The sequence below is a fragment of the Lactuca saligna genome, chromosome 3 (genome assembly GCF_052625555.1).
Source record: "Lactuca saligna cultivar CGN05327 chromosome 3, ASM5262555v1, whole genome shotgun sequence".
Classification (NCBI taxonomy): Eukaryota; Viridiplantae; Streptophyta; class Magnoliopsida; order Asterales; family Asteraceae; genus Lactuca; species Lactuca saligna.
In genome coordinates this window covers 174,519,553-174,591,641 of record NC_136419.1, presented here as the reverse complement: position 1 = coordinate 174,591,641, position 72,089 = coordinate 174,519,553, and the positions used below count along the sequence as shown (strand labels likewise).

The 72,089-nt window shown below is 37.2% G+C and overlaps 4 protein-coding genes and 2 pseudogenes across 8 annotated transcripts; 3 read left to right on the top strand and 3 right to left on the bottom strand.

The window, feature by feature from the left end:
• The first annotated feature begins 29,154 nt into the window (after window positions 1–29,154).
• LOC145036180 (uncharacterized) lies at window positions 29,155–30,091 on the top strand. The gene is made up of 2 exons (XM_078984643.1): window positions 29,155–29,546; window positions 29,767–30,091. The coding sequence occupies exons 1-2, from the start codon at window positions 29,155–29,157 to the stop codon at window positions 30,089–30,091; spliced, it is 717 nt and encodes a 238-aa protein (XP_078840769.1).
• Window positions 30,092–33,671: 3,580 nt separating this feature from the next.
• LOC145037501 (protein NLP9-like) lies at window positions 33,672–38,264 on the top strand. 5 transcript variants are annotated; one of them, XM_078986183.1, is made up of 7 exons: window positions 33,672–33,879; window positions 34,047–34,149; window positions 34,240–35,287; window positions 35,505–35,549; window positions 36,036–36,803; window positions 36,897–37,020; window positions 37,120–38,264. In XM_078986183.1, exons 3-7 carry the CDS (start codon window positions 34,385–34,387, stop codon window positions 37,953–37,955), a joined length of 2,676 nt encoding a protein of 891 aa, XP_078842309.1. In that variant the 5' UTR covers window positions 33,672–33,879; window positions 34,047–34,149; window positions 34,240–34,384; the 3' UTR covers window positions 37,956–38,264. The 5 variants fall into 5 exon arrangements, with proteins under 5 accessions (XP_078842309.1, XP_078842306.1, XP_078842308.1 ...); XM_078986180.1 differs by having other exon boundaries at window positions 33,672–33,945; XM_078986182.1 differs by having other exon boundaries at window positions 34,047–35,287.
• A 1,348-nt stretch (window positions 38,265–39,612) lies between these two features.
• Window positions 39,613–42,207, top strand: LOC145037500 (pentatricopeptide (PPR) repeat protein). The gene is made up of 3 exons (XM_078986178.1): window positions 39,613–39,751; window positions 39,819–40,437; window positions 40,524–42,207. Exons 2-3 carry the CDS (start codon window positions 39,836–39,838, stop codon window positions 41,929–41,931), a joined length of 2,010 nt encoding a protein of 669 aa, XP_078842304.1. The 5' UTR covers window positions 39,613–39,751; window positions 39,819–39,835; the 3' UTR covers window positions 41,932–42,207.
• Window positions 42,208–45,999: 3,792 nt separating this feature from the next.
• On the bottom strand, window positions 46,000–48,167 carry LOC145037499 (uncharacterized). The gene has a single exon (XM_078986177.1). It carries the CDS (start codon window positions 48,065–48,067, stop codon window positions 46,175–46,177), a length of 1,893 nt encoding a protein of 630 aa, XP_078842303.1. The 5' UTR covers window positions 48,068–48,167; the 3' UTR covers window positions 46,000–46,174.
• Window positions 48,168–49,697: 1,530 nt separating this feature from the next.
• On the bottom strand, window positions 49,698–51,953 carry LOC145037497 (uncharacterized; annotated as a pseudogene).
• A 3,069-nt stretch (window positions 51,954–55,022) lies between these two features.
• Window positions 55,023–56,914, bottom strand: LOC145036179 (uncharacterized; annotated as a pseudogene).
• Between the last annotated feature and the right edge of the window lie 15,175 nt (window positions 56,915–72,089).

Below are 72,089 nucleotides of genomic sequence, written 5' to 3'. Positions count from 1 at the left end.
AGATACATAAGTTGTATTCTGGAAGTCGATTGCACATTGACAATATCTAAACGCCCCAGTAACTTGGTGTTATAAAACATATTGTTGTGTGTGATTTGATGAATAGGTACAAGCAAGCATTCAAGTCGAAGTTTATCTGTTCCTTTTACCCAAAGTGGGATAAAAGCGATATTTATGGGCCACTCGATGATTTAGTGATGACACCCTAAGCGCTTGGCCAAGCCGGGACTAAGTTGATGTGTTCAATTTTAGTCTGTTGTCAGTCGTCATAAATCAGAAATCGGGAAACAACACATAGACTGAGAGAATGATTATAATCCATGTCTCATGTCTATACAATCTCTAGAATGGAGGAATATATGATCCCTTATCTAAAGAGCAGGTTACTGATAAGATCAGAGTTCGACAGCGCCTTTGAGAGCTACGATTGCTAATCGGATAATACTTGCATTTATAGTTACTAGACTTATTTAAGTGGAAGACTGTTGGATTAGTGTCTAAGCCCATAACTATATTTGGTAAGTATTTGATCCGGTTGTGCATGGTCCTTTTGGGTTGCCTTCACCAAAGCAACTAGATAAGATGATTTATGAAGAAAGAGGTTAGTTATGGTTTATTAATATATTATAAGAATAATATATTAAAAGAGAAATCATATGGTTTAATTAATATTGGATAAGAATTAATTAAGAAATTAATTATGCGGCTAAAAGATATTAATTAAACTTTGGGGACTACTATTGTAATTATAAGATAAATGCATTGTGGGCTATGGATTCCTAAAGGGAAGGGGAGTGGACAAAATCTATGGGAAGCCCATATGATTTTCATCCAAAGTCCTTCTAGAAAGGTTCCATGGGTTGCTTAAGGCCTAAGCAGAGAATTAGGGTTTCTCCTGAAACCTAGCAGCCCACACAAGTATAAATAGACCCCTAGGGCTCCTAAAAACGTGGCTAAGCATTCCCTAGAAGATCTTAGATGTTTTTGGTGCACCTCCCCTCTTTCCAACATCATCCTCTTGCTTATTGTGTTTGTAAATCATTAGAGGAGTGACATTTGTGACTCTAAGCTCCAAGGAAAGAAGATTGATGAGTGTCACACCCCCAAACCAGACGGCAAAAACGTTCGAGGGCTCGTGTGACTTAAATTGAAATATCGTCACAATGAATATACATGAAACATAACATAAACATCACCATGCATTAATACATTACAACTAACCTTGTTCACATCAAGTATATTGTCTAAATATTACATATCCATAGCATAAATTGTTTGAGAGTCAGAAAACATAACATACTAACATACTTGGTAATTTTCTTCAGCTTATCAATTACCCGAGAATACAAGTTATTTTTAAAACGGTCAATATATATAATGTTTGTGAGTTCATAAGAAAGTTTGATATGAAAATGTTTTGTATAGTTTGTAAAACCTAGAAAATCCGATATTTTCTGAAACAACAATTGTTCACGAAATAGGTGTGATGATCCATAAGTATATGCGTGAATGATTTCAAAACGTGTAAAAGATATGTTTCTCATAATAAATTCTTGTATTATAGTTATTGAAAGTAAAAGTGAATAATGTTGTTCCCCCGAAAAACCCGATGTTTTCCGATATGAATAGTATGATTTTTTTGTATTATTGTATCGTCACAATCGAATGAATATGATTCCCCATGATTACTTAGATGGTATTGGATCTCTATGCGAGTCGTTATAACCATGCATAATAATGACTAATTTGTCTGTCTTGGCATTCTTCCGAATGCTGGTATTGAATTAAGATTTTGTCACCCTAGAATGGCCGAGTCTAACTGTAGCGAACATCTTAGGTGTGGGGGAGTCACCCCCCGTATAGATCTATACACAAACTTTGGCTCTCCCTCCAGGAGACTTTGATTATAACTACAGACTACGACCGACACTTATTGGTGTCGCCCGTTATTACTCACTAAATGAATCCAAATGAAATTGAATAACCTTGTTTAACAACCTGATTTATGTTTACTTGAAGGAAAGGTAAGCCTAACAGACGAAGAGAAGAGGACAACGGGGGCCCACTAATCACGTATGTTATTATAGGTTGTCGAGAATGCGACGGACACGTTAGCCCATCACGCATATGATTGATTTGGACCTTATTAGCAATGCAAATGGGCCACTACGGCCCACTAGCATGTAAAAGCCATTGAGGGTCCATTAGGCATCTAATTGGGTCATCTGAGGCCCAATAAACATGTGCAATTATATCGGGCCAAAAAATCATGATATTGGGCCACAAAGGCCCAATAGCACGAATAGAGGGTATTTAAGCCCAACCATTGAATTGCTTATGTTTTATCGAGTTTAAGTTCGTATTTTTGGTATTTGTTGTATGCTAAATGTTTATTCATAATGTTTAAAAACAATATCTTAACGTTTGAATTATAACGAAGCTATATATATATATATATATATATATATATATATATATATATATATATATATATATATATATATATATATATATATATATATATATATATATATATATATATATATTTAAAATCATGTGTTATAAGCTTGATATTTTTAACCCAAATATTCATAATTGTTTATTTGGCCCAAAAACATTTAGATTGACCATTTTGGCCCCTTTTTCTTTAAAAATGGCACTTTTAGTCCCTTTTTATGAAAATTGACATTTTTGGTCCTTAAACCATTTTTTTGACATTTTCCACCCAAACTTTATTTAAATAGTAATTTCAGTCCAAAACTATTGCCTTTGTCATTTCCAGCCTTCATTTGTAAAAATTTTACATTTTTGGCCCAATTTCCATAAGTTTTACAATTTTGACCCCAAAATCAAAAACTTTGCATTTTTAGTCCAATTTGGTAATAAAATCATTTTCAACCCCTGAAATAGTTTATTTATGTTTTAGACTCATGGTTTGTTAAGTTTTAAATTTCAGCCCCTCAAAACTTCATTTTTTCGCAACCTTGGGCCCAAAAACTCGTGAGGCCCAATTTAAAGCCTAATAAGCTAAAATTTATGTTTTGATCCTCTGAAAGTATTATTTTCATAAAAATCAACTTTTGTACAAATAAACACCTTATAACCCCCATAAAACTGATAATTTACAATTTACACCCAATCTTTGTTATTTTTGCAAAAATGACACTTGTAAGGTTCTTTGGCTTTGTTTTCACTTTTTAAACTTAAGGACCCTTAGATCTATGATGTATGTTGTTTATTATGTTTTTGTTTATGGTTCGTTCACCCTTTTTGCTATAGATCTCGAAATATCTCAAATATTTCATATTATCACAACCAAAAACTGAAGAAATCACACATAACATGCAAACAGACATAGATCATCACATAATACTTGTATTCTCCCCCAAAAACAAGTAAAAACTGAAAACAAGGGGGTATGAACTCACCTTGCTTAGTTGTTTCGGTTTTGAAGAAGATGTGAAGAAGATTTTTGGTCCTAGCAACACCTTGTTTTGGATCTCGAGCTTTTGGAGCTTCTAAGGTGTGATCATGGATTAAAACTATGTAAGGAGGAGTTCTCGATGTTAAAATGAAAGAAGGTGTTGTTTTTGATAATAACTTACCAATAATACTCATTGTGGTGAAAAATACCCTTGGAAACACTCTAAATCTCGAAATTATGAGGAAATGAAAAAGTAGTTGCTCTTGAAAACTTGAGAGAGTTTTGGAGGAAGTTTGAAGGTGTGGTGTGTGTGTGTGTGTGTGTGTTTTCCTCTTACTCTCTGCCGAAGAAGAAAAAGAGAGAGCGGGGGGGGGGGGGGGAGAGTTGAAGTGATGGGTGTATGGATGCATGAGAAATGCATGGTTATTTGTTCTGTAATAAAGAGCTGGTAACATAAGTCAACTCTCTTAATCTCTTATATATATATATATATATATATATATATATATATATATATATATATATATAGTTGGGCCGAGAGGGAGAAAGGAAAGAAGTGGTTTGGGCCTTTAGTGCTTGAGTCCGATAATATGAAGCCCAATTTGATGGTTTTCGGCCCATTGGGCCCTTAGGTGGGTTTACAGCCCAATCTTGCATAAAAGAATGGATTTGTGTGTAACGCCCGTAGATCCGGCTAGTCAATTTAAAGGTAATAGGGGTCAAAAAACAAATTTTCGACAAAAGATTATTTAGAATAAATAACCTTAACCAAGTTGTAGAATATGTTACAAGGTTTCCGTACATATAAAGAACGCCGAAATCCGAGTTATAACGAAGAAGTTATGATCCGTTGAAGTTTCGCGACGGAACCGGTACGATACCGCGAAGCGTAAATAGTGAATTTACGATAGAGCAAGATTTAGCCTTAGCGATCTAAACGAAAGTCAGAACATTGATAAAAAGAACGCCCAAATCTGACTTCGTATGAAGAAGTTATGATTTTTCGAAGTTTCGGATTAGTAGTGTACAACCTGAAATTCGAATATTAGATCGAGTGATTTTTAGCCGACACGACCTAAACGAGAATCGAAGATCTCGTTAAGAGTAGCGTAATGAGAAAAAGACGGGTGAAAAAGGATGTCGGATGAAGAAGATACGAGGATTTAACGGACCAATCCTGTCCCGGCCCGTTAATAATATAAAATTTAAAATCGAGTCAAAATCAGCTGATGGAGTCTAAACGAAAGTTGTAGAGTACATTCCCACCTTCGCGTGGATATAAAGAACGTCGAAAATGGAGCTTGTATGCGAAAGTTACGAAATTTTAAAGTTGAAGCATGAAATTACAAAGTCTGTTGCAAATCCGATGACGTGGCTTAATCCTGGTCGTTGATTGCTGAACACGGAGTCGCCACGGATGATGACACGTCGCCCTCGCTTACACCCCGCATTCAGAGTCAGTACGCCGCACGTACCCTCGCCTTACCTCTTCCGATGTTGCAAGCCAGCTGGTGCGAAGCTGGCACCCTTATCCGAACTTACGCCCAACGTAAGGCTTCGGTACGCCCAGCGTAAGTCCTAAGCCTGGGCTATAAATAGAAGCCCGAGGATTCCATTCTTCTTCACTCCAGAACCTCTTCTTTCTCTCACTAATTTCTCTCTCTACAACCCCAAACCCCCCTAAACCCTACGAAAACCCCTTAGCTCCCGAGGGAAGCACCGAGGCTCCCGGAGTCCCGAGAAAAAGAGCCTTTCGGTTTCGAAACGCTGCTCCAATTAAGTTCCGATTTTCGATAAAATTCGCTGTAAGTGTGCTACGCTTACGCAATTTTTAATATAGCTTTCAAATAATTATAGGAATGTTATTAGGTCCTTAAAATAATTATTTGGACTATTATTATGAGTTATATTTAGTGTTATTAACGCTTATATAATAATAATAATAATAATAATAATAGTCAGACTAATTAAATTGTCGCGGTTATCGTTAGACTAAACCCTAGTGGTATTGGTACTAGGTTTTATCGAAGGAATATCATTTTGAGAGTATTGAAGCATTGTCTGAGTGCTAGTCGCCACCTAATCAAGTGAGTGAATAGTCCCTTTCATCTTACACATAGATATGAAGTATTTTAATATAAATTATGTGCTGTGTGTGCATATTATCTGAATACTTGCTGTCTATGCTGGGTGAAAGATTTTTATACATGTTTTAAATGATTTAAACTGTATATGTATTTTATATCTACAAAATGTGTTGGGTAAAACATGGGTAGATGAAATAGTTGTTTTGTGATAACACGATGGGAGACATCAATGTTGTCAGTGATCCAGTCATCTAGTGGAGTATAGATGATGACAATGGGCGATACTAGACGTTCCGGTGGAACAATAGTAAGCTCGTAACCTGTAGGTGTTTTTGAACTAGGTGCTCATCAGGTATTTTGAACTAAGTGTGTTCACTACGTATCTTTGAACTGAGTGTGTTCACTAGGTATTTTGAACTAAGTGTGTTCACTAGTTACTTTTGAACTAAGTGTTTACCAGATGTTTCGGACTACGTGTTCACCATATATATTCTATAAGCCTTGGTAATGATGGACTTCGTGTCGATTCCTTAGGATGATCCTTAGGAATAAATAAATGAGGACTAGCTGATTCTTAGGGTAGATCCTTAAGACTAAAGAAGATAATGGGGATGGGTAATTGGGTTGATTGTTTGATTGTTTAAACATAATAATTATATTATTGTGGGTTGAAAACCCCATGTACTTACCAGGTTTCCCAACCTGACCCACTCAGTTTATTTACATCACAGGTGTTGATATGAAGTCACATTACACTGAGAGATTAAAGAGATGTATATCACTAGTGTAAATAAATGTAAGTTCCGTTTATGCTTATGTTTCTGTATTGACGATGACATTCCAAACGTTTTAACATAAATAAAATACGTTTCTTCGAAAATGTTTTAATAACGTATTTATCGTGTTTTTCTGGGAACAAATTCCGCAACATTTTTATGAAAAGAAGTACTCTGATTTTTATAAAGCATAAACAAAATCGGTCTTTTCTGGCCATGATTTTGGGGATGTCACATTGTGGCCCATTAAGGTAAACAAATTCATTTGGGGTCCATTATGGTCCAAAATGTTAAGTTTCATAAAAGTGGGTCAAATTAGGGTCCATTTAAGGATCCTAAGCCCAAAATAGTCAGATTGGAGGCTTATTGGTCCATTAGGCCCAATAAGGAAATCCTAGCCCATAATGGATATAAACTGGGATTTTTAGGGTTTCCAATATTTTGTTGGCCATTTGAAGTGTTTGATGGAATTTTGTTGTCACTGAATAAACATCATGCATGCTTTCAAGTTTTAGCCACAAATGTTACTCTTGTTAATGTTTACAAAAACCTTAGAATTCCTAGTTGTGACAATGAGATTCAAGCCATTATTGAAGAGGTAATCATCTAGATCGGTTCTTATATGTTAATCTCGAAATATGTTTGCTAGATATAGGGTTCTTAAGTCTTGGATAAATTGCATGTACAATAGAGAAACCTAGATCCAAGCTTTAGGGTTTGTATGAGCACAAAGGATGTTCTTTTGTATAAAACCCATCAGTTCATTGGATACATGGTGACTAAAATAGGAATAGAAGCAAGTACAGAGCAAATAAAAGCCATCATCGATTTAAGATCCCTAACCTCAATGAAGGATATTTAGAGACTAATAGGAAGAGCATCAACACTTAACAGGTTCATCTTAAGATCCTTATAAAGGTGCAATCCTTTCTATGATATCTTGAAGAAGAGCAAAAGATTTGAGTGGACTAAAGAGCACAAAGATGCTTTTCAGGAACTCAAAATATTATCTAAGCTCTACACCCTTGCTAGTGAAACCACTAGATGGGGAATTGCTCCTCGTACACGTTTCAGTATCCTCTAATGTTGTAGGTGCAATTTTAACCAAGGATCTCAATGGAGATCAACATCCCATATAGTACATAAGTAAAAGTCTCATGGATCCTGAGACCAGGTATTCCCATCTTGAAGAACTAATACTTTCATTAGTAACTGGTTCCACAAAATTAAGACACAATTTTGAAACACACACTATACATGTGAGAACTAATTACCCCTTCAAGAATGTTATGAGAAAACCATAGATGCCAGGTAGGATGGAAAAGTGGTCTATGAAGCTAAGAATGTATGACATAAAGTATGAACCAAGATCAACGATAAACTCACAAGCACTAGCAGACTTTGTGGTTGATTTTAGTGATCGTCCACAACCTGAAACAGACTTAGAAAGAAAGGAGATCTAGAAAGAAGAAAACATGGGAAGATGCACACTTTTCACTAACGGATCCTCAAACTTTAGAGGAACAGGCCTAGGGATCATACTAAAATCGCCACAGTGGGACATCATACCCCAGGTAGTTAGCTGTGAATTCGATAAGACCAATAACAAAGCTGAATATGAAGAATTGATCATAGGATTACAACTAGATAAGGATCTTCAAATCAAGGATATTCAGGTATTCGTTGACTCTTTATTATTAACTAATCATTTCAATGGATCCTATGTAGTAAAAGGAAAAAGATTTGCACTATACCTCCAAATCCTCAAAAAGTTGGCCTCTGAATTTGAAGCTTTCAGCCTAAGCCAAGTCCTTAGAGAAGAAAATGTTGAGGCCAACACGCTAGCCAACCTAGGATCTTCCTTTAGGATCTCATTAGAAATCAGGATCCTTATAACCTATATACTAATCCCAGCAACATAAGATCCCTCCAATAAACCAGATGATCCCAATCACCATGACCAAACAACTAATATGGAAAGAATCGAGGATCCTGGCCCTCAACCACTTCATCAGGATCCTAACTACCAGGATCCTCCACAACAATCCAAATCTTGGATCCAACCCATTGTGGAATATCTCCAAAATGGCACGATCCCAAGAGAAGAAAAAGTGAGAAAGCATTCAAGATAAGGGTCTCACGATTTGTTATGATCCAAGGAAAACTCTACAAGAAATCCATGGCAAGTCCATACCTTAGATGCTCAGAAGATCACAAAGCTACAAAATTCCTACAAGATATACACGAAGGAGATTACAACAACCACACTGGTGGCATATCCTTATGCTCCAAGTATTAAGGATCGGATACTACTAGCCAACAATGAAAATGGATGCTTTCTTGCATGCCTAAAAATGTGATGTTTGCCAAAGACATAACAACATCCTACATCAACTAGCAGAATCGTTGTATCCCATCATTTCCCCTTAGCCATTCATGAAATGGGGAATGGATATAGTTGGCAAGCTACCAAAAGCTCTTGGTTGAAAGGTTTTCATGATAGTGATGAGAGGCTACTTCTCGAAATGGATAGAGGTTGAATTCTTTGTTCAAGTATGAGACAAGGAAGTTGTCTTGTTTATCAAATGTAATATCCTGACCAAGTTTAGGATCCATGATGAGATCATATGCGATAATGGATCCTAATTCATAGTCAAAAGGACTAGAGACTTTTGCATAAATTGAGGGATTAAAATGATAATGTCCACTTCTATCCACCCTCAAGATAACGGTCAATCTGAATCCAACAATAAGATCATAGTCAATAATCTAAAGAAGTGGTTAGGGTAAAAGAAAGGTAAATGGGCAGAAGAACTTCCTCTCGTCTTATGGGTAGATAGGACCACTTCAAAGGAAGCCACTTGCCAAAATCCATACTCCTTGGTGTTTGGAATAGAATTCGTGATCCCTACTGAAGTAGTAATCCCAGCAACAAGATAACAATTGCAAGATTAGGAGAACAATGATAGCATCCTAGCCTAGGATCTTGACACTATTTATGAATTCAGGGATCTTGCCAGGAACCGCATTGTTGCTCATCAAGAAAGGATTACTAAAGCATTTAACAAGAACATTAGATTCAGGAGGTTTTAGTTAGGTAACTTGGTACTTAGGAAATGTTGTATTAGATGTCTAAGCCCAAATTATTATTGGTATGTATTCGCCCCGACTTGGCATGGTCCATTTGGGTTGCATTGCATTGGAACAATTGGATAGACAAAATGAGAAAAATGATGTATATTAATATATTATAAGTTCTAATATATTAATATGAAATCATATTATTTAATTAGTATCGATCAAGAATTAATTTAGTGATCAAAAGGAACTAATTAAATATGGACTCTTATATATAGTTGGTGGGCCAAGTTCATTTAGGTTGGGCTAAGCTTTCATGGATAGTCCATGGAGTGTTTAACCCATGGATACTATGGAAATGAAAGGTCATGGGTATTAGGGTTTACATGAATGTAACCCTAATCCTCCACACCATATAAAGAGGTCTATGGTTCATGAAATGACACTAGTGGAACTAGTGTGACTAGTGTGTGTACACAAGAGGGCAAAACCTAATTTTGTACAAATATCCTTATTTTCATGTTATTCCAAGTGTTCTTGATGTTGTGTGAATCATTTGAGGTGTCACACTTGCGGCACATTACCCTAAGCTGTTTTTGAACTTATAAACCTATTTTTGATGTGGTAATGTTGATGCTAATCCATTTTCAAAGATAAATGTTAATAGATTCATGTTTTGTATTAGTTTAAGGATTAGGCTAATTACATGAAAATGTTTGATTTAAATTATCTTTTTCTTATGAGTTATCTAAGATTAAAAGAAAAGTTATGTGATAATGTGTTTTCAATCCAAATTAATCTAAGAGTTGTTCATAAAATGTGTTTTTTGGAACTTGTCCTCAAGATATATGAAAAGTCACATTTATGATTTTTAAAACTCATAAGATTTCCATAAGTTATGAAAATAAAGAGTCTTATTTTCTTAAATGATTTTAAAGTATTCCATAACTTGTCCTTAAGTTATGGAACTTGAAGAGTTTTTCATTAAACTACTTTAAACTCATAGGTTATGAAAATGAAGAGTCTTATTTTCTTAAATGGTTTTAAAGTCTTCCATAACTTGTCCTCAGGTTATGGAACTTGAAGAGTTTTTCCATTAAACTACTTTAAACTCATAAGTTATGGAATTGAAAAGTTTTTGAATAGTTCAAAACTTGCCATCAAGTTTTGGAATTTGTAAGTTTCCTTCATGAATACTTTAATTCCAAGTTAAGCTCTTAGAATTTTATAAGTTAAAATTCAAACCTTATACTATTGTAATATTAATAGTTAAAAGTTGTATATATGTATAAGAACAAAATCAGTCTTACCGTTAGTAGACCTCATTTACGAAGTCAGTTTATAAGGGGGTATAAGGTTACTGCCTATAAAATGGCAGTTTAATGGGTGTCCACTCTCACCCACCGCTTCCTTGACTGGTGGAGGGTCGTTAACCAAATGGGTTTAACAAGACTATAATTCTCCCTTAATTAAAAGAATTAATGATAAATACTAAGTAACTAAACACTTATGAATTCCCAATCTTAGTTTCTTAGGAAAATATGAATCTGATGCTAACCCATGAAATTACACTTTGCACTTTGCTTAAGCAGCTCACCTTTTCCTATCAATGTACCTTTCATTGATTAAGGTGCCTTGCCTTTTATGCGTTCAAAATGAGAACTCATAGGACTCACATACATAATTAACTCAATTGGAACAGCACAAAATCAAAATATTGTCAACACGATAGGTTGTAAACCTCAACTCGTGTTCTAGTGATGATTGATAAGGTTTATTTGATTTGTTCTTGAAACCTTTCAAGACCATTAAGACTCCCACTAACTCCTTGACATATAAGATTCTCTTGTCAATAAACATTTGTTGACAACCAAATATTCAAGAGTTAGTGTAGCTTTTATCAAAACACTTCATAAATTGGTCCTAGTTGGCCTTTGTCTTATCCAAGACATCACAACTTTCCACATTTGATGAATGTTATAAACCTTTAATACTTTTCACTCATTGTCACAATCTTAACTTTAAGACTTGTTATTGGAACGAAGTATGATAGAATTCTTGATTTAACCATTTCTTCAATCCTTGATTCCTCTTCTTAAACATACAATTGTACTAAGACTCACTTAGAGGATCAATTGAGATATGGTTCTTAATCATTAAGACCCATTATAAAGCATAAAAGCTACTCTCCCTTCTTCTTAGAATGGAGAAACTTTTATTTTTCCGCCTACTTGATTCTTCTTATTCATTCTATTATTGATCTAAACCCTTTAATCAATTGAGAATTACACTTAATCGTGTATGTATAATCATATTTACTAAACCTTTAGTAAATCATGACGAATATCTTTGTTACTCTTATGGTGAACTTGATCAACACACAACTTTGTGTACTCGATCTCCTAGTCCTTCACTTAACACTTTGTCAACGAATTAGTCTAATTATCAAATATGAAATTTCTCATTCATCATGCAACCAAGTTGCGTGATTCCAAATTTTTGTCCAATTGAAACTTTGGGCGATGAGAAACCCTCCCTATTTGGTAAATTCTCGACATTTTCATAAATAACATAACTAAGAATCATATCCATTCGTTGTAGAACTATGCAAACATTAATTTTCATAACGATTTCATTGCAAGGAAGTAAACAAATAAATAAATAAGTCAAAATTTTATTTATAAAAGCAGCGGAAAAACATTGGTCCTTACAATGCAAAATCTATTGAAAACTATGTAAAAGGAAAATTTCTAACAACTCTATCATAACTATCTAAGCTCAAAATCCAATCTTCAAGTCCATGCGATCGAGATCCATCTCTTGTGATTAGATTCATCATGCTCTCTTATCAAGCTTCCTTTCTTTTCACCGATCCTGCAAAACATTCAAATGCAATCTTATCACATCATGTATTAAGAATCAATGAATAGGAACTTAGCGGATTTAGATAGTGGATTTTACCTAAAGCGTAGTCATACTTTTGACTCTCCCATCTCTTAGATCTCTTAGGTAAATAGGGCAACTTCGTCTCCAATGCCCCTTCTCTTGGCAATAAAAGCAAATTGACTCTTTTGGAACAACACATGGAACTACTTCACACATTGCCTTTCTCTTATGATCAAACTTTTCGATCATTTCATGTCTTTCATTGCCATTGTCTATATCCATAGAGGTCTTGAAGGCAGATTCGCCAATCAACTTTGCTTTTCTATTGCGCCAAACCATTGCTGATTCAGCAACAATAAGCATATAGGTGAGATCAATAAGGGTCACGTCGTGATTCATCATATAGTACTATCTTACGAACTCACTATACGAGTTAGGAAGTGACTGAAGAACCCAATCAACGGCCACTCTTCACCGACAATGGATCCCATCATTCTTAACCTATGAATGTGTGACTTCATCCCTAAGACGTGTGCACACACCGACTTTCCTTCTTTATGTTTACTTGCCAAAAGGGCTTGAGTGATATTGAACCTTTCAATTTTACAATCTTGTGGGTTAGGGAGAATAATTGGAGGAGGAGGAGGAAGTGAAGCATGATTTCTTGTTCCTCGATCGAATCGTGGAATATCATCTTCATGTGGAATGCTTGTTCCACGGGATTTGGGAAGACCATAGTTGTCGAACTTTGACATCTACAAAACGGGAGAAACAAATTCAAGTTAGTTGATTGATTGATTGAGTCCTTAGTAAATCACCCAAATGAGATACTAAGGCTAGGACCCAACACAATACGCTACAACCTAGAAAAAGGATGTCGTAATCTAGTTGCAGAATATTTGAAGGTAAATGAATGACGATTCACTAATTTCCACCATGAAAACGGAAAAATAAATTTAAGTTTTAAATCTACGAAAACTCCTAGATCCTTTGAGATTCATTGACCATTTCAATGGCATGTTTAAATCTCGATATACCCCTCTCGTTTGTGACTGGGATGCCGAGGATCACAAAGCGGGTGTGAATAACCATGCAAAGTTACATGGTGCCCTCACATGTTACATTCACCTATTCGATGTGCCGGTAAACCACACACGCTCCACCGAACTATGACAAACATTGAGTCACCCTTTGCAACCTTTGCTTAGAACCATTTAGTGTGCCGGTAAACCACACACGCTCCACTAACATCTTCGCAAGGGCACAAAGTGCAATTTCATGGAATTGCATCAATTCACTTTTGCCTAAGTAACTAAGATTGGGAATTTGAAAACCATTTAGTTACTTTGTATTTCATTATACTTATAATGGAAGGTTTCATCCTATCCTACCCGTTCGGCTAACGACCCTCCACTAGTCAAGAGTGCGGTGGGTAAGAGTGGATACCCATTCAATCGCTATTTTATAGGCAATTTCCTTAAACACCCCTTATAGACCAGCTTCGTGAATGAGGCCTGCTAACGGTAAGACTGACTTTTACTCATACATATATATAATGTTAGACTTTTAATGTTATACATAGTATAGGGTGCATTTTACACTTTTAAAATATTAGGTGATCAAATTTAACAATTATACTTTTAATTAAATTGTAAACCTAAACTTTTATGGATTTATTAAATCTCTTTTAATTATACTCCTGAATTAATTAATAAAACCATAAGGGTGTATTTGAACTTTTCAAAACATTACTAGGGTTTTAGAATTTAACATTCCTAATTAACTTTTAATCAACTTTTAAATTCCAAAACTTGAGGGTAAGTTTTGAAACATTTCAAAAACATTAGGGTTTCAATTATTTAAATTTCAAAACAACAAAACCTTTGGGTTCAAATTTAAACTATAAAACCTAAAGGGTAAAGTATGAACCTTTTCATAACAACAAGGATCAAATAACAAATAATCTAAACTAACATTTAATTACATAATTATCCATATTTGATTTGTTTAATGATTTCTTGCAAAACAATTTATCAATTTACTCAAAATAATTAATCAATTATCTTATAAGGAAACAATTACCTTATTAATTGATAAATATCTTCAATTAGATCAAAAATACAGTCAAATATATCATATAATCGGATTAATATTGATCTAACATGATAAGGTAACTATCCATATGTAAAAACAGCAAGAAATCCCGAGATAACCACTATCTGACGAGTTGACTCGTCGAGTCAAGCCTGGACTCGTCGAGTCACCCTGGACTCGGCGAGTCCAGCCTCTAGAACACCAAAAAAACGAATTTTTTTAGATATACAATGCATCAATACAATTGAAACCATCCTAGGCTCTGATACCACTGATGGGTTTTGGTTATAAGACATCCTATGTGCTCATACAAACCCTAATGCTTGGATCTAGGTTTCTCTATTGTACATGCTTTGAATCCAAGACTATAAACCCTAATACTAGCATATAAGTAATCATATTAACATAAGAATAGGTTTATAATATTACCTTGATTGTTATGTAGCAATAACAATCCCAAATCTCCTTGTATTGACTTTGGAAGGCTTAGAGTCACAAGTGTCACTCCTCTAATGGCTTACAAACACCAAGAGCAAATGGAGAAGGTATAAAGAGAGAGGAGAGAGGTAGGAATTCGTCCTTAGGACTTCTTGGGAAGTCTTGGATGAATTCATGAGCCTTAGGGGGTTTATATAGGTGTAAAGATTAGGGTTTTAGTCCTTATCCTTATCTAGTTGCTTGCCCACCAAGTAACCATAAGATAAGTCTTAGAAACCCTTATCCTAGTCGAATTCTAAGGCCTTATCACCTTAGATTCGTCCAACCCATTAATAAGATAATCCTTACCTTATTTTGTAACTATCACATAATTACAATTCAGCCCCTCTAGTTTAATTAATTACACTTGATCACAAAATTAATTCTTAATTAATTATTGACCAATATTAATTAAACAAATATGATTTCTCCTTTAATATATTATTCTTATAACATACTAATAAATCATAATAACCTCTCTCTTTTTATTTATTTCTCCAATCAAGTTGCTTTGGTGAAGGCAACCCAAAAAGACCATGCACCATCGGGTCAAGTACATACCAAAATAGTTATAGACTTAGACACTAATCCAACAATTAAATGGTCGTAATTTGACTTGGTTGAAACTAAAATTTTTCAAGGGAATACTGAGGGTGTTTCTAATTTGTTCTAACCCTTACGAAGTCATAATAAAAGTTCGAATTTAATTAACCTATTCCAAAAAGTTAACGGACAACTTAATAAAGCGAGGCTTATTAACGGAAGAAGAGGTTAAAATGACGGGATAAATTTCGGGTTGTCACATTCAAGTACCTCCGATGATCGCGGGAAGGCACCGACGTGATTGTACACACCTGTTCGAGATTATGTTGAGGATTCTGGGATTTGACTTTTCTGTGGATTAATGTTGACATTGAGAAACTTATGATTTTTATGAAATATAATATATGAGTTTTATGTGTTTAAAAAAAATGAAAATTTTGGTTTGAAAACTTACATCGTTACATTGTACTAAGTTTTTGAGTTCTTAGCGATGAAGTGTTTCTCATACAGAATATCCTTAAATTGTTAAGTCTAGGATTTTTTTCGTCGTTCGTATTCTGAGCCTTAACAATGTTTGCATTTCTTTGTTGTCACTTTCAGATATATAGTTGTACATACACTATTATACATATACTTTTAAGATTACATAAATTCGTATGTATATATCATTGAAGACATAAAAATATTACTTCAATTCTTTGTTTTCTTGAAGCGTTAATAGCCTTTCCATAAGTTTTATATAAAATATCTTATTTTATATAAACAATCATATTCTATAAACTCCATTTTTATATAAAATATCATTTTTATATAAAAATTATCATATTTTATAAAACTACTTATTCTTATAATATGTTACAAATCCTTTTATAAACTTTATTTTTATATAAAATATCAAATTTATATAAAAATAATCACATTTTATAAAAACTACTTACTTTATAAATTGTAACAAGATCTTTTTATAAACTCCATGTTTATATAAAATAACAATTTTATATAAAAATAATCATATTTCATAAAAACTACTTATTTTTATAAAATGTTACAATATCCTTTTTATAAACTCAACTTGTAGCACCTGGTTTCCGGTATGTGAATTTTATTTGGGCATTTCTCTAATTTAGCCTTGGACTCGGCGAGTCATAGGGTCCGACTCGCCGAGTAGGGACGAGACTCAGGACACGTTTTAAGTAGGCGACTCGACGAGTCCACATCCTGGACTCGGCGAGTCACCGCTGCGGGATGAAACCCTAAGTTTCAAGGGTTTGCACCCTATTTAAACTCTCATTCCGCCCCAACTCGTCCCCATTCACCCCCAGAACTCCCCCTACATCGTTTTCCCTTGTTTCCTTGAGAGTTTGAGGTGTTCTTGGTGTGTTCTTGAAGGTTTTGAGGAGTAAGAGGAGTAGATCAAGAAGAGGAGAAGGAGATCAGCCATCTTTGTGTCATTTCAACATTTCCTTTGAGGTATAACCCGTTTTCCCCTTGATTCTATGCTTAAAACTCCATTTGGGTCCTTCTTGGTCAATTCCCCAAGTTGGTATGTGCATTATATGTTGTAATAAGGCGTTTGGCCTTTGGATCTATGCAAGATTGAGCTCCAGGAGCTCAGATCTGTTAGCTTTTTGGCCCCATGAGGATTGTTAGCCCTATATCTACCCCTTTTGAGACATTTTGAGCCTTATAATCCATTTTGTTGAATATCCACACGTAAAGTTGGAAACTTTACGTGTGATTCGTGCCCTAGAAGTCCAGATCTACGAATGGCATGGACTGGAATCGAGCAAATCGGTATATTTAAGGAGTGCATGGCGACGACTCGGCGAGTCGCATAGGTGACTCGGCGAGTCTGGTCGCGAGTCGCCGATTTGGTCCCTTCTTCATGTGTCGAGTTGAGCCTTGAGTCACAGGGGGTGACTCGGTGAGTTGGGAGCTGAACTCACCCATGTTAGGACTCGGCGAGTCAATGCCCTGACTCGGCGAGTCCAAGGCAATCTTCATAGCTCAAGAACAGACTCGGCGAGTTGTTCATACAACTCGGCGAGTCTTAGCATAAAGTGTTCATCAGATGAAGATGAACTCGACGAGTTGTTCATACAACTCGGCGAGTAGAATGAAGGTGTTGAATGACCGTTAGAAGGTGAACTCGTCGAGTCATAGCCCGACTCGACGAGTAGAACCAGGGGCCCAGGACATTGGTTGCTAGGGACTCGGCGAGTGGTGATCCACTCGGCGAGTCGGGTCAACTGAAAGTTGACCCTAGCATTGGCTTAGAGCTAAACCAGGGGTAAAATGGTCATTTTACCTAAAGGACGGTTAGCAGTGTTTGATTGAGTATGTTGTGGGAATTGCAGCCGGAGGACTCCCGGAGCAGCAGCAGTCAGTTAGTTCCCGATCAATTCAGCAGCTACTTTGAGGTGAGTTACCTTCCAGTAGCGGTGGGTCTAAGGCCACAATGCCGACCCACCAGTAGGAGATGTATGATAGATGATTGTCTTTGTGATATCATCTAAGTTTGCTATTACCTGACATGTTATATGCTAGCATGATATGTTGTATGTGATAGTAGTAGAGTTTGGTTGTTAGGGCCGAAGGGTAGTCAGACACCTCAGATACGTCTGACAGTATGTGATGATATGTATGCATGCTGGCTTGTTATGTTATATATGATCGTAGTAGTAGGGGGTGAAATAGTCCCCGAGGATCGGTTGTTAGGACCGATGGGTAGTCAGCACCCCAGAATGGCTTGACATGGGTAGTCAGCACCCCAGAATGGCTTGACACGGGTCAGACGGCACCCCAGAATGGCCGTATGGGTAGGTCGGCACCCCAGAATGGCTGTACCGGGTAGTCAGGCACCCCAGAATAGCCTGGCAGTGCGTATGTTATGTGTTGTATGGTATGTGGTACGTTGGGGGAACTCACTAAGCTTTGTGCTTACGTTTACAGTTTTGTTTTCAGGTACCTCTGCATCGAAGGGGAAGGAGCCGGCGCGGTAGCGGCACGTCATACACACACTCTTCGGTTTCCGCATTTATGAGATTACTGGGACTGTACTCTGATTTTTTGATGGGATGTATGGTGTGGCTTTTTAGAACATGGTTGCAATGTGTTATGGTGTGAACAAACAATGTTTTTATTTATTAATGTTTTCTAAAGTAATATTTTAAAAATGAAATTTTCGGACATAAAAATTGGGTCGTTACAAGTTGGTATCAGAGCCCTGGTTTGAGGGATTCGGACACGCCTTCGGGAGTGTTTGGACTCAAATCGAGGGATTAAAAGATTTTTCCAAAAGAAATTGTTCTTTAAAACCCGGAAGAGAGTCACAAGAAAGAGTAAAGTGTGTGACGTGCGCGACCGGCCGAGCTCAAGTAAGTATTCCCCATAGTACCCCTACAAGTTTATGTTATGTTTATCAGCTTATTGAATATTGCATGCTAGAATAGGCTAAGGATCTAGGAGTGATGCCTTATGTGCCTGTTTATTTGCTACAGCTTATTGAATATTGCATGCTAGAATAGGCTAAGGATCTAGGAGTGATGCCTTATGTGCCTGTTTATTTGCTACAGTTTATTGAACATTGCATGCTAGAATCGAGTAGATAGCAGTAGGATAGCCTGTTTAGGTTATGCCTGATAGTATGAGCTTAGCATCCTATGTTAAGTGTCGTTTCTTGTTCTAAGAACAGTTTTGGCTTGAGTCTGTTTTTCCTTATCCGAATGCTGCTTGCTTCGTGCTTGGTGGGATTCTGAGTAATGGGAGTGAGCCACTAGGTAAACACGTCACACCACATGTAATCAGGGTTGAATAATCCCAAAGTGTTGGAACTGGCCCTATTGCGCAGCTCTTGTTTGAGTCCAACCGTTGTAGGGACGGATCTTTTACTTGAAGGATTATCTAATCCTCATTACATGTGATGGTGTTTAGGTGGTGGCTAACTGGCATTATGAGGAGACCTACAGCAGCTGAGGACCGGTTGTGTTGAACTTGGGATTCCCCTAGGGCAAGCCCAGGATGAGAATAGCAGAGAGTAGCAGTAGTAAAGGGGAGCTGGTGGAGTCGAGGAATTCCTCGGAGACGGTACGGATAGATGTGGAAGGTAGTATGGGCCCGTACTACTGAAAGCAGAGGATCCGTACCCGAGCCGAGGAAGGCCAAGACGAGACCAAGGAACCTGTAAGTGGTTGAGATCCCTCAGAAAGTAGCAGTACCACTAATGATTATATTGATGTTTTGCAGAATGGTGGTACTTCGACCGAGACCGACAGAGGGCGGGTCAGGAGAGGGGTCAGGTTCGGGATCTGGCACCGAGCCGATTGAGGAGAGGCTACGTGAGTTCATCACGTCGGAGATCACTAGGGGCATCCTTGAGTCGACCCCCATCATCTTTGGGTCGATCAAGGAAGGGATCGTGGAGTTGATGGAGGATCGCCTACGGGAATTCAGGAGCGACTTGGCCTCCAGCCAGTCAGGATCTCGCACACTGTCCTTCAAGGACTTCAGGGGCAGTGGTGCGCCGGATTTCCATGGGGTGAAGGACCCCATTGTCGCCAGGCGGTGGATTGCGGATATCGAGTCCGCCCAGTTGATCAGCTTCTGCCCCGAGGGGTCAAAGGTGAGGTACGCAGCAGGGTGTTTACGGGACCGGGCCCGAGATTGGTGGGAGTCAGTGGGTGACTCGTTGGGAGCCTCGGCTATCGAGGCAATGACCTGGTCAGACTTTGTGGCTAGGTTCAGGGCAGAGTTTGCGCCAGAGGTCGAGCTTCAGCAGCTGGCCAGGGAGTTCTTAGACATGAGGCAGACGACAGAGACCGTGGCGGAGATCACCGCCAAGTTTCGAGAGAGGGCTTTGTTGGTGCCCCAGTACGCAGGTGACGAGGATATGAGGAGGACTCGTTACCATGATATGCTACGAGCCGACATTCGGGAGCACGTTAGCTTTTCGGCTTACCCTACCCTGGACTCCATGATTGCCAGGGCTAGAGAGAGAGAGATAGATTTGGAGCACATCCGGAAACGGAAACTTGAGGATGGTCAGGCATCAGGTGCTTCGGGGAAGAAGCCCAAGGGAGCAGATGGGAGGCCGAAAGGCCAGTCGGGACCGAGCCGCTGCAGGAGGTGCGGCAGGCCGCACGAGGGGGCGTGCAGGATGGGATCGTCAGGCTGCTACAAGTGCGGCAAGTTTGGGCATATCAGCAGGGATTGCACTGCTCCTGCGACCGCTATTCAGACGTCGGAGTTGCTGTGTTTCCACTGCAACCAGAGGGGCCACAAGAAGGCCAATTGCCCCATGTTGACAGCTTCAGCGCCAGTAAAGGCGCCAGCTCCAGCGACCCTGCGGATCACGGATGGCCGTCAGGGCAAGGCAGAGGCTCCAGTGGTGAGGAGTCGGGCATTTCAGTTGACTGCCGAGGAGGCGCGCGCCGCACCCGATGTGGTGACGGGTATGATTCCTTCCTTCTATCTTTTATTTTTCGTTGTTATGATATTGATATGTGCTCCGTGTGTATACATGTGTATTAGGATCGTTCCATGTGAACGGCATCCCGGTTCAGGTATTGTTCGACTCGGGTGCATCCCGATCATTCGTTTCTCTTGCTCTTAGCAAGAGATTTCATGAGACTTCAGGCGAGTTAGATTGCCCGTTAGAGGTAGAGATTGCTGACGATCGATCGGTGCGAGCATCGATGGTGTTTCGAGATTGTGTTCTGCGACTGTTTGAGGAGTGTTACCTGGTAGACTTGGTTCCCATTCCTTTGCGTGGGAACAAGGTGATTATTGGTATGGATTGGTTGAGCCCTAATGGGGCAGTGATAGATTGCGCACAGCAGCTAGTGCGAGTCAGGACCCCAAGCGGGGGAGAGTTAGTGATTCATGGAGAGCGGCCGCAGTGTGGACCCACTGTATGTTCAGCAGCGAGGGCTAGGCGCTACCTTCAGCAGGGATGCGCGGGTTATGTCGCGTACGTGATGGACACCCGGGAGGCGGGTAAGGCGACCGTGAGCGAGGTCCCGGTAGTTCGAGATTTTGCTGATGTTTTCCCGGAGGAACTACCTGGGATACCTCCGGAGCGACAGGTGGAGTTCAGGATTGACCTCATTCCCGGTGCGGCTCCTATAGCCAAAGCACCGTATCGGTTGGCTCCTCCCGAGATGCAGGAGTTGTCTACGCAGCTGCAGGAGCTGCTAGACAAGGGATTTATTCGGCCGAGCAGTTCGCCCTGGGGAGCCCCGATTCTGTTTGTGAAGAAGAAGGATGGGTCGCATCGGATGTGTATAGATTATCGGGAGCTGAACAAGGTAACGGTGAAGAACCGTTACCCGCTTCCGAGGATTGATGATCTCTTTGACCAGCTTCAGGGCGCATCTTGGTTCTCCAAGATTGATTTGCGTTCGGGTTACCATCAGATGAGGGTCAGGGAGGAGGATATGCAGAAGACCGCGTTTCGGACGCGCTATGGCCATTACGAGTTCGTGGTGATGCCGTTTGGGCTCACCAATGCTCCTGCCGCGTTCATGGACCTCATGAACCGTGTATGCAGACCGATGCTGGACCGGTCTGTGATAGTCTTTATCGATGATATCTTGGTTTATTCCAAGACCCGGAAGGAACATGAGGAGCATTTGAGAGAGGTGTTAGAGACCCTGAGGAGGGAGAGCTTGTATGCCAAGTTCTCCAAGTGTGAGTTTTGGTTGCGCGAGGTGCAATTTCTGGGGCACCTCGTCAACCAGAACGGGATTCTGGTCGATCCGGCCAAGGTCGAGGCCGTGATGAGATGGGAGGTTCCGAAGTCCCCATCTGAGATTCGGAGCTTCCTGGGATTGGCAGGCTACTATCGGAGATTTATCCAGGATTTCTCCAAGATAGCCGTGCCCCTGACACGGCTGACGAAGAAAGCCGTGGTCTTTCGGTGGGGACCCGAGCAGCAGGCTGCATTTGAGATGCTGAGACAGAGATTGTGTGAGGCGCCGATCTTAGCCCTGCCAGAGGGCGTAGAGGATTTCGTGGTTTATTGTGATGCGTCCATTTCTGGGTTGGGCGCGGTGCTGATGCAAAGGGGGCATGTCATTGCTTACGCTTCGAGGCAGCTCAAGCCTCACGAGGCGAACTACCCGACGCACGATTTGGAGTTGGGGGCGGTGGTATTTGCCCTCAAGATTTGGCGACATTACCTCTATGGGGTTCGGTGTACCATCTACACGGACCATAAGAGCTTGAGGTACCTCATGGATCAGCCGAATCTGAACATGAGGCAGCGTCGGTGGTTGGATGTGGTGAAGGATTATGATTGCGAGATCCTTTACCACCCGGGAAAGGCCAATGTGGTGGCCGATGCGCTTAGCCGTAAGACGGCGCCAATCAGGGACGCCTGTTTGAGGATGACTGTGGTGACTCCCCTGTTGGAGCAGATTCGGGAAGCTCAACAGGAGGCTATCAAGGAAGAGCATCGGAAGAGCGAGCGTGTAGTAGGTCAGGTTTCCTCCTTCGATTACGATAGCCGAGGGTTATTGACACTACACCATAGGGTGTGGGTGCCGTATCACGGGGGCGTGCGCCAGATTTTGATGGAGGAGGCGCACAAGTCCCGATTCTCTATTCATCCCGGGGCGACGAAGATGTATAGGGACCTTCGTCTAGACTATTGGTGGCCCTGCATGAAGCGGGATGTGGCATGGTATGTCGAGCGATGTTTGACCTGCAGGAAGGTCAAGGCCGAACATCAGAGACCGCATGGTAAGATGCAGCCGCTGGATATTCCACTGTGGAAATGGGAAGATATCACGATGGATTTTATCACGAAGCTTCCCAGGACCGCGCGTGGAGTGGATTCGATTTGGGTCATCGTGGATAGATTGACCAAGAGCGCTCACTTTATTCCGATTCAAGAGAGCATATCGGCCGAGAAATTGGCCGACATCTATATCAGGGAGATTGTGGCACGGCATGGGGTGCCGGTATCGGTGATCTCGGACAGGGATGTGCGTTTTACTTCCAGGTTTTGGAAGAGATTCCATGACGAGTTGGGCACTCATCTGTATTTCAGCACCGCCTTTCACCCGCAGACTGATGGACAGAGTGAGCGGACCATCCAGACCTTGGAGGACATGTTGCGGGCGTGTGTTCTGGATTTCGGTGGTAGCTGGGATACCTATCTTCCTTTGGCTGAGTTCTCCTACAACAACAGCTATCACGCGAGTATCGACCACCCTCCCTTCGAGATGTTGTACGGACGGAGGTGTAGGACCCCGATATGCTGGGGTGAGGTTGGCCAGAGAGTTATGGGGAGCACCGAAGTGGTGCTCAAGACGACTGAGAGGATCCAGCAGGTCCGGAGCAGGCTTCAGACTGCTCAGAGTCGGCAGAAAAGTTATGCCGACAAGCGTCGATCCGATTTAGAGTTCCAGGTCGGGGATATGGTCCTCCTGAAGGTGTCGCCGTGGAAAGGCGTCATCCGATTCAGGAAGCGGGGCAAGTTAGGCCCGCGATTCATCGGACCGTTCAGGGTCTTAGCCCGGGTGGGCAAGGTGGCATATAGGCTGGATTTGCCAGCCGAGCTTAGCCAGATCCACAACACTTTCCATGTTTCGCAGTTGCGGAAGTGCCTAGTGGACGATTCTGCAGTAGTACCTTTGGAGGATATTCAGGTTGATGACAGCCTGAACTACATTGAGCGCCCAGTCGCAATCCTCGACAGGAAGTCAAAGGATTTAAGGAACAAGAGGGTGGAGCTAGTGAAGGTGCAATGGCAGCACCGCAAGGGTTCAGAGTGGACTTGGGAGCCGGTAGACGAGATGATGGAGCACTACCCCGAGCTGTTTCAGGACCAGGCAGCAGACTTCGAGGACGAAGTCTAAAATAAGTGGGGGAGATTTGTAGCACCTGGTTTCCGGTATGTGAATTTTATTTGGGCATTTCTCTAATTTAGCCTTGGACTCGGCGAGTCATAGGGTCCGACTCGCCGAGTAGGGACGAGACTCAGGACACGTTTTAAGTAGGCGACTCGACGAGTCCACATCCTGGACTCGGCGAGTCACCGCTGCGGGATGAAACCCTAAGTTTCAAGGGTTTGCACCCTATTTAAACTCTCATTCCGCCCCAACTCGTCCCCATTCACCCCCAGAACTCCCCCTACATCGTTTTCCCTTGTTTCCTTGAGAGTTTGAGGTGTTCTTGGTGTGTTCTTGAAGGTTTTGAGGAGTAAGAGGAGTAGATCAAGAAGAGGAGAAGGAGATCAGCCATCTTTGTGTCATTTCAACATTTCCTTTGAGGTATAACCCGTTTTCCCCTTGATTCTATGCTTAAAACTCCATTTGGGTCCTTCTTGGTCAATTCCCCAAGTTGGTATGTGCATTATATGTTGTAATAAGGCGTTTGGCCTTTGGATCTATGCAAGATTGAGCTCCAGGAGCTCAGATCTGTTAGCTTTTTGGCCCCATGAGGATTGTTAGCCCTAGATCTACCCCTTTTGAGACATTTTGAGCCTTATAATCCATTTTGTTGAATATCCACACGTAAAGTTGGAAACTTTACGTGTGATTCGTGCCCTAGAAGTCCAGATCTACGAATGGCATGGACTGGAATCGAGCAAATCGGTATATTTAAGGAGTGCATGGCGACGACTCGGCGAGTCGCATAGGTGACTCGGCGAGTCTGGTCGCGAGTCGCCGATTTGGTCCCTTCTTCATGTGTCGAGTTGAGCCTTGAGTCACAGGGGGTGACTCGGTGAGTTGGGAGCTGAACTCACCCATGTTAGGACTCGGCGAGTCAATGCCCTGACTCGGCGAGTCCAAGGCAATCTTCATAGCTCAAGAACAGACTCGGCGAGTTGTTCATACAACTCGGCGAGTCTTAGCATAAAGTGTTCATCGGATGAAGATGAACTCGACGAGTTGTTCATACAACTCGGCGAGTAGAATGAAGGTGTTGAATGACCGTTAGAAGGTGAACTCGTCGAGTCATAGCCCGACTCGACGAGTAGAACCAGGGGCCCAGGACATTGGTTGCTAGGGACTCGGCGAGTGGTGATCCACTCGGCGAGTCGGGTCAACTGAAAGTTGACCCTAGCATTGGCTTAGAGCTAAACCAGGGGTAAAATGGTCATTTTACCTAAAGGACGGTTAGCAGTGTTTGATTGAGTATGTTGTGGGAATTGCAGCCGGAGGACTCCCGGAGCAGCAGCAGTCAGTTAGTTCCCGATCAATTCAGCAGCTACTTTGAGGTGAGTTACCTTCCAGTAGCGGTGGGTCTAAGGCCACAATGCCGACCCACCAGTAGGAGATGTATGATAGATGATTGTCTTTGTGATATCATCTAAGTTTGCTATTACCTGACATGTTATATGCTAGCATGATATGTTGTATGTGATAGTAGTAGAGTTTGGTTGTTAGGGCCGAAGGGTAGTCAGACACCTCAGATACGTCTGACAGTATGTGATGATATGTATGCATGCTGGCTTGTTATGTTATATATGATCGTAGTAGTAGGGGGTGAAATAGTCCCCGAGGATCGGTTGTTAGGACCGATGGGTAGTCAGCACCCCAGAATGGCTTGACATGGGTAGTCAGCACCCCAGAATGGCTTGACACGGGTCAGACGGCACCCCAGAATGGCCGTATGGGTAGGTCGGCACCCCAGAATGGCTGTACCGGGTAGTCAGGCACCCCAGAATAGCCTGGCAGTGCGTATGTTATGTGTTGTATGGTATGTGGTACGTTGGGGGAACTCACTAAGCTTTGTGCTTACGTTTACAGTTTTGTTTTCAGGTACCTCTGCATCGAAGGGGAAGGAGCCGGCGCGGTAGCGGCACGTCATACACACACTCTTCGGTTTCCGCATTTATGAGATTACTGGGACTGTACTCTGATTTTTTGATGGGATGTATGGTGTGGCTTTTTAGAACACGGTTGCAATGTGTTATGGTGTGAACAAACAATGTTTTTATTTATTAATGTTTTCTAAAGTAATATTTTAAAAATGAAATTTTCGGACATAAAAATTGGGTCGTTACACAACTTTTATATAAAATATCAATTTCATATAAAATAATCATATTTTATAGAAACTACATAGTTTATAACATGTTTCAAGATCCTTTTATAAACTCTATCAATTTTATATAAAAATAATCATATTTTATAAAAACTACATAGTTTATAAAATGTTTCAAGATCCTTTTATAAACTCTATTTTTTATATAAAATATCAATTTTATATAAAAATAATCATGTTTTATAAAAACTACTTATTTTATAAAATATTACAAGGTCTTTTTATAAACTTCATTTTTGTATAAAATAACACTTTTATATAAAAATAATCATGTTTTATAACATAAATCCAATGGAAAACTTATGTATCTATAAGTCTAGTTATCTCATATTATATTTACACTTTAGACCTTGCTTGTAAATAAATTAACAAAGTAGGTACTAAGTCTATAATTTTATTGATTTGTTTTATTAATGACCATTCTAACACTAATGGTTAGTTTTGATTATCAACCAAAAATACTTGCATGGACTTATGTCACAAAGATAATACCAATACATATATTTATATTGGCATCTAATATTTCATATAATTGTTTTAACGCTAAATGAGAAACAAAGGAGGCTAGTTTATCATGCATGAAATATTTTTGTATACTTGTTGCATGTTTGTTTTGATATAAATAAGATGTTGGGTGATAACATGTTACAGAGAATGTTGAGAGTATATGACATATTATACTATTATACTTTCTTATCTAGCATGCAACGTGTGTATGTATCTCCCCCCAAAATTTGTAAAAATAAACGAAAAGGGGTCATAAAGACTCACCTTTGTTGCGTGATCTAAACCCGAGACTTGTTCGTTTTTAGGAAGGCTTCTTGTGTCACCTTTAAAACCGATACTAAGGAAGAGTTCGGGTTGTTTTGGGCTATCAACAAACGGGTGTATGGTCTCCAACTTCCAGCTCAAAATCAACAAAGAAAAGTAGAAGAGGGGATTGTTTACGTGAGTTTTTGGGGTATCTCATGGGAAGAATATATATATATATATATATATATATATATATATATATATATATATATATATATATATATATATATATATATATATATATATATATATATATATATATATATATATATATATATATATATATATATATATATATATATATATATATATATATATATATATGGTTGTAAATTTGTAAGGTGGGTCTCATGTGATGTGGGCAATAGTTTATGTTGTACAAGTTGCATGCAAAAGTTCTTTTCAATTGTAATCTTGGAAAAGAAACGTGGGTTTTAGCTAATTGAAGTTATGCCCATTTGTTCTTATATAATGATGATACTCATTAAACTAGTTGTGAAAATTGAGAGATGCTCCATGTAGAGCAATAGGCATTAACGTACAACCACTATTTTTCATCATGAATCCTTGTATTGTATGATATTATTGCTTTCTATTTTATGTAATCGAGATATGGGGTTTTCTAGGTGGTGTACGCAAGTATAACTATTAATATATGTATGGTTTTATGTTGGTTAAGTAAAACTTTGTCGTTTCAACTAATGGAGGTAATTTAATTAAACAAGTGGTTAGTAGTGTCACATATGTATCTTTTTAAAATATACGCATGTTGGATTCGGGTCAATCCTTTTAGTAAAAGATTGGGCCAAGTTTAATGGAAATGCAATTAAGAGAACGAAAGTTATTGATACAAAGTATCCATTGCCTGAAACTCAAATTTAATCTACTTCACAAGCATCAACTACACAAGCATCAACTAGTTCGGGACTCCATTTGGTTGTTACATCATGACCCGTTTGACTTTATTAAGGAGCTCCACTACCTCTAGTGCGAGCAACCAAAGGTATCAAATGCGAAATGTATAAAGACATGTTGATTTTTAATGCATGCATTCTTGTGTTTTGTCACTTTTCACGCGACGACTTCAAAAACAGTATGTCCCGTTGTGAAACCCCCACTCCTCAAACCCATGAGAGGGGAGACCCCAGTGAGATCCACAAACTTGTCGGTATTTGAAGTCTGAAAACTCTGTATAATGATCCATATGTATCCAAACATGCTTTACGGCAAGTTGGACATATCCGTTGATGTGGGAATTGTTGGAATCCTAAGTCACGTAGGACCTTGGAGACCAAGCAACAATAATATGGCAAGTTGGTCATGTTTCCTAATTCCAATCTAATAGCAAGTCGGTTATTAGATCTTATATAAACACTGTCATAGTCATGTTAGGGTATAAGATAGCAATTGTAAACAATTGAGTTTTGAGCAAGTTTCTCATTAATCAAAGAGCTATTTTGATTAAAACTGTTTTTGCAATTCACTTTCTTTTCTTTAATTGGTATCAAAGCCTTAGAAACAAGAAGCTGTGAGATCAATTCTTACCTGTTGATAAGTAGGTCAACATGTCAGGGGGGATGGAGAGGCTTCGGTGAGGGTGAAAGAAATTGGATCAACCTCTGTTCAGTGTCCTATGCTCACGTCAACAAACTACACGGTGTGGTCAATGAAAATGAAGGTAGTATTAAAGATTCACAAAGCTTGGGAGATAATTGAACCTGGAACTACAAAAAATCAAGACAAATATGATTTAGCAATAGGTTTAATTTATCAATCGATACCTGAAGAACTCATAATCCAAATCGGTGAACAAGAATCTTCCAATGGACTTTGGGAAGCAATCAAATCAAGGCACATGGGGGCTGACCGCGTGAAGGAGGCACGATTACAGTCCTTAATGTCTGATTTCGATTGATTGAAGATGACTAAGTCGGAGTCGATCGACTCTTTCACGGGAAAGCTGTCTGGAATTGCATCCAAGGCAGCCGCACTAGGTGAATCGATCGATGAACAAAGAACGGTGAAGAAATTCTTGAAATCACTACCAAGGGCAAAATTCATCCACATCGTCGCATCATTAGAGCAGGTACTGGACTTGAAAACCGTTGGCTTTGAAGATGTAGTAGGGCAGCTAAAGGCGTATGAAGAAAGGATTAGGGAGGAGGAGGACGATGGAGATGGTCAGGTGAAAGCGCTGTTAACGAAGGCATCAAGTGGTGGTGGTTCGAGCAATCGCAGATCGCAAAGAAAAGGAACGAGGGGATTTGATGGGGTAGGAGAGTCAAATGGATCATATGGATCAAGTGGGTCCAAGTATGTCAATCGGGCCTCGCAAGGTGGCAAGCCCAATCACGGAAAAAAGTCCAATTTTGATCAACCCAATTCCAAGAATAACCCAAATAAAACAAAAAAAGATCGATCAAAAATTATTTGTTATAGGTGCGATAAACCGGGCCACTTCGCGTCTCAATGTCTAGATCGAATCCAAAAATTACAAGAAAATAATTTTACCAAGTTGACGATACTGATGTAGCCGTATTTTTTTACACGAAACCGTGTTTTTTAACGAAGAAAAGGTGATACCATTTCGATACGACTTACAAGATAACGATGTGTGGTATTTGGATAACGGGGCGAGCAATCACATAACAGGAAACCGGTCATTTTTCTCCGAGCTTGACAAAGGCATAACCGGGAGGGTCAAATTTGGAGATAATTCGTGTGTAAAAATCAAGGGAAAAGGTGCCATACTTTTCCAAGGCAAGAAAGGTCAACAAAGGTCAACAAAGGCTGATGACGGAGATTTACTACATACCGGATCTCAAGAACAACATTATAAGTCTCGGACAAGCAACTGAAGCCGGGTGTGATATTCGAATGAAAGACAACTATTTAACCATGCACGATGTCGATAATTGTTTATTAATGAAAGTACAGAGATCACCAAACCGCCTTTATAAAATAAAATTACAAATTGGAGTCCCTATTTTCCTTCATTCGAGACTAAGTGAAGATGCGTGGCGATGACATGCAAGACTTGGGCATATTAATTTCGAGTCGATGAAAAAGTTGTCCAAGAAGGGTTTAGTCAAAGGGTTACTGCATTAGATCATGAGAATCAATTATGTGAATTGTGCTTAGTCGGCAAGCAAACAAGAAAGTCCTTCCCAACCATGACTACATACAAAGCGAAACAACCATTTGGAGCTTGTTCACGGTGATTTATGCGGTCTGATCACGCCGGCAACCAAGAGTCAAAATAGATATATTTTTACACTAATTGATGATTTTTCACGATTTATGTGGATTTATCTCATAAAAGAAAAGAGTGAGGCGTTTACACACTTCAAAAAATTCAAAGCTTTGGTGGAAAATGAAATTGGAAAGCCTTTGAAAGTGTTTAGAAGTGATCGAGGAGGTGAGTTTACCTCTCTTGAGTTTAATTCTTTTTGTGAGCAAAACGGAGTCAAACGCCATCTCACCGCCCCATACTCTCCACAACAAAACGGAATTGTGGAACGAAGAAACCGAACTCTTATGGACATGAAGCGAAATATAATGAAGGCAATGCATGTTCCAAACTACTTATGGGGAGAAGCAGTAAATCACTCAACAAATCTAATCAATCGAGTTTATACAAGAGTCCTTGATGATACAACTCCATACGAAAAGTTGTATAAAAGAAAACCGAATTTAGAAAATGTTTGTATATTTGGGTGTCTAGCACATGCAAAAGTTGAACCGGTTAATCTAAAGAAGTTGGATGCAAGATCAAGACCACTAGTACATGTTGGTTCCGAACCGGGTACGAAAGTTTACCGGTTATTTAACCCGGTAACACAAAAAATAATCGTGAGTCGAGATGTTATTTTTGATGAAACCAAAGGGTGGAATTGGATTAAAGAAGCAGGAACCAGCAATGAAGAACCGGGCTCATTCGTAATACCATGGGACTATCCAAGAGATGATGTGAACAGCAACCAAGGAAACGATGTAAATAATGATCCAATTGAATCGGGTCATGAGATTGGAGACGGAGTGGAAGTACAAGATAATGAACAACTAAGTCCGGTAAATAACAATGTTCAACAAGGAGATGCAAACCAAAGACCTTCGAGAGCAAGAGTACCTCCAAGACGATTTCAAGATTATGAGCTTGATCTTGACAATCTCGAAGAACTCCTTCCAACAACCAATGACAAGCCGGTATCGGTTGAAGAAGCGAAGAAAGAACCAGAACGGGTCAAGGCCATGGATGCGGAAATCAAGTCGATAAACAAAAATAATACTTGGACTCTTGTGAACAAGCCTATCGGGGTGAAGCTAATTGGACTCAAGTGAGTGTTCAAATTGAAGAAAAATGCAGATGGCACCATTAATAAATACAAGGCAAGGTTGGTTGCTAAAGGTTACGTGCAACAACCCGGTATTGATTTTCAAGAAGTATTTGCCCCAGTAGCTCGAATTGAAACCATTCGGTTCCTTATAGCCTTAGCAGCTACTCATGGATGGGAGCTTCACCACTTGGATGTTAAAACGGCGTTCTTACATGGAGAATTAAAAAGAAACTGTTTACGTGTCACAACCGGAAGGGTATATAAAGAAAGGCAACGAGCATAAAGTATATAGCCTTACAAAAGCACTATATGGTCTAAGACAAGCACCTCGAGCATGGAATACGAAGCTTGATGGGATTTTGAAGAATATGAAATTTCAAAAGTGCATCAAAAAACCAGCGGTGTACCGAAAAAGTGAAGGATCTAACTTGCTAATTTTAGCAATTTATGTTGATGATTTATTTGTCACAGGTACAAATTTGAGCATGATCAAGAGGTTCAAATTAGAGATGTCAAAGAACTTTGAGATGTCAGATCTTGGAAGATTGACTTACTACCTTGGCATTGAAGTTAAGCAAGAACAATCGGGGATTACTATAAACCAAGAAGCATATGCTCAATGCATTTTAAAAGAAGTCGGTTTACATGATTGTAATCCGACCCACATACCAATGGAACCAGGAAATAAATTATCAAAGGCCGAAGATGAACCCAAAATCGACCCGACACAATATCGAAAGGTGGTAGGATGTCTTAGATATCTCTTGCAAACAAGACCAGATATGGCATATGTGGTTGGAGTTGTTAGCTGATACATGCAAAGTCCAAGAGAGTCACATGGTGGTGCAATCAAACACATTCTAAGGTACTTACGAGGAACATCGTGATACGAAATTAAGTACGAGAGGATGGGACAAAAGCGGCTTATTGGTTATAGTGATAGTAGTCACAATGTTGACCCGGATGACGGAAGAAGCACAACCGATCACATTTTCTACTATGAGTCATCACCAATTACATGGTGTTCACAAAAGCAAGATACTGTTGCTTTATCATCTTGCGAGGCGGAGTTCATGGCAGCCACAACGAGTGCATGTCAAGCAATATGGCTTCAAGATTTGCTTGGAGAAATCATGAACAAAACACAAGAGAAAGTGATTCTTAGAGTTGATAACAAGTCGGCTATCGAACTAACGAAGAATCCCGTTTTTCATGGAAGGAGTAAACACATTCACACGAGGTTTCACTTCATTCGTAATTGTGTTGAAAAGGAACAAGTGGAGGTGGAATACATTCCCTGTGAATAACAAAGGGCAGAGATTCTTACGAAACCATTAGCTCGAACCAAGTTCAAGGAGATGCGGAGCTTGATCGGGGTTGAAGAATTCTCTAGAAAGACTTAGAGATTCGGGGGTGATTGTTGGAATCCTAAGTCACGTAGGACCTTGGAGACCAAACAATCAATAATATGGCAAGTTGGCCATGTTTCCTAATTCTAATCTAATAGCAAGTCGGTTATTAGATCTTATATAAACACTGTCATAGCCGTGTTAGGGCATAAGATAGCAATTGTAAACAATTGAGTTTTGAGCAAGTTTCTCATTAATCAAAGAGCTATTTTGATTAAAACTGTTTTTGCAATTCACTTTCTTTTCTTTAGGAATAAGGAATCACAAGGCAGTATCGAAAGATAGTACGGTATTTCACAAGAAACATATATTGGCTGTCATTAGCATGAGATCGAACACACTCAACATCTGTTTTCTATCTAACAGATATGTTCAACTTGACTTCCATATCCTTGATGATTTTTGCTAAAAAGAGCACAACCCAATGTTTTTTAAGATTTACGAAGATATCATTATTAGTGAAACCACTATCTCCGTTAATGAGTTACCATCCTGAGTTTAGCATAAAGACAGGATGCCTAGCTTTTGTCGATTCAATATCGAACCCACTCGCCCATGCCTAATAGTTCCAAGTTTCAACTTTCTATGCTTGCTCGATAATAATCAGATTTTGAACTTTTAGTTTTTCCCAAAAATAAAACCAATGATTACAACCGTTTGTGTTTGTGGTGTAAATTGTAAAAGGGCAACACAACAAAGCCTGCTTCCTTTTATAGGCGGTAGTAAAATAGTTTTCTGTTGTTCTGACGTGCACATTCTATTTTTGGAATGAGTCCACCTCATTTCTCAATTCCCGTAGCCATTTCAGAGCAATCCTCTTTCTCTCGGAGTCTGGGGTTCGCATAGTTTCGAGGTTTTCAACTCGCTTCTTTGTCAACTTCCTTTGGTCGGTAATGGTCGGTAATTTTGCAAGCTATAAGCACCAGATATCGATTCAATTTTACAGTTTAGGGTTCCTTAGTTTTGGTATTTTTTTGCTTGCCAACTATTAAAATTCAATTTCCTTAATAGTTAAACTACTATTTCATTGATTGGTTGTATGTTTGGTCATTTCTTGGATTCTTCAGCCAGTAAAAGTCATGAATCTGAGATTGGATTTGTGTTATTGATATGAACATCTGTGGCTTTCCGCAATTCGCAGCTGGAAGAGGCCAATTTGTTCCATCCCAGGTTTGTTTTGTACTTATTCCCCTTTAAATATCTTCAGAAATCACTTGGCTTCTGCACCGATTAGTATTTGATTTTCGTCTGCCGTGTTAGCTTCGTTGAATTTGAGTCTCCGACACATATTACGACTTGGTGACATCGAGATAAAAAAAACTCTGGGATCGTATTATCGTTGAGTCTTGCAAGACTGAAACTAGCAGATGTAGGAATTCTAGTTTCGCTGTGAAAAATTTTCAAAATGGAATTCCCTTCCCCACCAAAAGATAAGCCGATGGGTTTCTGGGCTTCTCCGAGACCTCAGATGGAGAATCCTGCGTCTATGGATGGTTTCACAAGGCCAGACGACCCATTCAACAGCTTCTCTGAGCTCATGAACTTTGATACTTACGCTGGGTGGTGTACAAGTCCTTCAGCAGCTGATCAGATGTTAGCATCTTTTGCCCTATCAGCCGGCTATGCACCCTATGATTACACAAACTTCACAGAACAAGTCAAATCCGGTTTTCTCCCAACTGATGGAGAAATTAATGGTGGAGAAAGAGTATCCTTTCCTACCCCAGACACCCAGTTCACCATACCTGTGAATTCATCTGATGAAAATGGAAATGGAAGTTCTTGTCAACAGAAAAACATTCAAGCAAATGGAAATGGTATCATCCATAGGTCACCAGGTGGTCGACCCCTTGCTGAAAAGATGCTGAAAGCATTGTCTTTGTTCAAAGATTCATCTGGAGCAGGGATCTTGGCTCAAGTTTGGGTTCCAATTATGGAAGGTGATAAGTATATATTAAGCACTTGTGAACAGCCTTATTTGCTTGATCAGATGCTGGCTGGATATCGAGAAGTTTCCAGAGGCTTCACGTTTTCAGCTGAAGTGAAACCTGGTGGCTTTTTAGGGCTTCCAGGTAGGGTTTTCAGCTCAAAAGTTCCTGAGTGGACTTCAAATGTTTCTCACTATAATAAAGGTGAATACTTGCGAAAAGATCATGCACTTAGTCATGAAGTCCGAGGATCTATTGCTCTACCTATTTTTGAAGATGACTCCTATGATACATCTTGTTGTGCTGTTCTTGAACTTGTTACAATGAAAGAGAAGGCTGATTTCAGTGTAGAGATGGATCATGTTTCACGTGCTCTTGAGGTAAACTTTTTGTTACTCATAGAAAGAATATGTTTGCAGTTACTATTTCTTTTGTTTCTTTAGTGCAGTTACTCTAATCCTTTGGTAAACCAACTGTGTTATTAATCTTTTCTTGTAAAAGATCATGCACGTAGTCTTGATTTCTTGTTTTCTGCAGAGTTTGTGAATCTATACTGTTGTAAAATTATAACCTCTGTTTTTTTTTAAATCTTTGCAGAGTGTGAACCTGAAAAGTGTTGCACCTCCTCGACTATATAAGCAGGTATTTGATGAATAGGCTGGATTTTATATTCTGGATAGATTTTATTACAAGGTTAAATAGATTTCCTTTGTATATATAATGTCAAATTGTTTAAATTATCCCAATGTAGTATTTCTTACGAAACCCAACTAAACCCTTCTTGAGCACAATTCAAATCTGGATAATTTTCTATGAAATGTTTTCTTTCTTTCTTGAGATAATTAATGAACTCGAATCCATGTTTTTATATTATTTTTCCCTGATATCAGATCCGGGAAAGCCAGAAAACTTTCTTTCTTAAACAGTCAAAAAAGTATAAATGACCATTTTACCCTTGTGTTTCTTTTGCATGTAGTCCACTATGCTGCTTAGTTCCATATACTATGTTGCATTATAGGATCAAGTTGAATGTGAAATGTTGATAAACTCACATAGTTCCATAGGAGCAAATGACCAATTTACCCTTATGTTAAGTCTTGATTTTTTCTTGGATCATCATTTTTGCAGTGCCTCTCAAAAAACCAAATGGCTGCACTATCCGAAATAACCGATGTTCTTCGAGCAGTATGCCATGCACACAGACTACCCGTTGCTCTAACATGGATCCCATGTAGCTACAACGAAAAACTCCATGACGAAACCATAAAAGTACGTGTCGGAGGGCGAAAACGTAATTTCAATTCATCAGAAAAACCAATCCTCTGCATCCAAACCGACGCCTGTTACGTCAACGAACGAGAAATGCAAGGCTTCATTCAAGCATGCAGTGAACATCACCTTGAAGAAGGACAAGGAATTGCCGGAAAAGCCCTTCAATCAAATCACCCTTTTTTCTACCCTGATGTGAAAGACTACGATATTCGCCAATACCCACTTGTCCAACATGCAAGAAAATTTGGCCTAAATGCTGCTGTTGCAATTAGACTCAGGAGTACTTACACTGGTGATGATGATTATATCTTGGAGTTTTTTCTTCCTGTTAACATGAAAGGCTCAACAGAACAACAACTTTTGTTGAATAATTTATCCGGGACTATGCAGAGGATTTGTAGGAGTTTGAGGACAGTTTCGGAAAATGAATTGTCAGGGGTAGGTGGGGGTGGGGTAGATGCTGGGTTTCAGATGGGGGTAGATGAAAGCTCATTGCCACTTGAGGTATCAAGAAGCTCTTCTGAGAAGAAATATGTTGAGGGGAGTTTGATTCCTGCTGATCAAGTTTCTGTTAATGCCACTGAATCTGTTGATGTTAGGATTGGACCTCGTCCACCCGATCAGGTAATATTACTTTTTTAATTATATATATATATATATATATATATATATATATATATATATATATGTTGACTTAAATGTTGTGTTGACTTGTAGATGGTTGGTGGATCAAGGAGACAATCAGAGAAAAAGCGAAGTACAGCAGAGAAGAATGTTAGTTTAAGTGTTCTACAACAATACTTTTCTGGGAGCCTTAAGGATGCTGCTAAAGCAATTGGAGGTAATAATAATAATAATAATAATAATAATAATAATAATAATAATAATAATAATAATAATAATATTTAAACAACAATGAAAATCGGTTTTTGTTTTGTAGTTTGTCCTACTACACTGAAAAGGATATGCAGACAACACGGGATTTCCCGATGGCCATCGCGAAAAATAAATAAAGTAAACCGTTCGTTAAAAAAAATACAAACGGTTCTCGACTCAGTACAAGGAGTGGAAGGCGGGTTAAAATTCGACCCAACAACCGGTGGACTCGTACCCGCAAACCCGGTCAACCCGGTCAACCAAGACACGCAAAAATCAGTCAAAGTTGAAGATGAATCATACACGATAGTCAACAAGTCAACTTCCATCCCGATCGTGACAAACTCTATAAACAGTTTGAAAACTCCATGGACGTTTTCGAAACCGGATCAAAGCTCGGGGTGTGATGACATGGACACGTGTGATGACATGGAAAAATCCAACCAATCAACTTCTTCCAGCATGACGGATTCGTCAAATGGGTCGATGATGAATGGAAGTTCATCGAGTTCTCCGATTTTTAAATCACCGAAAAACGAAATGTTGTTTGGAGATGAAGGGAATAATAATAATAATAGTAATAATAATAATAAGATGATAACTGTAAAGGCTACATATAAAGAAGATACAGTTAGGTTTAAGTATGATCCTTTGTCTGGATGGTTTCAGCTGTATGAAGAAGTTGGGAAAAGGTTTAAGATAGAAAGAGGGACTTTTCAGCTTAAGTATAAAGATGATGAAGAGGAATGGGTTTTGTTGGTTTGTGAATCGGATTGGATCGAGTGTTTGGAGATTTTGGAGTTTCTTGGGACTCGAAATGTTAAGTTTCTTGTGAGAGATGCTACTTTTGGGATGGGCAGTTCGGGCGGGAGTAACTGTTTCTTGATGGGCAGTTGTTGAGATCCGGGCAGTTTATGGTGTTTCTTTTTTTTTTTTTTTAATTAAAAAATAAAATGGTTATTCTCATGGTTTTTCATTGCTTCCTGTTTGAAGGGCCAAATGGACTTTGGGTTTTTTGGTGTTGAGAAGTCGGGAAGCTTAAGGTTTTTAGTTAAATTTGAATAATCATGTGTAATTGTAATTTGTAATGGTGTTGTTGTAACATGTTACATGTATAGGTATGGAGAAGGTGATAGGAGTAGTTGGGAGTTTTTTTTTGCTTTATGTTGAATAGTTTTATATAAGCAATAGTTAAACCATACTTTTTAAGTGAAACTTCTTTTATTCTGGATTATAAGCACTTATGGCTGAACCATTGTGGGCTTTTATTTCTTATGTCAGCTTATACTGTTATTTATGGAAAGTCTCTTTATCATTAGGTGGATGGTGGATATACAACTTCCTATATCTGTTTAATATGATTCATACATGATTTGAGCATTGTTGTTCATACCTCACTGACAATCTCTCATATATATACTTAGATGAAAGATAAACGAAGCAATAAATATGAATTTTCATATTGAAAACCATAAATCCTTTATTTATATTAGATCAAACTTCTTCATGTAGATGAATGCAATATGAACTTCAAATTTTGGTCAAAGAGTTTATTCTTGAATCTCTTTGGCAAAACCACACATAGCCGAAAGCTGGAAGTTAGAAGCCATAACTCTTAAGTGCTGTTTGTTTTTTCGAAGTGAAAATTCATGAAGTCTGCAGACCACCTCTGCAATCCTCTGTAGCAGAAGAGGTGGAACAAACGACTGCAGCCTATAATAAGAAGCATATTTGTTTTTTAACATCTGCAGACTGCTGCAGTAAACTAAAATTTAAATAAACTGAACATAGTTCTCAACACTGAAATTTAATAATTCTAATCTTAAAACATTGAAATAATAATAACAAGAACATGTAAAAAAACAAAAATATATAACTTTTTTTTAAAAAAAAACATAAAAAAATGTAAAAAAAAAACTAGTAGTTTTATTCTAGAAAAAAAAAAGCTAATTTTAAAAAACATTAAAAAAGAAAATAACAAAAAAATTAAGAAAGTATTGCAAACGTTGTCTACAAAGTTTGTAAAAAATTACACACGTTAAAAAAGATGTAACTGAAACTGAAAATATTATTAATAAAACGGTAAAAAAAATAAAAAAAAAACCAAGTTAAAAAAAATCGTGAAAATTATATAAATAAATTGTATCACATCCGTAAATAAAATTTAAGAAAATTAAAGTTTAAAAAAAAAAGTTATACAAACATTCTTAAAACACACTTAGAAAAAATGAAAGCTGGAGAGGTTAGAAGAGGCAAATCAAGTGCTGCGCCACGCAACACACGCGCAGAGGTTTTGTATTATGAAGTCTTCCAAAAAACAAATTGCTGCGAGAGGAAAAGTGTTGCGCATGTGTTGCGCCGCACAACAATAAGTGGTTTGAAGATGTTTTTATAGAAAAACAAACAACACCTTAGTTGTGTGAGAGTGTTCGGAAAAAATAGTCTGAGAGTGTTCGGAAAAAGTAGTTCTACATTTGTAAGATGGGGAAAATAATATAAAATATAAAAGATAAAAGCTCCTATAAATTGAAACTGCCTTTTGATTTGAAACTTTTTTTAAGCTCGTAAATCAAATCGATTTTTATTTTTATTTTTATTTTTATTTGAGCTTTTTAAGCTAAAAGCTATCCAAGACAAACAGCCTCCAAGATGTTGTTCGCTTTGAAGATCTCTACTACATTCCTTCAATCTTTGAGGTACAATTTGCAACTTCAAAGTCATTAAAAATACCTATTTTTAGGATTTAACCAATGTTTCTTGTAGAGTTGGTATGTTGATGCATGGACAAGTTATACCTTCAAAAGCTCACCAATGTCGGTTTAAACTCCATCAAGCGCCTTTATTCTACTACCACAAGAACCATTAAATATCCTCCATCAAAACCACCTCCAGAAAAATTTCTACACCTTTGTTCAAAAGGTCGAATCACTGAAGCATTCAAGACCTTCAGTTCCGAAGTATATTCTGATCCATCTCTCGTTTCTCACCTCCTCAAATCATGCATACAACTGAACTCACTCTCACTTGTTCAACAACTCCATTCGTTGATAATCACGTCCGGGTGTTCTTCAACCAGGTTCGTCACCAACCACCTCCTCAATACTTACCTGAAGTTCGGTCAATCACAGACTGCCCACTCATTGTTCGACGTAATGCCCAAGAAAAACATCATGTCGTATAACATATTGATTGGAGGGTTTGTGCAAAGTGGCGACTTGGATACAGCACGCAAAGTGTTCGATGAAATGCCCGAAAGAAATATCGCGACATGGAATGCCTTGATTGCAGGTTTCACCGATTTTGAATGTAATGAGGAAGCTTTGAGACTTCTCTCGGAGATGCACGTTTTGGGGTTTTATCCCGATGAATTTACTCTTGGCAGGTGAGATCAATAATCAATTCTTGGTTTCTTTTCCACCTTTTTGAAAAGTTTATGCCTTTCTTACATCTAGAACTCATCAATGGCAGTGTTCTTCGTGGATGTGCTGGCTTAAAAAGCTTAACTTCTGGCCAACAGGTTCATGCCTATGCAGTTAAAACAGGAGCCCAAGTTAATGTGATTGTAGGGAGTTCACTTGCTCACATGTATATCAAATCTGGAAGTTTATCAGAAGGAGAAAAGGTGATAAAATCCATGCCCTTTCATACTGTAGTTGCTTTTAACACACTTATCACAGGAAGAGTTCAAAGTGGATCTTCAGAAGAAGCTTTAAATCAATACTACATAATGAAAATGTCAGGATTTAAACCAGATAAAATCACATTCGTAAGCATACTAAGTTCATGTTCCCAGTTAGCAACACTTGGTCAAGGTCAACAGATTCACGCAGAGTCAATAAAATCCGGTGCCACGTCATCAGTTTCTGTCCTTAGTTCCTTAGTTAGCATGTATTCAAGATGTGGGTGTATTCAAGATTCTCTAAAAGCATTTTCAGAAACAAAAATCCCAGATACTGTACTTTGGAGTTCAATGATTGCAGCTTATGGGTTTCATGGAATGGGAAAAAAGGCGCTTGATTTATTTAATTTAATGGAAAAAGAAAAATTAGAACCGAATAATGTCACGTTTTTGAGTTTACTCTATGCTTGTAGTCATTGTGGATTGAAAGACAAAGGGATTGAAATTTTCCATTTGATGAAAGAAAAGTACAAATTAGAGCCTCAATTAGAACACTACACTTGTTTAGTTGATCTCCTAGGGCGATTTGGTCATTTAGAAGAAGCGGAAAATGTCATTAGAACTATGCCCATGAAGGCGGATTCGATTATATGGAAAACCCTTTTGTCCGCGTGTAGAATTTATAAAAACGCTGACATGGCAAAAAGAATCGGTCAAGAAGTCATTAAAGTCAACCCTAATGACTCAGCATCATACATCCTACTTTCCAACATACAAGCATCCGCTAAAAAATGGGAAAACGTGTCGGATTTTAGAAAGGAGATGAGAGATAGAGGGGTAAAAAAGGAACCCGGTGTAAGTTGGTTTGAGATGAAAAACGAGGTTCATCAATTTTGTATGAGTGATAAATCCCATAAAGATTCGAAAAAAATCGATCTTTATTTGAAAAAACTTACTTTAAAGATGAAGTTATTAGGGTATAAACCGGATATGGGGTCCGTTTTGCATGATATGGATCTTGAGGAAAAGGAAGATGATTTGGTTCATCATAGTGAGAAATTGGCAATTGCTTTTGCTTTAATGAATACACCGGATTGTGTTCCGATTAGGGTTATGAAGAATTTACGGGTGTGTAATGATTGTCATGTTGCTATTAAGTATATATCGGCAATTAAAAAAAGGGAGATTATTGTTCGTGATGCTAGTAGGTTTCATCATTTTAAAGAAGGTGAATGTTCTTGTGGAGATTATTGGTAATTTAACAAGAGGTTATTTTATTGTTATGTTTTGTGATATGAAGTTTTAATGGACCTAAAGAAATGAGGACAATACTTAATTCGGGGAGATATAGAGTATTGTTTATGTTTGACTTAATAGTTAATACATACAAAATGTCTTAATATGTTAAGTGGAAGAGAGGTGGCATGAACCTCTTTCAGACACTATTTTTTACCATATCGCCTTTTGCCTTGAATCCTCCCCTTCTTTTATCTTCTTCTATGCTATAGGTTCAAATCCTTATATTGTAAAATTATATATTTTATATTGTAAGATTCTTTTCTATATATTCCTTTTGTTCATTAAAATTACAATCGCAACATATGCTTTTATTTATAGTTTATGAAAGTGGTTCACTGTTAGGTTGCATTTGTTACATGGAAGTTGATTGTATTGTACTCATGGGACTTGGACAAGCTCTTTAGAGTTGTTTTAGATGATGAAGATAAGGTGGGTCTTTACATTCAAAACACGCTATAAAGATATATATATTCAGAATTTTATATGAAATAGTAGAATTAAAAATAGTCAAACAATCATCAAGAAACATCTTTGGTATTAATGTTATAGTGTAAGCTATAAAAAAATGGAAATCTTATTATTTAGTTTAGAGGAAACTAGATTATGACCTTACGTGGGGAAATGTATAAAAAAACATATAAAATCATAAAAAGTCGACACAATAAAAAAATAAGATAAAGTAACATAAAGAGACTTCGCGTTATTGATTATACTGAATGTCTAAAAAATAAAATAAGATGTCAGATTATCTGTAATTGTTGAAGTACCTTCTGGTAGACAACATATTTTTGATTTATTAGTTGGACGATCTTCATCGTCACATATAAGTACATATAAGTACCTTTAAGTCTTTTTTTACTTGTCATGTGAGAAACAACTAAATATAACCGACCATGAGTGAAGACGAGTCTACACAAATACAATCCAATATTTGATAATGACTGTCATTGACTCTCTTTAATGGTCATAGCAAAAAAATAAATATGGGGAATTGCCTCCGCTAAAAATGGAAGGGGATTTTTTTATCAGACGGAGTTAACTTCATGCGAGGTATATAAGTAGTCTCATTGAAGAATCTATCAGCTATAATCCATGCCTCAATGACATGTTTTCCAAGCCTAACAATTTGTAACCCAGTACCATTGAATAGACCTTTGGTTTGGTCGATATTTACGAGGCAACATAATTGGAACACCTATTTTTAGTGTAAGTTTATGATTGAGAATTTCATGTCTTAAAAGCATTCAACACATCTGGAGAGTAAATTGATTCCTCAAAACAATCTGTTGACTCTATTTCACATAAAGAACTTGAAGTCAGATAAGTTTTTCCTTCATCTTTCATCAATCCTAACATATAGTTGTTGATAACATCGACCTCTTCATTTGTTGGGACCAAAATAACTTTATCTTGAAAATATGATGGATCATCAAGATGGTTTTTAAAAGATTGATAAATGGTCAATACAATTGAATGAATATGATCACATGTATTAGTGAATATTTGTCTCATCCCATCTAATAATGATAATGTAAATTGCCACACACTAATTGGTTCCGGGTAATGCTATTTTGGATCATAGTTTGATGATTTTAGCACTCGGATATGATTTGCTTATACATATAAACATGGATACCCTCCATCGTTATAAGAACCTAATCATAATTCATACATTGGGTAAACTTTTAAAAACATCCATTTCTATAATTGTTTTTAGCATAGGGACCATTTATGTACTCTTTTCAGCCACAAGATCAGTGACAATGTATATTCTATGTTGCTATTATTTGTAAATTAGATAATAAACCAAATATATTTGTTTTAAAGATCTTGATTAGGGCCATAAATCCCTGTGTCATTCCACCAAAACACACACATGTAATTGATATAAAGCACAAATCATGGCAAGAATGTTGATTCATTTTATGGATTCATCTTTGGTGTTGATGTATCATATTTAAAGAAAACCAAAGGTTTTCTTATATATAATTCCAAAAAATAGTTTATATTGACATTTATATATTGTATAGATGGTGAAAACCTTTTAAGCTCAATGCTATAATTAGATAGTGTTTCTAAATTGTGTTGCATTAATAAGAAAAATGATATACAAACATGATATACTTATATAGTTTGATTAACTGTTATATATTTTGATTACATGATCAATTGACCGCATAAAGGTGCAAGGTGAGATTTTGAAGTGCCTTGTTGCACGTATTATATATTTTGAGTGCACAAAACAAATGTATATGGTTTTACAAGATTACCCTTCACCTATACAGTAAAGTTTACATATACCAACACAATCCATAAAACAATAACAATTATATCTTTTTTATTTTATCATGTCTATTATTTACTTTTATACATACATAAAACATTATATCGAGACCATAAAACTTTATATTCATATGTTTTGTTCTAAATATGGAAATAAAATAGTTTTAGTCACTTGTTATGTAGTTAATAATTAATATAATTCTTTTTGCTATTATACATACATAATAAATAAAACAATGACCATTACATACTCAATGTCATATTTTCTTCTTTTAATAAGACTATTTTTTAGACACACAACATAACGTAAAAGTGACCATAAAATACTTATAGTTACACTATTTTCATTTAATCAATAATAAAAGAAAGCATGACATGGACACACGAACAATTCATGTCACCATATCTATTACCTTTTGGCTACATAATATTTTTCATATGAAAAAGTGTGACTGTATGTCATTTTTCCATAGTGAAAGGGGGTAGTCTTTGATTTCTGAAATTTAATCATCAGATGTGAGGAATGCCTTCATTGTTCTTGTTTATTGGTTTAATAATGAACTAGGCGAGGATGGAAGTGGTGGTGTCGAAACAGGTAGGTGGTGAACAAAAGGGGTGGATATGGATGGTAAGGAAGTCCGGAAGTGTGTATTATGTTTAATAAGGGAAAATTGCACAAAAAACAAAGTTTTCAGAAAAGCTTGATTTTGACACTGTGTTTTTCTTTCACTTAAGTCACTACATTTTATTTAATTTCTCAATTTTGATACCAAAAAAGTAGTGTCACCAAAAAAAATATCACATCATCATCTTATGCCAACATCACGTCATCAAAGACCGACACGTCAGTTGACAACTAGGTTGACCATTCAAATTGTCAACATTGAAACCAATGAGAAAATATAGTGCCAAACTTACTATTTTTTAAAAAACTTGGTGTTTTAATTATAAAGAAAAATAACACAATGTTAAAATCGAATTTTGTATAAACTTAGTATGTTTTATGCAATTAACCATTTATTTAATTCTTATGATTGTAATGACATATGGTAATTTAAAATGAAAATGGGATGGATCATTGTTTAATCATGTTTGATTATCATAAATGGTTAATTGAAAAGTATATAGTAACATTGAAGATGACCAAAACAAAACCATTTTTAATTAAGCCTATAATGGTTAATCAAACAACTAAAACATAAAAATCATATTGTTTATAAGTTAAAACAACTAAAACATAAAAATCATATTGTTTATAGTGGAAACAAGAAGCTAGAAAATGACCAAATAAGACCATTTCGTAACCATGTTCCAACATAAACCCATTGTTGAAGTTAATGACATAATATAAAGACAACATTTCCTACCCATTCTCCTAGTAAAGATGAATCTTGATACATTTGAATTCAATATCCAATATATGTGTTGCCATGACTAATTTGTTTTTTTTTTTTTTTTTTGGTTCTCAATACCTTCGGATTGTAAAAAACTTTCTATCACTTGGACCAAATTTTTATGCAAAGAATTAAATACGTTTGAAACTAAGTGTAAATGACCAACACCAATAGTTTTAATTATCTTGAACACCAAATGCCTATTGTGTCCTGACCTTATGGTTCTAGTAGTTAAAGGATTGAATTATAATCAAAAGTTCAAATCTATAGACTTTTCATTTCAAGAGACGGTAGATAACACTAAGTAAGTATTGAGTAGATATTAAAAAGTTACATAAACAGTCTGCATATTTTAATGTGAAGTACATAGGATGAAAAAAGTAAATAGACAACACTTAAGAACAAGCCAAAATAAAGGTGAGGTCGATATTAGTAAACAAAAATAACTAAACATAACTAAACGATAACAAACTTGCAGACCAAAGATGGCCTAAACCATACCTTTTTGAAAAGCAAGATGACATCTACACTGTAAAACAAGGATCATCCAATCCTTCCTTTGGCACAAGCTTACCAATCAACTTAAGCAAAGAAAAATCTAAACAACTAGTTTTTATATAATGAAGTAACATTTCTATAGTTGAAGCATCAATTGAGAAACCTCTTGCTTCCATTTCCTTTAAAAGCATCTCTACAGTATCATATTGTTTGTTCTTTAGAACTCCTTGGAGAAGAACGTTGTAAGTCACATTGTCTGGTGAGCAACCACTATCTTCCATTTTAAATAACAACTCTTTTGCTTCTCCCACAAGACCCTCCCGAAAAAAACTACTGATCATCACAGTGTATGACCAAACATTAGGTTGCAAACCTTTAAAAGTTAGTTCATTAAAAAGGTTCCTTGCAATATCAAACTTCCCACTTTTACTTGCACCATCAATGAGTATATTGTATACAAAAATATCCGAATTTAGCTTATTGTCACCCATCAAATGAAACAACGATAATGCTTCATCCACTTGTTTGTTGTTGCATAGACCCTTCAAGACAATTGTGTAAGTGCTTTCATTTGGCATCAGTTTGTTTTTTCGCATCTCATGAAACAGATCATGTGCAACTTTACAACGTCTAGCTCGAAACAATCCCTGTATCATGATACTGTAAGTGATCACATTTGGTTTCATACCTTTTTTAGTTATTTCATGAAACAAATGCATGGCCTCTTCTATCTTCAATTTCTTACAATACCCATTCAATAAATTATTATATGTGACAATATTAGGAACCAGACCTCGAGACCCCATCAAATCAAAAGCTTCATTTGCTTTGCTCATTTCACCTTGCAAACAGTACCCATCTATGATTGAATTGTAAGTCACAACATTAGGATACTCCCATCTCTCTATCATTAAGCTGATAATACAATTTGCATCCTCCACCTTACCTTCCTTGCAAAGTGCATCAACTAATGTATTATAGAGCTTAACATCTAGGGAGATCCTTTCGTCCTCCATTTCTTTGAGCAATTTAGAGATCTCATCCCAACGAGATAAGTTACAAAGGCCATGAATCAAAGAGGTGTAAGTGACAACATCAGGTAATATGCCTTTGTGGAAGACCATTTCTTTGAAGAGGTTTAAAGCATCATCTACCATTTTGTCCTTGCAAAGGCTATCAATGATGGTGTTATATGTGACCACATTAGGTTTACAACCCTTTTCATCCATTAGTTTAAGCAAAGCAATGGCTGTATCATTGTTACCAGATTTGCAAAGTCCTTTAATCATAATGCTGTACATAATTGCATTAGGTTCACAAAGTGCTTCTTTGATCAGCTTCTTGAATAACCTTTCGGCTTTGATAACTCTATCTTCTAGGACAAGTCCATTTAAGAGGGTGCTAAAGGTGCAGACATTTGGTAATATATTGTGTTTGAAGCCATAGCCTAAGACTGCAAATCCTTCATTTGTGCAGTGCATTTGGCAGCAGCACTTGATCACAATGCTAATAGTGTAGGCATTTACAGGAACACCAAGGGCATTCATTCGTTTAAAAAGCTCAACCGAACAAGAATACTGTTTCATTTTGGTAACAGCTTGCAATAATTCGGTAAATTTGAAAACTGCGGGAAGAGGTTTCCTCTTAGTCATTTCATCGAACAGTTGGAGGGCATCATCAAGGTTAGTAATCTTCTCACCTATAGACCGAGAATGATTAACTGGTGTTTGACGATTACGAGAAGATGTTGAAAGAAACCGAGCTGAAATCGTTTTGGGGGGTAAATATTCCGTTGCCAAAGATGTATCTTTGAACTTGTTGAGGGGATGAGAGACGACAGAAGAAACAACGTGTTTTGGTTTCGCTGGAAGCCCCAAAACAATCTTCAAATACGAGCTTCGACTACTTGGATTCACCATTAAAAGGGACTGGCCTACAACGAAGAACGGAAGAGCTCGTGTTATTGACCTCGTTTTGTTTTAGACTGGTTTTGTTTTATCAGGCTAAACTGGGTAAAAAAAAAAACTGGTTGCGTGTATCTTTTAGGAATCTTAATTTTGTAAAAAAAAAACCTGCAGGGGTGTTTTTGACTTTTTGTCCATAACGGTCTACCTGTATAATATGTAGGCGTTATTTTTTAAAGATATTATATTTCCAGAATGTCCTGTTTAATATAATTTGTACATAATCACTGACTTTTTATACGAAACATTTTTAAAATAATGATTTTGAGTTCATGTTCATCATCAGTTGGATTTGGTTAATATCCGAAGATATGGAAACTATTTCGTAATACTCCAATGTCCCGTTCAATATGCACCTGATCTCAATCATATCAAACATTTATAAAGCAACCATCATCAATTGGATACATATATTAATTAATATCTTAATATAGGGAAAGTTATCTCATCATAGTTAAAGTCATAATCAGTGACCTTTTATACGAAACATTGTTAAAGTCATATTATACGTAAATGGTCATTGGATTTTGTTGACCTTCACACTTTTGGTCTATTTTTTATTTTTTATAAAAAACTTTGTCATTTTAAAAGAATCGATTTTAAGGTGGTTTTTTATCTTCTAAACGTTATGGACGAATCCCCAGACAACTTATTAGTTAAAGTTTGAAGAACAACAACATTTATCTTTTTTTACTGCAATACGTGAATTAATTCACAATAATTATTTACTCCCTAGATGTTATCAACATCTACATTTTGTGCATCGTTTTTCACCCAAAATTAAATCAAACTTTGAGGAACAATGATAACTTTTTTTTTTACTGAAATATCTAACTTTTTGCTTCTCAAACATTTTTACCTTGAATTAAAACATCAACATTAAATAGCATTTTAGTTAATGTATTTTTGTATTATCCAAACTTGAGAAAACAGTAACACTGAAAGCTTCTTCATTGAATCAACCATAGTTAAATTTTTAATGCAACCATTTATTATTCATTTTACTGTCGAATGCATCCCTAATTCTTTTTTAAGTGCAATCAAAGTATAGCTGAACAACATGTAGCTGTCAAGGATATATGGGACTTAACATTCAAAAGTTACCACTGCAAGTAAGTTGAACCATTTCCTTGTTGTCAATATGATCCCAGAACCAACAGTTTAATCTTGCAAAGTGGTTATTTAGAAGTTACAAAAACAGAGGATTCATATTGTTATGGGAATACCAAAAAGTGGTTTTATGTTATCTTGTATGTAAACTTCATACTTAAACCTGTTCGGTGGATACGAATGAAAAGGTTTTAGCAAATAGAAAGAACGATAATTGCAACTAATTTGACGTCTCACAATGGAATATTGTATTTTTTTATGCAAAGAATTAAATACATATTATTCGTATGTTTAAATGACATGAAACTTATCTTGAACACCAAATGCTTAAATTGTTTTGACTTTTGAGCTTATCGTTATTTAGGCTTTTCATTTCGAGAAACAGTTATTGATTCTAAATAAGTATTGAGTAGATATTAAAAAGTAACATAAACAGGCTGCATATTTTAATGTGAAGTTGAACATAAATGGGACATAAGATGAGAAAAGTAAATAGATAACAATGAAGAACTAGCCATAATAATGATGAACTTAATATTGGCAAACAGAAATAACTAAATGATAACAAACTTGCAGACCAAAGATGGCCTAAACCATACCCTCTTAGAAAACCAAGAAGCCATCTACACAGTAAAACAAGAAGCATCCACTTCTTCCTTTGGCACAAGCTTACCAATCAGCTTAAGCAAAGAAGCATCTAAAGATCTAGCTTTTATATGATCAAGTAACATTGATACAGTTGAAGCATCAAGTGAGAAGCCTTTTCCTTCCATTTCCAGGAAAAGCATCTCTACCATATCATGATGAACATACTTTAAAATTCCTTGGAGAAGAACATTGTAAGTCACACTATCCGGCTGGCAGCCCCTTTCCTCCATCTTAAGAAAAAACTCTTTTGCTTCACTCACTAATCCTTCCCGACAAAAACCACTGATCATTGTATTATATGTCCAAACATTCGGTTGCAAACCTTTAACAGTTAGGTCATTGAAAAGGTTCCTTGCAATATCAAACTTCCCACTTTTACTTGCACCATCAATAAGTATATTATACATAGCAATATCCGATTTTATCTTATTCGCCCCATTCAGATGAAATAAAGTTAGTGCTTCATCCACTTGTTTGTTGTTTCATAGACCCTTCAAGACTATTATGTAAGTGGTTTCATCTGGAATCAGTTTGTGTGCTCGCATCTCATTAAAGAGTTCGCATGCATCTTCACAACGTCCAGCTTGAAACAATCCCTGTATCATGATACCGTAAGTGATCACATTCGGTTGCATACCACCTTTTTTAGTTATTTCATGAAACAAATCCATGGCTTCTTCTATCTTCAGTTTCTTGCAATACCCATTCATTAAACTACTATAAGTAACAACGTTAGGCAACAGACCTCGAGACCCCATCAAATTTAAAACTTCCCTTGCTTTGCTCATTTCACCTCGCAAACAATACCCATCAATAAGTGAATTGTATATCACTACATTGGGAACGTTGCCTTCTTGGATCATTAAGTTGAAGACACCTTTTGCATCTTTAACCTTACCTTCTTTGCAAAGGGAATCCACTAATATACTAAATGTATGAACATTTGGGGAGATCCTTTGCTCTTCCATTTCTTTAAGTATTTTATCGACTTCGTCCCAACGACACAAGTTACAAAGGCCATGAATCAAAGAGGTGTAAGTGACAACATCAGGTAATATGCCTTTGTGGAAGACCATTTCTTTGAAGAGGTTTAAAGCATCATCTACCATTTTGTCCTTGCAAAGGCTATCAATGATGGTGTTATATGTGACCACATTAGGTTTACAACCCTTTTCATCCATTAGTTTAAGCAAAGCAATGGCTGTATCATTGTTACCAGATTTGCAAAGTCCTTTAATCATAATGCTGTACATAATTGCATTAGGTTCACAAAGTGCTTCTTTGATCAGCTTCTTGAATAACCTTTCGGCTTTGAGAATCTATCTTCTAGGACAAGTCCATTTAAGAGGGTGCTAAAGGTGCAGACATTTGGTAATATATTGTGTTTGAAGCCATAGCCTAAGACTGCAAATCCTTCATTTGTGCAGTGCATTTGGCAGCAGCACTTGATCACAATGCTAATAGTGTAGGCATTTACAGGAACACCAAGGGCATTCATTCGTTTAAAAAGCTCAACCGAACAAGAATACTGTTTCATTTTGGTAACAGCTTGCAATAATTCGGTAAATTTGAAAACTGCGGGAAGAGGTTTCCTCTTAGTCATTTCATCGAACAGTTGGAGGGCATCATCAAGGTTAGTAATCTTCTCACTTATAGACCGAGAATGATTAACCGGTGTTTGACGATTACAAGAAGATGTTGAAAGAAACCGAGCTGAAATCGTTTTGGGGGTAAAAATTCCGGTGCCAAATTGTGAAAATGACGAAATGAGGGTGGAATGAGCAATGGATGTATCTTTGAACTTGTTGAGGGTATGAGAGACGACAGAAGAAACAACGTGTTTTGGTTTCGCTGGAAGCACCAAAACAATCTTCAAATGCGAGCTTCGACTACTTGGATTCACCATTAAAAGGGACTGGCCTACAACGATGAACGGAAGAACTCGTATTATTGAACTCGTTTGTTTTATCAGTGTAAGCTGGGTTAAAAAAAATATTACAAGAATCGTCCCTCTCGTGACGTTTACTCCTATTTTTAAAAATTAACTCGACCATCCTCATTTGCTTAAACCTGCATGAGGGACTAAACCGGTTGCGTGTATTTTTTAGGAATCTTAATTTTGTACAAAACCTGCAGGGGTGTTTTTGTCTATAACGATCTAACAATATAATATGTAGGCGTTATATTGTAAAGATATTATATTTTCAGAATGTCCTGTTTAATTTGTATATAACCACCGACTTTTTATACAAGGGAGCTGATAAATCCACAGCTTTTTTTTTTTATCGATCCACATACTTTTGCTAGTAATTGACCATTATGCCCCTAACTTAATTATACAATGTATTAAATATTCCAAGGTTTTTTTGGGAGTTGATTTGATTCTCTTTCCAAACACGACGCACAACCACAAATAGCTCAATCTTCCTCCTTCAAAGTTGCAATGTGATAAACTCATCGGAACGGAATACAGCCGGCAACTGTTCGTCACTTTTTCCCCTTCGAACCCATGTTGCTCCTATGAACCCAATTCGTATATCCTCCGTTTCCTCGTGATTTCCATACAGTTTTCAATTTTCCAGCGGACTTTTCCTTTTCTCCATGTTCTCAGATCCATTACCAGTACACTGGTCTTGAAGTAACCCGACTTTCTCGAACCAAAAGTGTGTGAAATTACCAAGTCGGACGAGAAGTTATTTGTGAAGTTTACGTGACAGCATTTCGGAGCTCCGATGATGCAGTTTTGGACGGCTGTCTTCCCGGTAAATGTAAACCTTATAGTCGAGTGGAGTGACCGGTGATGGGAATATGTTACTAACTAGTCGTGTTAAGAAACGTGGACTCTCCGATCACTGCATTTTGGTCCTTCAACACATTTACAGGGACGAAGATTGCAAAACGTATACGTCGGCTGAAGATTGAAGTGCCAAAGTAGGAAGGAACGTCATGAGGAAGAAGGAGTGTTAATTGGTTGCGCGCATAAAAGAAGACGTGTAACAATTAAAATCTAAAATACACTATCTATTTAAATAAAGGGTATAACCGTCCATTAGGTAACAAATTATGTGGATGAATAAAAAAAATCAGTGGAAGAATCAGCTCCCTTTATACAAAACATTTTTAAAATAACCAGTATGAGTTCATAATCAGTTGGATTTGGTTAATATCCGAAGATATGGAAATTATCTCGTAATACTACAATGTCCCAATGCACCTGATCTCAACTATATTTTCATATCAACCATTTATAAAGCAACAATTATCACTTCATCATCAATTGGATACATATATTAATTAACTAGTTTATAACCCGTGGGAACCACGGTTATAAAATTAATCAAACTTTTATAATAAAAACTCAAAATTTCAATAAGTTATTTTAAATAAATTATTAATTTAAGAGATTTTTTTATTATTTATGTGAAACTATAATCGTTGATTCAAATAATATGTAAAATTAATTTTTAATATATATATATATATATATATATATATATATATATATATATATTAGATATATTTTTTATTTGTGAATTAATGAAAACAATAATATAAAATTTAAAATTTAAAATAGAGAATAAATACATTGACAATAGCATCACATTAATCAGAAGGTTTAATAAATTTAAAATGGATAACTAATAGATTGACAAGTGACAACACATTAATTAAGAGGTCTAATATAATGACACATAGCAAAAGAACTACTCTTTTATTAGTATAAAGATATCTTAATATAGGGAAAGTTATCTCATCATAGTTGAAGTTATATTATAAGGTTTTAGTTTATAAATAGTAACTTATGTGAGAGGAGTTGATGAACAATACCCAGCTAACTCTATTTATCGTTTATCCGTCTAGTTTTTATTTTATACGTAAATGGTCATTGGATTTTGTTGACCTTCACACTTGTGGTCTATTTATTATTTTTTTTAAAATTTTGTCATTTTAAAAGCACCGATTTTAAGTTGCTTTTTTTTTTCTTCTAAAATCCCTGGATAACTTATTAGTTAAAGTTTGAAGAACAACAACATTAATCTTTTTTTACTGCAATACGTGAATTAATTCACAATAATTATTTACTCCCTAGATGTTATTAACATCTACATTTTGTGCATCGTTCTTCACCCAAAATTAAATCAAACTTTGAGGAACAATGATAACCTTTTTTTTACTGAAATATCTAACCTTTTTTTTTTTTTTTTTTTTTTTTTTTTTTTTTTTTTTTTTCTTTTTGCTTCTCAAACATTTTTACCTTGAATTATAAACATCAACATTAAATAGCATTTCAGTTGATGTATTTTTGTATTATCCAAACTTGAGAAAACAGTAACACTGAAAGCTTCTTCATTGAATCAACCATAGTTAAATTTTTAATGCAATCATTTATTATTCATTTTACTTTGAATGCATCCCTAATTCTTTTTTAAGTGCAATCAAAGTATAGCTGAACACCATGTAGCTGTCAAGGATATATGGAACTCGGTTCTTTTCTTAAGATTAACATTAAAAAGTTACAAGAAAGTAAGTTGAACCATTTCCTTGTTGTCAATATGATCCAAGAACCAACAATTTGATCTTGCAAAATGGTTATTTAGAAGTTACAAAAACAGGTGATTCATATTGTTATGGGAATACCAAAAAGTGGTTTTATGTTATCTTGTATGTAAACTTCATACTTAAACCTGTTCGATGGATACAAATGAAAAGGTTTTACTTCAAATTTTGCAAATAGAAAGAATGACAAGTGCAACTAATTTGACGTCTCACAATGGAATATTGTATTTTTTTATGCAAAGAATTAAATACATTTTAATACGTATGTTTAAATGATCAATACAAATATGAAAATTATCTTGGAACACCAAATGCTTATTTTGTTTTGAGCTTATGGTTCTGTAGGCTTTTCATTAATTTTGAGAAACAGTTATTGATACTAAATAAGTATTGAGTAGATATTAAAAAGTAACATAAACACGCTGCATAAGTTGAACATAAATGTGGCGCAAGATGAAAAAAGTAAAAAGAAACCCTGAAGAACAAGCCATAATAATGATGAACTTGATATTGGCAATCAGAAATAACTAAATGATAACAAACTTGCAGACCAACGATGACCAAAACCATACCTTTTAGAAAACCAAGATGACATCTACATAATAAAACAAGGAGCATCCACTCCTTCCTTTGGCACAAGCTTACCAATCAACTTAAGCAATGAAGCATCTAAAGATCTAACCTTGATCAAGTAACATTGCTACAGTTGAAGCATCAAGTGAGAAGCCTCTTCCTTCCATTTCCAGCAAAAGCATATCTACCATGTCATGATGAACATACTTTATAATTCCTTAGAGAAGAATGTTGTAACTCACAGTATCTGGCGGGTAGCCTTTTCCTTCCATTTGAAGAATCAATCCTTTTGCTTCCCTCACAAGACCTTCCCGAAAATAGCCACCAATCATCGCATTATATGTCCAAATATCAGGTTGCAAACCTTTAACAATTTGCTGATTAAAAAGAATCTTTGAAATATCAAACTTCCCATTTTTACTTGCACCATCAATGAGTATATTATATATAGCAATATCCGATTTTATCTTATTCGCCCCTTTCAGATGAAATAAAGTTAGTGCTTCATCCACTTGTTTGTTGTTGCATAGAACCTTCAAGACTATTCTGTAAGTGCTTTCATCTGGAATCAGTTTGCGTGCTTGTATCTCGTTAAAGAGTTTGCATGCAGCTTCACAACGTCCAACTTGAAACAATCCGTGTAACAAGGTGTTGTAAATGATCACATTCGGTTGCATACCACCTTTTTTAGTTACTTCATGAAACAAATCCATGGCCTATTCTATCATCAACTTCTTACAATATCTATTCAATAAACTACTATAAGTAACGACATTAGGCACCACCAGACCTCTGAGACCCCTCTGAGACCCCATGTAATCAAAAACTTCTTTGCTTTGCTCATTTCACCTCGCAAACAATACCCATCAATAAGCGAACTGTAAGCCACTATATTAGGATTTATCCCTCTTTCAATCATTAAGTTGATAATACAATTTGCATCCTCCACCTTCCCTTCCTTGCAAAGTGCATAAACTAATATACTATAGGTCCAAACATCTAGAGAGATACTTTGGTCCTCCATCTCTTTGAGAAAATTAGAGACATCATCCCAATGACATAAGTTACAAAGGCCATGAATCAAAGAGGTGTAAGTGACAACAACAAGTAATATGCCTTTGTGGAAGACCATTTCTTGGAAAAGGTTTAAAGCATCATCTACCATTTTGTCCTTAAAAAGACTATCAATGATGATGCTATATGTGACCACATTAGGTTTACAACCTCTTCCCTCCATTAGTTTAAGCAAAGCAACGTTTGCATCATTATTACCAAATCTGCAAAGCCCTTTAATCATAGTGTTGTACATAATTGCATTAGGCTCACAAACTCCTTCTTTGATCAGCTTCTTGAATAATTTTTCTTCATTGAGGATTCTATCTTCTAGAACAAGTCCATTTAAGAGTGTGTTAAACATGCATACATCTGGTAATATAGCACGTCTGAATCCATAGCCCAAGACTGCAAATCCTTCACTCGTGCAGTGCATTTGGCAACAAAACTTTATCACAATGTTAATAGTATACACATCAACAGGAACACGAACGACATTCATTTGTTTAAAAAGATCAATAGAACAAGAATAAATCTTAATTTTGGCAACAACTGGTTGAATTTAACAACTGACGGCAGAGGTTGTCTCTGTGTCATTTCATCAAACAGTTGGAGGGCATCATTAAGGTTAGTAATCTTCTGAGGATGATTAGCTAGTGTTTGACCATTGGAAAGTGACGTTGAATGAAATGGAGCTGAAATGGTTTTGGGGGTAAGGGTTCCGGTTCCTGATTGTAAAAATGATGAAGGATTTCTGAATGGAAGGAGTTGGGAATGAGTAGCGTAGGTAGCATTGAATTTGTTGAGGGGATGAGAGACGATAAAAGAAACAAGGTTTTTTGGTTTCTTCGTAAACGTCATAACCATCTTCCAAGTGAAATCGAGCTTTAACTACTTGGATATTCACCGTGAATGAGAGACTTTGAGTCAGAAAAATCGAGTTACTAGCTTCGTTTTCATTGGTGGAAAACCATGCTTATTATTTATTAGCTTATTTTGCAGAATAAACAATAAGCATCAAAATAAGCTGATTTTTAAGAATTTTCATCCAAACACTTAAACTTAATTTATTATAGTGGGAATAAGCAATAAACAATAAACACCTTTTTTTTCCCTATCCAAACACCCCCTAATATTTAATTCTAAAGTTGTTAGCTTATTGTTTCATTAAATTTTAAATATCTAATAGTTTTAACATAACTCACACACAACTGACTGTTCCCTTTACTTATCCGTTTGTGAAATCTGAATCTTGATATAACCAATTTATCTAAATTGGAAGCAACCCATTGTGTGCATCACCAAAGTTGACTCTTTTTAGCTTCAAAAATAAAAAACAATGGGAAATTGGAATAAGTTTTTTCAAACGTTACATGACTTTCACTTTTTCCAATTTCGTTTGATTCAATATTTTCAGTTTTCTAATTAGGTGTCACCATCGGTAGTGATGTGTACAGGACTTGAACCCGATTTTTCATTCTTTCTATTGAAATATTTGTTGATTTTATAGTACTGATACAAGAAAACATCACTTGCATTGAAGGGTTAATTTCAAAATTAGGGATACTTTAAAGAACAGGACGAGAGAATATGTGAAATGCTTTTCAACAAGAGTATATATGAGAAAGATGTCGTTCAAACAGTCGCAATTGCTATCATCATCAGGTGAATCAAATTTTATTGGTTTTGTATTAAGATAATTATAACATGACAATTATTTATCATTCTAAAAGTCATTAAATAATTATTTAAAAATAACTAGGAAAGCAATCTCAAGATAAAGAAAGAGGTTCAAGTTGACCTTATCTCCTAACATGTTTTAGTAAATAGTAGATGAATAGTGTGGTTGTCTAACTGATTTAGACCAATATCTAGAACTCCTACCTCAAAAAAACATTTGCTATGTCCATGCTATGTGATGACTTTTATTTGGCTTGAAGGACAAGTGAAATTACCAAATGATTTACACATTTACATTCTTTTGTAATCGGGTTTTTCAAACAATGTCAATTTTTTTTTAATCAACTATAGAAAGATAAGTTTATACCGGCAATAGCCTTGAACATGTTAAATGGTGGTTTTTTTTTTTTTTTTTTTTTTTTTTTTTTTTTTTTTTTTTTTTTGTATTTTTTTACCTGACCTTTGCTCTTCATGGTATAATAGAAGTTGGTGAAATGTCAAGGAGTAAGGTTGAAATTTTTTATTGAGTTGCATCTCAACCATCCCTTTCACCTTAGGATTTGGTTGCATAACATCCTTCAAGTACTTTTACTTTATTCTTTTTCTACATATGTATTTTGAAGTTAATCTATTAGGCCAACTGATAAAAGTTTACATTTACCTTTTATATATCCTTTTTAAGCTATAAGATTGATTTAAATGATTTATATGTTGATTCGGTGTATAATATGACTCTAATTTCATAATATGGGTGATGCCATGAAGTTTTAATCCGTTTCTTAGTTTTCATAAGCAAACCAAGTAGGTTGCTATTCTTGCCTCTATTTTTTTTAATGGCATCATAATGCTATTAACTTCCCATATTGTTTCACCTGGTGTAGCAATAAAAGCATCAGAATGCTTAGGCAGCTTTCCTTTTGTGCATACATGCCGTTGGTGGTCACTTCGCTCAATATCATCTAATGCAATCAATCACTTGTTCATATGAATGTTTGATGTATGAGTAGAAACTATTGGTTGAAATTTATGAATGTGATGATTTCAAATATCTTATTCGAAGGTGCCTTTTACATTGCTCAATACAATCATAATCTGATTTACACTAGTATATGTGTCATCGATACACATCATTTTACCTAATCACTTGCAAGGTTTATGATCTGTCATTAGGTTACATTTATCATTTCGCCATGCCTTGATACAAAATTCTGATTTGAAGGTGGAATGTATATTTAAGAATCAATAGATTCCAACTTTATATATTGAGTTTGATAGGCGTATTGCAACAAATATTATAAACAAAGCTTTAGAGTATTTAAATATAGCTTTTGATAACCTCGATAAGCCATTCTTTAATGGCAAGATCAGAAAGCTACATGAACTTAATAAGATGAAATAGTAAGTGGACATCAAAATCTCAATTACATCGTTATGAATTCAGTTTTAAAAAAACAAAATGCGTGTTTATTGTGAGTTTTGTATCCTGAAATTTCATACATATAACATAAACATATCCAAACCTTTAGATTAACCCTCCAATATGTACACGTATTTAATTTAAAATAAATACCGAAAATCAATGATAATAACCTCCAAATTCATCAAACATGTACTAGTTCATAAAAATAACTAATGTATTAATAAGCCTAATATCAACTATGAAAATCAAGGAGTAACAGATAAAGAAGCCTAATATTCCATTATGAATTTCACGTGATGGTTTGGATGATGATAGCATATTTTCATATTTTCACATAGCCGATTCTTTGCAACAAAAACCAGGTATATTAAGTATTTGAAGAAAGTTGATCACACCATAATTTTCTCCAAAGTATAATGGATTAACAAAACTGATATTGTAACATCCCAAAATTTGAGGCCAAAATTTTTATTTTTAAACAAGTGATTTATAAAATAATATATCAAAAATTTCCAAGATCATGTCAATACATAAAACCATGATATCATGTCTCAAAACCATATCATCTGAAATAATAGAATATCATAGTACAATCCCAGAAAACTCTAAGCGGAAATCATGTGTGTGTGTGATGCGTTGCTACACCGCCAGTTCCTTCCCCTTTGACGAAGAGGTACCTGAAACCAAAACTGAAAATGTAAGCACAAAGCTTAGTGAGTTCCCCCATCATACCACATACAAATCAACATATACATTGTCGGGTAATTCTGGGGCGCCCGACCTACCCATGTCAAGCCATTCTGGAGTGTTGCCCTACCCATGTCAAACCATTCTAGGGTGCTGACCTACCCATGTTAGGCCATTCTGGGGTGCCGACCTACCCTCCGGTTTATCTCAACCGATCACAGGGACTATTTCACCCCCTACCGCTAGCATAAAATTGTTGGATTAATGTCTAAGTCCATAACTATAATTGGTAAGACTTGACCCGACCCGACATGGTCCATTTGGGTTGCATGGCATCATGCACTTGGATAGACTATAATGAGAGAAATAAGACACTTATGGTTATTAATATATTATAAGTTCTAGTATATTAATAATAAGAATAATAAGATTATTTAATTAGTATTGATCAAGAATTAATCTAGGATTAATTAAGTGATCAAAAGAAGACTAATTAAATATATGGGTTGATTGTGCAAATCATACATACTTATATAGTGGGCTAATGCTCCATGGATTATCTAGTTGGGCCAAAACCCATATGATGCTCCATGGTGTATTTGAACCCATGGATCCAAGGAAATGGAAAGTCATGACAATTAGGGTTTACCCTAATTGTATAACTATATAAGCATCTTATTCTTGATCAAAATCGGCCACTAGAAAGAGTAAGAGAGGGCTAGCCGATTTCATGAAGTGTAGAATTCTCTCAAGTTATTCCAAGTGTATTTGGTGTTGTGTGAACCATTTGAGGTGTCACACTTGGGGCACTAGGCACTCAAGCTTCATGAAGACATTCTACATCAAAGAGGTATGTATTCTATCTTGTTATATTGATAGTTTTGTATGCTAGATTAGGATAATACCTTGGATGTTCATATTTGCATGTATAATAGAGAAAACATAGATCCAAGGTATTTAGGGTTGCATGTACACTTAGGAGTGTTAGAATGCTCATAACCCAACAATGGTATCAGAGCCTAGGCTTGTTTTCTTGTTATACTTGCAAATGGAGCTGAAAAATCGAGTTTTGATGCTGTCAGCCCAGTAGACTCGCCGAGTCCATGAAGGGACTCGACGAGTCCAAGGCAAAATGCATCCAACTCGCCGAGTTTTGTTCATGCACTCGATGAGTTGGACCCCAGACAGCATATCTTCGAGGTTTTTGGCTAGAAATGGACTAGGAACATTACCCTAAGTTGTTTTTGAACTTATAAACTTGTTTTTTAATGTGGTAATGTTCATGCTAATCCATTTTCAAAGATAATTGTCAATAGATTCATGTTTTGTATTAGTTTAAAGGTTAGACTAATTACATGAAAAAGTTTGATTTGAATTATCTTGTTCTTATGAGTTGCTCAGATTAATAGAAAAGTTGAATGAAATAGTTGTTTTCAATCCAAATTAATCTAAAAGTTGATTCTAAAATGTGTTTTTGTAACTTGTCCTCAAGTTATATGAAAAGTCACATTTAAGTTTCATAAAACTCATAAAAGTTGGCAAAGGTTACAAAAATGAAGAGTTTAGTTCTAATTAATTGGAGTTATGACTCCATAATTTGTCCTCAAGTTATGGAGGACCAAGAGTCTCTTCATTAAATAAAAAAATAAAAAAATAATGTAACCTTAATTAATTCCATAAGTTATAAAATAAAGAAAAGTTAATTCTTTATTAGTTTAAAGTCTTCCATATTTTGTCCACAAGTTATGGAACTTGAAGAGTTTTTGGATTAAAACTACTTTAAATACATAAGTTATAGAATTAATTAGTTTTGAATAGTTCAAAACTTGCCCTCAAGTTTTGGAATTTGAAAGTTTTATCATATGAATACTTTAATTCCAAGTTAGCCCTTAAAATTTTAAAAGTTAAAATTCAACCCTTATACTTTATAATATTATAAGTTAATAATATATATATATATATATATATATATATATATATATATATATATATATATATATATATATGTATGTATAAGAGTAAAGTCAGTCTTACCGCTAGTACGCCTCATTCACGAAGCCGGTCTATAAGGTGGGTATACGGTTGTTGCCTATAAAATGGCAACTTAATGGGTGTCCACTCTCACCCACCGCTTGCTTGACTGGTGGAGGGTCGTTAGCCGAACGGGTTTGACAGGACTATAATTCTCCCTTCATTAAAAGTATTAATGATAAATACTAAGTAACTAAACTCTTAATAATACCCAATCTTAGTTACTTAGGAAAAATGTGAATAAGGTGCTAATCCATGAAATTACACTTTGCACTTTGTTTGAGTTGGTTAGTGGAGCGCGTGTGGTTAACCGGCACACTAACTCGTATTTAACAAGGTAGGCAAAGGGTAACTTAATGTTTATCATAGTATCGATGGAGCGTGTGTGGTTAACCGGCACATCGATTAAGAGGTAAACACTTAAGGGTACCAAGTAATTTGCATGGTTACTTCACACCTTGTTTTGTGATCCTCGGCATCCCAGTCACAAAACCTGAAGGGCACACTCGAGATTGAAACATGCCATTGAACAGTTCAATGAATCTCAAAAGATCTAGGAGTTTCAAATCTAATTAAAACCTAATAATACATTTCGTTTATCTTGGTGGAAATTGGTGAATCGTCATTCACCTACCTTCAAATTGTTTTATAGCTTAGATTACGGCATACCTCTTCTAAGTTATAAAATAGTTTGTTGGGTCCTAGCCTTAATATTTCATATTGGGTGTCATATTAAGGACTTTAGATCAACTATCTTGAATATCTCCCAAAAGATGTCTGGTTTAGACATTTATGATCTTCCCAAATCTCTTGAAACAAGCTTTCCTAAATGAAGATGATGTCCCATGGAAATCATACTTCTTTCATCTCCTCCAATTATTCTCCCTAACCCACAAGTTCTTGAAAAGTTTAAGGTCACTCAAGCCCTATTGGCAAGGCAAGGTCTAGGTGTGATCACATCTTGGAGATGTAGTCACATATTGACAAGCCGGGAGAGTTGGGTGTCAAAGTCTTGAGAAAGTTGGTGGTTCAACTACTTTCTAAGTCACATAGTGAGTTCTTTTGGAACACCTATGAAACAGACTATGACAAGACCCTTAATGATCTTATTTATTTGTTAAGATCAACTTCCTCAAAAAACTTGATGGAAATTGACAATAGTGACACAGGAAATCCAGAAAAGCATTCTCTTCCCAATGGAAAGGGATCGGCCATAGTCAACTCGGTTGAACAAATGGTAAAGAGAAAAGCTAAGTCTGTGATAGTCCCGTGTACCATTATCAAAGGGTCCATATGTTTATATTGCCAAAGTAAGGGTCATTAGTTGCGAAGCTGCCAAATTTACCTAAGGATGTTAAAGTCAATAAGTTTGACTCTACTTCAGGTAAAGTCCACTATCTAACTCTGCTAAGTTTCTATTCTGAGATTCTTATTACATGATGTGACTGGGTCACATGTTGATGTTTTAAGAATCAAAGAAAAGTGAAGAAACTTAAAGAAAGAATATGCTGAATCTGATCGCATAAATGGATTTCTATCGTGTAGTTTGAAGATCGGATTCTTGAGCTACTTCTTATTGCTTAGGAATAGATAACAACAATTTTTCATATGGATTGTAAGGATAAGTTTTTCCGCAAAGTTTTAAAATAAAAGAAAAATTTTTGATTTTATTTATTTTAAAATATCCTTACAATGGCATTTGAGGAAATTTTGTTGCTTATATGATTCCATTAATAGCAAGAGTGGAAATATGAAATTGATTCTTTCATTTGTGGTAATGTCTAAATTTACCAAATAAGGAAAGATTCTCATCACCCAAGTCTCAATTGGACCGGAACTTGGAATCATGCAAGTTGTATAGCATGATGAATGAGAACTTTCAAGTATTGGAAAAATTAAGACTAATTACTTGTTCACATGGATGTGTGAGTCAAGTAATGGACTAAGGGATTGAGTACATAGTCATGTGCACTGATTAAGTCCACCACAAAAGATATAAGGCTATTCGTCATAGTTTACTAAAGCTCAGTAAATATGATTATACTTACAAGCTTAAGTGTAACTCTGAGACATTGGAAAAGGTTCCAATGCATGGCAGAGCGGATAAGAAGAATCAAATTAGGCAGAAGGATAAAAGTTTTTCAAATCTGAAAAGATAGGAGAGTACTTTAGTATCATCTTTGTGATCATCTTAATGATTAAGAAACCATATCAAAATTAGTTCTCTAAGGAAGTCTTAGTGCATTCTTATGACTAAGAAGAAGGGATCTTGAATTGTTGAAATGGTTAAATCAAGAAGATGAGTCATACTTCGTTCCAATACAAGTCTTAGAGTCATACTTCAAGATTGTAATTTGAGTGACATGTCTTTAAGAAGGTTTAAAAATACTTATCAAATGTAAGAGTAAAAGTTTTCTACTCTTGTACATTTGAAATTGGTAAGTTGTGATGTTTTAGATAAAACAAAGACCAACTTAGGCCAAATGTGTGAAGTGTTTGTCTTGATTAGAATCCACACTATCTCTTGGATGTTTGATAAGGGAGTCTTATAGGTCAAGAGGACAGTGGGAGTCTTAAAGGTCCTGAAAGTCTCAAGAACTAATCAAGAATAAAACCTAAAGTTCTTCACTAGCACACGACTTGAGGTTTATAACCTATCGTGTTGACATATTCTGTGCCCATTCCAGTTAAAGTTGGTTTTGCATATGAGTTCTTAGAGTTCTCAGTTTGTTGCACAACAACTTGGAAGCAATGGCAGGCCCTTGAGCTGCTAGGTGGCAAGAAGTTAAGATTGAGTTCAGTCCATATGAGTTTGGATTTGTCAGTATCCTTGTCTTGTGACTATGGTTTTGACAATTCACATGGATAAGAACACATACACCATTAAATCTAAGTGTCATAAGGTTTCTCTCCGATTCATGAAAATGATGGTGAGGAAACACTTTCACTAAGTAGATTTTAGTTAGATAGCAATTGTGATATTTGCATTCTCAAAGTCGTTAGTGGAGCGTGTGTGGTTTACCGGCACACTAACCTGGACTTGTGAGAAGTGGCAAAAAGGTCTAACCATTATTATTACGACATCCCTCTTCATAATTGTTTAGACACACAAGTGTGCTATCTAAGGGAAGGTGTATGCTTTTGATAAAGTTCTATCAAAACAATCTAGTATCGGAAATCTGAACTTTGGTAAGAAAGTCAATAAAGTATTGATTTCTAGAAGTCGAGCTTTCTGAGTACATGTCAAAGCTAGTGGGAGCATAAGTGCTATGCTAATAATCATCATGTTTGTGGGAGCATGATAATTATGATAAGTATTGCAAGTTAGCAATGTTAATTATAGAAAACAAAAGGTTTCAATTGGAAAAAGTTGTTTTGCTATAATTAAGGGAGAGGAATACTTCATCTCAAATCTAAAAGCTTAGATCGTGAGGTTTTAATCATTTAGTCAAGGATATATATGAATTTCATGTTGGAATGGCTCAACATAAGGAAATTCTGTATATGGGTCCATTATTTGCGTTCTTAAATTCGATTATGATTATGGCATCCCTTTTCATAATCTGAATTATGAGAACTTGGCAAATATAAATGGAAATGTTATAGCAAAAGACTGGTTTAGTCTTTATGTGAGACATCATGAATCGTGTCCCATATGCTTCGGATATAGGATCGATTACATGTGCTATATTCATCCTTTCTAAAAGTTTCCAAATGCCTGGGGCATTAAGAAGGGAAAAGGTTTAGAACTGGATATGACTAAAAGGATTAAACAATTATCGAGGACAATCTAAGGGTTACCAAAGATTGGTTGCTCAAGGACAGTTGGAAGTATAGTGATAATTCTGGAAGGACCATATTGACATAATCTGTAAGGAGGCAACTCTTGTTCAGAAGTGATAGTCAAAATGGAATCTGGAAATGTTTCAAAGTCAGAAATTTCAATATGTGTAAGATTAAGGAAACTTAATGCAAGAAGGATGTTTCCAAGGAATTGATCTCCTTTGGAATACTCTGTAATGATTATTGCCAGGTCTTTCTAACTTTGTGCATAATCATTACAAGAGGGTCAATGCATATAAGTTTAGAATCTAACAGATTTCAGTAAATGGCATGAATTTGGAATTCTTGCATTTGCAGTAAGGATTTGGGAGTGTGAAAAGAGAATCATTGAAGTTATGTTCAATTGATCTAGTTCACAAAGTAAAGATCATAGACAAACATAGTATGCATACTTGGTGTGTGGCATGGCTAGTGTTTAGAAAAACATAGTGCACATGCTTGGAGCATGGGACAACTATTGTTTTAAATTCAAGAATAAAGTTGATAGCTGAAACAGTATACAATGAATAATGTGTAATCATATGGTGATAAATAAAATGTGTTTTATTTATGTTCATAGGTTTTGATACCATATTGGATTCAATTATTATTGTGTTCCACTTTGCATGTTTTGACTTCCCGAATAAACTAGGTTATTCTTCCGGAATGACTAAGTTATTCAAACTATCCACAGTCGGTCATATGTTGGAAGTAGATATGAATTAAGACTGTCATGGGTTGGCTTGTAGAGGTATAAGGTGTTGGACAAATGGCTACAACACTCATGAGTGCTCATAAGTTCTGAGTATTGGATTCAACCCGCGCTCATTGGAATCACTTCATGGATATTATCACGAGTGGTCATGAGACGATAATATCTTATATTCTTCAAACCTAGAGATATGAGTTGTTACTATGAGTTGGTTGTACATTGATTGCACGAAACCGAATTTGGTAACTCAGTGCTATAAAACGTGCCTTTGTGTATGATTCAACAAGTAGTAGAACAAGCCATATGAGTCGAAGTTTATCCATTCCTTTTACCTTCGGGATAAAAGCGATATCTGTTGGCCCCTCGATGATTTGATGATGACAAATGGAAGTGCTCGGTCTGGCCAGGACTGATTTGATTTGTTCAATTAGTCAGTCGTCATAAATCGGAAATCGGGAAACAACAAATGGACAGAGAGAATGATTATAATCCATGTCTCAGTCCATATGATATCTAGAATGGAGTAATATATGATCCCTTATCTAATGGACAAGTCATTGACAAAGGTCAGCGTTTATCGACAAGGTTAGAGTTCGACAGAAGCTTTTGAGAGCTACGATTGCCAGTTGGCTCCTGAAGTCATACACAATAATAGTTTTAGACTTATCCAAGTGGGAGACTGTTGGATTAATGTCTAAGTCCATAACTATAATTGGTAAGACTTGACCCGACCCGGCATGGTCCATTTGGGTTGCATGGCATCATGCACTTGGATAGACTATAATGAGAGAAATAAGACACTTATGGTTATTAATATATTATAAGTTCTAGTATATTAATAATAAGAATAATAAGATTATTTAATTAGTATTGATCAAGAATTAATCTAGGATTAATTAAGTGATCAAAAGAAGACTAATTAAATATATGGGTTGATTGTGCAAATCATCCATAGTTATATAGTGGGCTAATGCTCCATGGATTATCTAGTTGGGCCAAAACCCATATGATGCTCCATGGTGTATTTGAACCCATGGATCCAAGGAAATGGAAAGTCATGACAATTAGGGTTTACCCTAATTGTATAACTATATAAGCGTCTTATTCTTGATCAAAATCGGCCACTAGAAAGTAAGAGAGGGCTAGCCGATTTCATGAAGTGTAGAATTCTCTCAAGTTATTCCAAGTGTATTTGGTGTTGTGTGAACCATTTGAGGTGTCACACTTGGGGCACTAGGCACTCAAGCTTCATGAAGACATTCTACATCAAAGAGGTATGTATTCTATCTTGTTATATTGATAGTTTTGTATGCTAGATTAGGATAATACCTTGGATGTTCATATTTGCATGTATAATAGAGAAAACATAGATCCAAGGTATTTAGGGTTGCATGTACACTTAGGAGTGTTAGAATGCTCATAACCCAACAAAAATATCATATCATAACCATGTTGTCAGACATATCTGGGGTTTCCGACCTACCCATTGGTCCTAATGACCAAATCGGGGACTAGCCCCCTCCTACTAGTACTATCTCACATAACATAGCATACTGGCATGCGCACATATCAAGCAATAGCAAACCAGACAATTATCACAAAGACAATCATCTTAACCAAACAACTACTAATGGGTCGGCCTTGGTGCCTTAGACCTACTTCTGTTGGAAGGTAACTCACATCAATGTCATGTAGTGTTTGAATTATCCTCGGCGTGGAAATCGACTCTTCTCGACTCCTCAACCCCTACACGACAACGCTTCTAAGTTACCAAATAGAATATACATCCCTAACCAGGGTCAACTCAAGTTCAATCAAAGTCAACATCTAGTTGGCCTGATTCGCCGAGTTGGTCTACCAACTCGTCGAGTCCATACTCCTCTAACCCGGTACAATCCTCGACTCTACTCGTCGCAAGAACTCGACGGATCCTCCTTCAATCATACCCTCAGGACCATCTTCATCCGACTCGCCGAGTTTATCCTTTAACTCGTCGAGTCCATCTCCCTCATCTGAATACGTCCATTCTATGACTCGCCGAGTTGTATGAAAAACTCGTCGAGTTCATCTTCAATGGTTGGGAGATTGCCTTGGACTTGCCGAGTTTGCTCAAACACTCATCGAGTCCAATGATTCCTAGGCCCTTAAAGAGCCTAAACAACTGAAGGACTTTCCACCCTATCATCTGGTCCATCAACAGAACGGATTTAGTGGTCATTACACCCCGACTTGCCGAGTCCCAAGAACGACCCGCCGAGTCCAACCTTGACCATCATTATACAGTCGATTTAAATGGGTCTTAACACACCAAAACCATAGATCTAGCCTCCTAATGTCCATTTTACACGTAAAGTTCCAAGCTTGGTGTACATGCATGGGGTCTTTGGCTCAAAAAGCCATAAAAGATGTTCTACAAGATGCATGGGGATCTCATGGCCATAGAGTTGGCACCTTTATGCTATGAGACCCCTCCAATGACCCAGATCTGAAGTCCAAACTCCATATAACCCTTCACAAATCCGAAAATGGCTTAGAAAGCCCTAAATATACTCAAAATTCGGGCCCTAAGGATGAATAAACACATAGAAGACCAAGACAAGGGCATTTTACCTTGAATGAGCTGAAAATGGAACAAAACCTCTGGATCTCCAATCCCCAACCCAAACTCTCAAGATTCTTTCCTCTTCTCAAGCTTCACAATCCACCAAAATGGCCTTAGGACCCTCAAACAAGTCTAGGGTTTCGAGATATTTCTTTCTGGGAGTAATAGGGGTTATGGAGGCTGAGATAAGTTGTTTAAATAGGGTGCAAACCCTCAAATTTAGAGTTTCACCCAAATAGCATCTATTCGCCGATTCAGTCTCTCGACTTGTCGAGTAGGTCACTTAACCCCTCCCCCCCCCCCCCCCCGGCGGATCACGACTCTACTCGACGAGTTAGGCCACCAACTCGTTGAGTCCTAGAGAAAAACATAATAAATACTTGAAAGGAAACATACCATGGATCGGGTGTTACAAATCTCCCCCACTCATTTTAGACTTCGTCCTCGAAGTTTGCTACTGGGTCCTGAAAAAGCTCGGGGTAATGCTCCCTCATCTCATCCTTCGGCTCCCAGGTCCATTCTGAGCCCTTGTGGTGCTGCCATTGCACCTTTACCAGCTCCACTCTCTTGTTCCTTAGATCCTTGACTTCCTATCAAGGATCACCACTGGCCGCTCGATGTAATTCAGGCTGTTATCAACCTGAATATCCTCTAAACGTACCACTGCCGATTCGTCTACCAGACACTTCCGCAACTGGAGACGTGAAAGGTGTTATGAATCTGACTGAGTTCAGCTAGTAGATCTAGCCTATATTCCACCTTGCCCACCCGGGCTATAACCCTGAAGGGTCCAATATACATGGGGCCCATCTTGCCCCGCTTCCTGAACCATATGACGCCCTTCTAGGGCAACACTTTCAGGAGTACCATATCCTCGATCTGGAATTCCAGGTCCAATCGATGCCTGTCGGCATAACTCTTCTTGCGACTCTGAGCAGTCTGAAGCCTGCTCCGAACCTGTTGGATCCTCTCCGTAGTCTTGAGTACCACTTCGGTACTCCCCATGACCCTCTGACCAACCTCACCCCAGCATATCGGGGTCCTGCACTTCCTCCCATACAACAACTCGAAGGGAGGGCGGTCGATACTCGCATGATAGCTGTTATTATAGGAGAACTCCGCCAGAGGAAGGTAAGTATCCTAACTACCTCGGAAGTCCAAAACACACGCCCGAAGCGTATCCTCCAGAGTATGGATGGTACGCTCGCTCTGACCATCTGTCTGTGGGTGAAATGCGATGCTAAAGTGCAGACGAGTACCCAGCTCATCATGAAACTTCTTCCAGAACCTGGAAGTGAACCACACATCCCTATCGTAAATCACTGAAACTAGCACCCCGTGCCGCGCCACTACCTCCCTGATATAAATGTCGGCTAAAGTTTCGGCCGAGATACTTTCCTGAATTGGAATAAAATGGGTGCTCTTGGTCAATCGATCAACGATGACCCAAATCGAATCCACTCCTCGTACGGTCCTGGGAAGCTTTGTGATAAAATCCAAAGTAATATCCTCCTATTTCCATAGCGGGATATCCAACCGTTGGACCTTGCCATGAGGTCTCTGGTGCTCAGCCTTGACCTTCCTGCATGTCAGGAACCTCTCTACAACCCAAACTACATCTCTCTTCATATAGGGCCACCAATAATTAAGATGAAGATCCTTGTACATCTTCGTTGCCCTCCCCCATCAATATATGGCGCACACCTCCATGATATGGGACCCACACCCTACAGTGAAGAGTCAACAATCCCCGACTATCATAGACGAAGGAGGAAACCTGACCCACAATTCGCTCACTCTTCCGATGTTCCTCCTTCATGTCCTCCTGTTGGGTCTCTTGTATCTGCTCCAACAACGAAGTCACAACTATTATCCTCATACATATGTCCCTGATCGGCGCTGCCTTGTGGCTAAGTGCATCGGCCACAATATTGGCTTTCCCTGGATGATAGACGATCTCACAATCATAATCTTTTACCACATCAAGCCACCGACGATGCCTCATATTCAGATTTTGATGGTCCATGAGATACCTCATGCTCTTTTGGTCCGTGTAAATGGTACAACGAACCCCATAGAGGCAATGACACCAAATCTTGAGGGAGAAAACAATAGTCTCCAGCTCCAAATCATGTGTCGAATAATTCGCCTCGTGAGGCTTCAGCTGCCTCGAAGCGTAGGCGATGACATGCCCTCTCTGCATCAATATTGTGCCCAAATCTGAGATGGATGCATCGAAATATACTACAAAATCCTCCATGCCCTCCGGCAAGGCTAAGATTGGCACCTCGCACAATCTCTGTCTCCACGTCTCGAACGCAGCCTATTGCTCAGGCCCCCAACGAAAGACCACGACTTTCCTCATTAATCGGGTCAGGGGCACGACTATCTTGGAGAAGTCCTGAATGAATCTTTGATAGTAGTCTTCTAGTCCCAGAAAGATCCAAATCTCAGATGGAGACCTCGGAACCTCCCACCTCATCACGGCCTCCACCTTGGCCGGGTCAACCAAAATCTCGTTCTGATTGATAAGGTGCCCAAGAAACTACACCTCGCGTAACCAGAACTTACACTTGGAGAACTTAGCATACAAGCTCTCCCTCCTCAGAGTATCAAGAACCTCCCATAAGTGCTCCTCATGCTGCTATCGCATCTTGGAATAAACCAAGATGTCATCGATGAAAACTATCATGGACCGATCCAACATCGGTCTGCACACGCGGTTCATGAGATCCATGAACATGGCAGGAGCATTGGTGAGCCCGAAAGGCATCACCACAAACTCATAGTGACCATAACGCGTCTGAAAAGCAGTCGTCTGCACATCCTCCTCTCTAACCCTCATCTGATGATATCCTGATGAAAATCAATATTGGAGAACCAAGATACTCCCTGTAGTTGGTCAAAGAGGTCATCAATCCATGGGAGTGGGTAACGGTTCTTCACCGTTACCTTATTCATCTCCCGATAATCTATACACATCCGATGCGACCTGTCCTTCTTCTTTACAAATAAAACCGAGGCTCCCCAGGGTGAACTGCTCGGTCTAATGAATCCCTTGTCTAACAGCTCCTGCACCTGT

Excerpts from the sequence above, each read along its gene's own strand:
- LOC145037501 (XM_078986183.1), top strand. The coding sequence starts at position 34,385 with ATGGAATTCCCTTCCCCACCAAAAGATAAGCCGATGGGTTTCTGGGCT. Across the intron at positions 35,288-35,504 it reads ATGTTTCACGTGCTCTTGAG|AGTGTGAACCTGAAAAGTGT; the intron begins GTAAACTTTTTG and ends AAATCTTTGCAG. Across the intron at positions 36,804-36,896 it reads GACCTCGTCCACCCGATCAG|ATGGTTGGTGGATCAAGGAG; the intron begins GTAATATTACTT and ends GTTGACTTGTAG.
- LOC145036180 (XM_078984643.1), top strand. The coding sequence starts at position 29,155 with ATGACTAAGTCGGAGTCGATCGACTCTTTCACGGGAAAGCTGTCTGGA. Across the intron at positions 29,547-29,766 it reads TATGGATCAAGTGGGTCCAA|CCGTATTTTTTTACACGAAA; the intron begins GTATGTCAATCG and ends ATACTGATGTAG.
- LOC145037499 (XM_078986177.1), bottom strand. The coding sequence starts at position 48,067 with ATGGTGAATCCAAGTAGTCGAAGCTCGTATTTGAAGATTGTTTTGGGG.
- LOC145037500 (XM_078986178.1), top strand. The coding sequence starts at position 39,836 with ATGGACAAGTTATACCTTCAAAAGCTCACCAATGTCGGTTTAAACTCC. Across the intron at positions 40,438-40,523 it reads GATGAATTTACTCTTGGCAG|TGTTCTTCGTGGATGTGCTG; the intron begins GTGAGATCAATA and ends CATCAATGGCAG.